This window comes from Girardinichthys multiradiatus, chromosome 4 (assembly GCF_021462225.1).
Source record: "Girardinichthys multiradiatus isolate DD_20200921_A chromosome 4, DD_fGirMul_XY1, whole genome shotgun sequence".
Taxonomy (NCBI): Eukaryota; Metazoa; Chordata; class Actinopteri; order Cyprinodontiformes; family Goodeidae; genus Girardinichthys; species Girardinichthys multiradiatus.
The window spans coordinates 33,070,857-33,131,243 of NC_061797.1; the positions used below are offsets into that span (position 1 = coordinate 33,070,857).

The 60,387-nt window shown below is 40.5% G+C and overlaps 3 protein-coding genes across 3 annotated transcripts; all 3 read left to right on the forward strand.

Annotated features, from left to right (window-relative positions):
* The first annotated feature begins 3,096 nt into the window (after positions 1–3,096).
* Positions 3,097–21,348, forward strand: vps26a (VPS26, retromer complex component A). Its single transcript, XM_047362628.1, has 9 exons — positions 3,097–3,252; positions 4,176–4,325; positions 5,333–5,408; positions 5,914–6,070; positions 7,052–7,216; positions 7,302–7,408; positions 7,597–7,698; positions 16,169–16,278; positions 18,939–21,348. Exons 1-9 carry the CDS (start codon positions 3,250–3,252, stop codon positions 19,053–19,055), a joined length of 987 nt encoding a protein of 328 aa, XP_047218584.1. The 5' UTR covers positions 3,097–3,249; the 3' UTR covers positions 19,056–21,348.
* Positions 21,349–22,590: 1,242 nt separating this feature from the next.
* Positions 22,591–33,805, forward strand: supv3l1 (SUV3-like helicase). The gene is made up of 16 exons (XM_047362626.1): positions 22,591–23,038; positions 23,189–23,266; positions 25,286–25,393; positions 26,146–26,260; positions 26,595–26,763; positions 27,383–27,494; positions 28,701–28,778; positions 28,881–28,972; positions 29,093–29,273; positions 29,988–30,081; positions 30,224–30,343; positions 30,467–30,566; positions 30,651–30,731; positions 31,866–32,042; positions 32,359–32,507; positions 32,609–33,805. The coding sequence occupies exons 1-16, from the start codon at positions 22,759–22,761 to the stop codon at positions 33,018–33,020; spliced, it is 2,346 nt and encodes a 781-aa protein (XP_047218582.1). The 5' UTR covers positions 22,591–22,758; the 3' UTR covers positions 33,021–33,805.
* Positions 33,806–33,941: 136 nt separating this feature from the next.
* LOC124866714 (hexokinase HKDC1-like) lies at positions 33,942–55,148 on the forward strand. Its single transcript, XM_047362624.1, has 21 exons — positions 33,942–34,419; positions 36,493–36,655; positions 36,759–36,916; positions 37,037–37,159; positions 37,279–37,374; positions 39,475–39,574; positions 40,587–40,770; positions 40,879–41,034; positions 41,105–41,338; positions 42,480–42,621; positions 42,733–42,886; positions 43,050–43,189; positions 43,348–43,467; positions 43,557–43,652; positions 44,340–44,439; positions 44,630–44,742; positions 46,438–46,601; positions 46,706–46,861; positions 46,953–47,040; positions 53,818–53,963; positions 54,060–55,148. The coding sequence occupies exons 1-21, from the start codon at positions 34,357–34,359 to the stop codon at positions 54,193–54,195; spliced, it is 2,832 nt and encodes a 943-aa protein (XP_047218580.1). The 5' UTR covers positions 33,942–34,356; the 3' UTR covers positions 54,196–55,148.
* The last annotated feature ends 5,239 nt before the right edge of the window (positions 55,149–60,387 follow it).

Sequence of the window (60,387 nt, forward strand, 5' to 3'; positions counted from 1 at the left end):
AGATAGCAAAAGTAATAATGCATTACCACCTGCTGGAGAGAAATTGAACTTGCTGAGGCCAAATATCTACTTTGGATAACATGAGCAAAAGATACTTTTTACTATAGGAATATTATAGGAATCATAAGAATTTATTTTTTTTGTGCAAAACAATGGCTGCTATTTAAAAAAAAGGCTAAAATAGTTTACCAGTCATTGTAAATTTGATAAAGTCTGAGCTGTGCTTCATCAGTAACTTTGCATTTTTGTGAAAAATGAAATAATTTACTGTGCTTTGTAATGTAAATAAAAACATGCATTTAAATCATGATAATGCCAGTGCAATAATATGATAATTTCACTGCATTGCTCATTTTCAGGCCACTCCTGCCATCTTTGGAATCATTAACGGGCCACAGAGAAAACTTATTTCTATCATTTTGTTCACCCTTATCAGGAGTGCATTCCAAATTGTTCTGTGTGAGCAAACCTTATGGACACAAACCCCACCAAAAAAATTAAATGGGTTTACGATGCCGTAACTAATGTGAGTTTGAAATTTGTACAATGAATATACCTGCATTTCAGCCATAATATGTTTATTGTTACAACATGTTTCACACTGCTTATTTCACATTGCTTAATGTGCATTTGAAATATGTCCATCAAGAAGGGATTTAATAAAATTATTTTATAAGGGTTTAACGTCTTTTATTATAACAAGGGTGTTTAAATTATGATGGTTCTGCAGTTTCTTCTGTGCTTTTAAATTTGGTTTGACACACCTGGTCAGAGCATATTGATTGATGGACTGAAAAAGTGGGAGGAGACTTCTGGTAATCTGCCAGATTGGTTCAGATCTTAGTTGACAGGATGTGACTGGTTTGTATCATTTGGTGGAAAACACCAGTGTCACTGTCAGCACCAAAGTGAATTTAGTATTACCATGGACTGAAATCTGAAAGATCTAGCAGTAGATCTGAGAGGAAGTTGAAGAAAGAAGCACGGATCCAAATTTAACACCTTCTTGCCCAATTGAAAAGCGAGGCTTCCCACATAACCAAGCCAGATGTCTTCTGGGGAAGGTTCTATTGTCAGATGAGCCAAAGATTGAGCATTTTAGCCTCAATGATAATGAGTAGGTTTGGAGGAGTCAAGGTGAGAATTTCAACACAGCATGGTGGTGTTAGTGTAATACCTAGTTTTTCCTGTGGTACTGGTGCATGGCACAACGTGGCTGGAACAATACAGAAAGAGGATTACTTACAAAATCTTTAACTTTACCTCAAATTAACAAATAGATGACTGAAGTTTAGACATACAGGGGTTGGACAATGAAACTGAAACACCTGTCATTTTAATGTGGGAGGTTTCATGGCTAAATGGGACCAGCCTGGTAGCCAGTCTTCATTGATTGCACATTGCACCAGTAAGAGCAGAGTGTGAAGGTTCAATTAGCAGGGTAAGAGCACAGTTTTGCTCAAAATATTGAAATGCACACAACATTATGGGTGACATACCAGACTTCAAAAGAGGACAAATTGTTGGTGCACGTCTTGCTGGTACATCTGTGACCAAGACAGCAAGTCTTTGTGATATATCAAGAGCCACGGTATCCAGGGTAATGTCAGCATACCACCAAGAAGGACGAATCACATCCAACAGGATTAACTGTGGATGCAAGAGGAAGCTGTCTGAAAGGGATGTTCGGGTGCTAACCTGGATTGTATACACAAAACATAAAACCACGGCTGCCCAAATCACAGCAGAATTAAATGTGCACCTCAACTCTCCTGTTTCCACCAGAACTGTCCGTTGGGAGCTCCACAGGGTCAATATACACGGCCGGGCTGCTATAGCCAAACCTTTGGTCACTCATGCCAATGCCAAACGTCGGTTTCAAGGTTGGCAAGGTTGGTGCAAGGAGCGCAAATCTTGGGCTGTAGACAATGTGAAACATATATTGTTCTCTGATGAGTCCACCTTTACTGTTTTCCCCACATCCGGGAAAGTTACGGTGTGGAGAAGCCCCAAAGAAGCGTACCACCCAGACTGTTGCATGCCCAGAGTGAAGCATGGGGGTGGATCGGTGATGGTGTGGGCTGCCATATCATGGCATTCCCTTGGCCCAATACTTGTGCTAGATGGGCGTGTCACTGCCAAGGACTACCGAACCATTCTTGAGGACCATGTGCATCCAATGGTTCAAACAATGTATCCTGAAGGCGGTGCCGTGTATCAGGATGACAATGCAACAATACACACAGCAAGACTGGTGAAAGATTGGTTTGATGAACATGAAAGTGAAGTTGAACATCTCCCATGGCCTGCACAGTCACCAGATCTAAATATTATTGAGCCACTTTGGGGTGTTTTGGAGGAGCGAGTCAGGAAATGTTTTCCTCCACCAGTATCACGTAGTGACCTGGCTACTATCCTGCAAGAAGAATGGCTTAAAATCCCTCTGACCACTGTGCAGGACTTGTATATGTCATTCCCAAGACGAATTGAAGCTGTATTGACCGCAAAATGAGGCCTTACACCATACTAATAAATTATTGTGGTCTAAAACCAGGTGTTTCAGTTTCATTGTCCAACCCTTGTAGTTGTGTGTTCCAATAGGACAATGATCCCAAACACACAACAAACTATTTTTCGGAATAAATAAAAGTAAGCGACTGGAATGGTCCTGACCTAAACCTCGGAAATGTACGGATCTGGTCGGTACCCAGTAAACCAACAACTGCAAATGACCTCCAAAAAATCTGAAAAAAAAAAAAAGAGTGGTCAGATGTGCACAACGGAGCTTTCTGAAGGCGTCAAACAGAGTGTTACTAATAGTTCAATGCATACATTAGAGCCTGTGTGTATAATTTTCATCCTGTTTGGGTGAGAAAAAAATCATAATCCATTTGTAACAATTTTTTTTTTCTCCCCAAAATAAAATATTCCATTAAAAAAAAATTTATTGTTACATCTCTGAAAGTTTTGATCACAACTTAATATTTTTTGATTGAGATTATTTTTTGTTTGATTGAATAATATTGAGACAAATTTACCTCCATATAATTCAGTTTAAATTCATTTCATTTTCTGTTAACATTTTCTTTTTGCCAGAATGTTAGTTTTGTCTTTCTCTGACCCCGCCCATACTCACATGACCCGCGTCACGTGACGGAACGCCTGCTTCTACGCCCCGCCCCCTCATCGCAGACCGTCAGGCTAAACGGAGGAAGGCTAGCTGTTAGCTTCAACTGGCGAGACGGCGAGATGGTGAGTATAAGACCAGACGTGAGTTATGGGACAACACATAGGAGATTGTTGTTTTTAATTAAAAATATAAAACACATTGAGACCACAGGTGACACAGAAGTGCACTTGACATCAGAAATTTAAATCTGACAGGGATAGGTTTTCAGGATTGGGCTAATTAGCATCAGCATTAAGCCGTTTTCCTCACAGATTTGAGCTTTCGTAGGTACTCAGCTGCTCTTTAAACAGTGCTGCCAACCATTTATGTCCAGTAGCTTTATTAATATGTGTATAATTTCTGTGCAGATTCAGTAACTGAGTTTTGGTTAATGGTGCTCTGGTTAGCTCTCTGGAATGTGAAGTCGAACTGTCACATGCACTCTGAATACCTGCAGTAGCTCTTTAAATTCCCATCAATAAATCAATAATTGTCCTCCATTTCGATCTTTAGAAAATTTGCTTGTGTTGTAAATTGTTTGTCAGTGACTGCATAGCAAAGTTACTGTGTTCACATTATTGATTCCTCCTGTTCAGCTGGCAGAGTTGATATTTCTCCTTACATCCTGATGACTGAACTCACTCTTCCAGAAATTTAGCTTCTGCATGGTGCAGCTTGTGTTAATGCAGCTGGTGGGGATTGTGGTTATTATGACAATATCAGAGATTGCCACTGTGCTTAAGTCTAGCTTTCAAGTATTAAGGATTTGATAGGTTCAGGCTCACCCTGACTTTAAAGCAAACACACCAGTGAGAAAGGCAAGAGACAGTAACTTATTATTCCCACATTCCACAGCAATATAGTGTGTAAACAAGCTCTCCTGCATCTTGCATAATTGATCCCCCTTCATTTTGATGTTAACATAATATCTGCTGCACATGTCATATGGTCTATGCTGTGGACCTTTCTTTGTGTGACTAACATAAGGTATGTTTTCTGTTTCAAGAGTTTCCTGGGAGGATTATTTGGGCCAGTATGTGAGATAGATGTGGTGCTGAATGATGCAGAGAACAGAAAAACAGCTGAGCTGAAGACGGAAGATGGAAAAGTGGAGAAACACTACCTTTTCTATGATGGAGAGTCAGTGTCTGGAAAGGTAACCATGGTTCCCGTGAGCAAAATTCACCACGTTATGAATCAGTATCCCAATTTGTATTTATATATAATAATTTCATACCTATAAAAAAAACCATTACCTTAACCTTGGTGAATGAGTTTGTTGTTGTCCGAGTTAAGTGTTTTCAGCAATTACAAAGATTAATTGATCATAAAGATGCTCAAATCAGTGGGTCTGATCCCTGTTTGAAGCCATTGACTCCTAAAACATGTCTGATTATGAATCCTGATGAAACCAAAATAACTTTACCTGTTATTAGAAATTATTTAAAGCAGTCATACAACCAGGTTTCCTTGGACTACATTGTGAGAACAACATGGAAAGGTACGTTGAATACTTGGTTGCCAAATATTAAAAGCCACCCTGGTAAATACGGATTGATGCATAGTGAGCAAAAAATATTTTGCAAGGTGAAAGGCACCTACATAACGACATGTATTGATGTTTAAATGTGGGTCAAAGGTATTTGGGCTTGCTCATTTTAATTCAGTTTATATAGTGCAGATTCACAACAAATGTCTTCTGAGGGCACCTTGCAAGTGGATTAACCAAGCCTGACTTTCAGCAGTCTTATTTAGGATTTTTTGATAGAACCTATTGGCTAAAAAAAGGCAAATTTTTAACCCATTTTTGTTTGCTAAATAAAGACAAGGATGGGCCAATCTTAGATAGACTGAAGTTATGTCCATGGATATGTGGCATTGGATGGTTTGCATTGCTGAAAAACGACTAGATGCATATCAAGACCCAAATCACAACGGCCGTGGTTAAATTTAATCAGCATTTAACTATTCTGCTCTATTTAAGTCTGTTTAAAGTCTTTGATTTGTAATTAAAGTTTGTTAATGCAATCAGTGCACAATAAAAAAAAAAGGATGCATACTAAAGAAACTTTAAATCATTCTCAATAACCCATTTAGGTGTGTCCACTTCTGGACTGGGAATATAGGGCCTAACAATGAATGTGTTGAATTTTCCCTCTGCAGGTGAATCTAAACGTGAAGCAGGGAGGGAAACGACTGGAGCATCAGGGGATCCGCATCGAGTTTGTTGGACAGATAGGTGAGCCTGTTGGAACTGATTCATAAATAACACCGTGTTGTCTCTGATTTACAGCTCTGGATGAGTTATAAGGTTTATGGAGACTTAATTCTTGACGTGCGTTCCTCACTAGAAATGTATTTCTGTGTTGTAGCAGCATGCTGTGGTTTTGTCCACATGTCATGTGGACAAAAGGTTTATGAAGGCATGTGGTCATCATGTGCAGTCCTGTTGAACCTTCCTCCTGCTGTAGAAGAGTAGTAGTGGAAGATTGGACTGAAAGGATGAAAAAGTGTTATAAATCTACTTTAAAAGTTGTTATATATACTAAATAGTTCTTAAACTAATACACCACTTACTTACTTGATTTAAGTTTTAAATATGCATATCAAACTTTCAGATGACCTCTAAAAAAAGCCATGTTTTGTGCATGTGGCTGCAAAGAAGTGTTTCTCTAATAATATAGTGAAAGCACACTGTCCCATATCATGTGAATGCACCATTAATTTTTTCTCCTTTGTTTTAGAGCTGTTCTCTGATAAGAGCAATACCCATGAGTTTGTGGACTTGGTGAAAGAGCTGGCATTGCCTGGAGAGCTAACCCAGAACAGAAGCTACGACTTTGAATTCATGCAGGTGGAAAAGCCTTATGAGTCGTACACTGGAGCAAACGTCAGACTAAGGTACACCAGTAACAGCTGGACTGAATTTGATATTTTTATTGCAGTGCATGTTTTATATTGCACAAATGTAAAAACTACCCAGGCTCAGCCTGCTGGTAGCAGAGAGGTTCTAGGGGTTTATTTCTTAAGTTCATCTTGCAGCATTGCTCTGTAGTGGTGTGTGGTGGTGGGGGGGGGTGTTTTAATTACTCAAAGGTAATTAACTGGGATCTGTTCTGCTGAACGTATAGCAATATGTGTTTTTTCCATGTGGCAGACGGAGCATATTCAAACACAACACTTTTAGGAGCGATGGGGGAAATAGTTACTGGGACTGAGTAACATTGTTGAGAATAAAGCAGAGATAATTTGCATAATTATCCATGCAACCAGCAGATATTGTATTGTTTTTATTATTGAGGGAAAAATGGTTGTGGTAAGAATTGTGATTTATCTTAAAAGTAAATATTATTGGTGGTGTTTACAAACCCCCAAAAACTTCCTGTATAATTTTTTTATTCGATAAAAGCAAAACTATTTGCGAAAATATGATTTGTTGCAGTTATTGTGTTTTTAAATGTAGCTGGCGTGCTAAAGTAGCCTATTTGATACTGTAAGATTTACTTGTAGAGCAGTGTTCCTGGTGTTCTGCTTATAGGTGTTACCCAAAAGAGTGTGAAGAATAAATATTTTTTATAATTTCCTTATTATTGCAACAAATACTACAAAATGTGATAACATTTTAATGCTATAATCCTAATTATAAAGCCCTAATACAAAAATGTAGGTATCTATTGTAAACAAACATCATGAAATTGTTTACATGGACAAAAAATGTAATAACTAGTGACCAGAGGATCAAATTATTAAAGAAGACCTTAATCCCTGGATATAATTTTGTTAAAAAGGATGTCACCTGAATATCTGTTTCTGGCTACAGAGTCATCTTGTTTTTTAGAGATTTAGGACCATGTTTAACCCTATGTTGTGTTTTTCTCACAGATATTTCCTCCGGGTGACAATAGTTCGCCGCCTGTCTGATTTAGTGAAGGAATATGAGTTAATTGTTCATCAGCTGGCCACTTATCCAGATGTAAACAACTCCATTAAGATGGAGGTTGGCATTGAGGACTGTCTTCACATCGAGTTTGAATACAATAAATCCAAGTAAGATGACTATTGGTTCAACTTTCTAATAAAATGTCTTTATTTTTCAATTAGTTTGAGGACGTTTCTTGGTTGTGTCTGCCAGATACCACCTGAAGGATGTGATAGTTGGGAAGATTTACTTCCTCCTGGTCAGGATCAAGATCCAACACATGGAGCTGCAGCTCATCAAGAAGGAGATGACGGGTATAGGTATGAATCTAGAGCAGCTGCATGTAAAACACAAAATAAACTAGATTAAATCACAAGAAATTAGTTAACAAAGACTTGTGGTTTGTCATGTTTGAGTTTTTTATGTCTGTGGTTGACTTGCTTCTTTTGAGAAATAAAAATCTCAAATATATTATTCTGCTTAGTTAATTAGTGTTTGCCCCTTTCAGGTCCTAGCACTACCACAGAGACGGAAACGGTTGCAAAGTACGAGATCATGGATGGTGCTCCTGTTAAAGGAGAATCAATTCCAATCAGACTTTTCCTGGCAGGTAAATCCTTGTTTCTTCCAAAGAATTCGGGGATCTGCATTGGTGCATCTATAAGTCACCACCCCTATGTTGTTTCTTTGAAATCAGAATCAGCTTTATTGCCAAGTTTGTGCAAACAAACAAGGAATTTGACTCTGGTACACTTTGCTCTTTTGTTCTGTTTTTGCATTACAGAATATACAAATTTACAATTTACAATGTACAATATACACATATCTAATAGAAAAGGTGCATTTGCAACATCTGTATGCTGTTGTTTTGTACTCTATTGAATGTTCATCAGAGAAACAGCCTGGGGAAAAAACTGTCTCTGTGGCGGCTGGTTTTAGTGAACAGTGCTCTGTAGCGGCGGCCTGAAGGTAAAACTCTAAACAGTTTATGTGCAGGGTGTGTGGGGTCTGCAGAGATTTTGGCAGCTCTTTTCCTGACCCTAGACCTGTATAAGTCCTGGATGGAGGGAAGGTCAGCTCTGATTATTCTCTCTGCAGTCCTGATTATGCGTTGCAGTCTGGACCTGTCCTGTTTTGTGGATGAGCCAAACCACACTGAGATGGATGAAGACAGGACAGACTGAATGATGGCAGTGTAGAAGATGACCAACAGCTCCTGTGGAAGGTTGAACTTCTTGAGTTGCCTCAGGAAGTAAAGTCTCTGCTGGGCCTTCTTTCGAACAGTGTCTATGTGTGAAGACCATCTCAGGTCCTCAGAGATGGTGGTTCCTAAGAACCTGAAGTGGTCCACGGCCGATACAGTGTTGTTGAGGATGGTGAGGGGGGTGTATGGGGGTGGTGGTCTCCGAAAGTCCACCACCATTTCCACAGTCTTGAGTGGGTTCAGTTCAAGGTAGTTCTGACCGCACCAGTGTACCAGCCGATCCACCTACTGTCTGTATGCAGACTCATCACCGTCCTGGATCAGTCCAATGACAGTGGTGTCGTCTGCAAACTTAAGGAGTTTCACAGACGAGTCTGATGAGGTGCAGTCATTTGTGTACAGAGAGAAGAGGAGTGGGGATAGAACACACCCCTGGGGGGCACCAGTACTTATTGATCTGGATCTGGAGAAGATGTTCCCCAGTCTCACCTGCTGCTGTCGGTCCGTCAGGAAGCTGTTGATCCACTGATAGGTGGAGGCTGGGACGTTGAGCTGTGTGAGCTTCTGGTGGAGGATGTCTGGTATGATAGTGTTAAACATTAATGCCCCCCTGCCCCCCATATTATTTGCTATTTTTATTTAACCACTAGCAGCAGCAATCAGGCACATTAAAGATATTAAAGCCATAAATTGCATGAACATTGAATATAAAATCATTCTTTATGTGGATGATGTATTACTTTTTCTCCAGCATTCACAAACCTCTCTCTCTCAGGTAATTGGATTGATAAAATCTTTCTCAAGAGTTTCAGATTATTCTATAAATTGGTTTAAATCTACAGTTCTTCCAATTAATTATTCTTTCTACAAATTACTTGATATACAACTGCAGTCAGGGAATATTACATATTTGGGTATTAATGTTTCTCCTAGATTGGCAAATTTAACGATACTAAACCACAACCCGCTTTTAAAAAAGTGGAAGATGATGTTGCTAGATGGAAATCTCTACTCGTATCACTCATAGGCAGGGTTGCTTCAATACAAATGATGGTCTTGCCAAAAATCAATTTCATCATCTGACTGGTTTAGATCTCTGGACTCCTCCATCACTAAATGTCTTTGGAAATGAGGTTAGATCTACGTTACCTTCACCATTACCTTTTAGCCAATAGGCTACAATACATCTCAAAATGGTTTAAACACAGTCCCTATATGAACCCTGGGATGTCAGTAGGATGGACAAGATTACATTTTTAGAATATCAACAAATTAAATTTATTATAAAATAATAAATAAATTTAGACTCAATAACATAGGATTATAAACGCCTTCAAGCGTATTAGAGTTCCTGAATCAATATCCCTGCCCATTATGAAATGGGAGGTGGATTTATCAGTCAACTTTGACCAAACATTCTGGTCTCAGATATGTTTAAGAACTTTAAAATCACTTGTAACCCAGCTTGCAATACAATATAAAATTCCTCCTAGAGTACACTATACAGGTCAATAGATGGTCAGGCTGGGACTTGCACCGTCTAGTACTTGCTTACCGTGTATAGGCAATATACCTGACATTTACATCCACGCACTATGGTTATGTAGACCTGTTCAGAGGTTCTGGTGCCAGATATGTAAAGACTTATCAAAGTGTCTGAGATGTAATATTTCACTTTCCCCCTCAGTTTGCTTGTTGGGCAACTTATGGTGCATTTAGACTGACAGCGAATGACGCAACAGGAGCAAGTGATTTACATGTTTACTTTATGTAAAGGAACGTTCAGGAGAGAAGCGATGCCAAGGACGGACGTGATGCGAACGCCGTGATAAGGGCGAATAGAGCGAAGCAAATCCATGATGGACGCGAAGCGAATTTCAGTGGAGTTGAAAAATCTGAACTTTTCTGTCAATTCGCGTTGCGAATCAGTCAATGCAGTCCCTGCAAAGAAATAAGGGAAAACAATACATACCATCCACAAAAAATACATACACACATATATAAAAAAGACAGAAACATTCATGTACAGAGGATGAATGAAGGTTTGCTCTGAAGAGGTTTGTGGGTGGCTTTGAAAAAAGCAGTTGAAATTTAGTCCTGAAAAGGACTGTTCAATAAGGCACGCATGAAGTTGGGAAGCACACATGTGGCCTTCACACACAACTTTCTATTGAGCTGAGATTGTTTTACTCACAGAAGACAGATGGACAGGCGTTCTGCAGCGGGGATACAGTGCCTGTATTTGGTGTCCCAGAGGCTGATTCGTCACCCATCGCGGGACAGCAGGTTCTCAAACTGGGTCCCGGATAGGCGGAAGTACAGCTGAAAGCGAGACGCTGCTCCTGGAGTAGGTAGTGGTACTCTCCAGACTGGTTCCATATTTGGAAAATCTGGTGAACCCAGAGATGTCAACGCCGGTGGCGTTGATCGGGTTTCCATGCATAAAGTGCTGTGACTCGCTCTGTAAAATCCTGATCTGCCATGTTGAGTTGAAACCGGCAAGCAGCAGATAGAAGCTTCTCCTATTTGATGACGCGGTGAAGCAAGTGGAGCCTTGTCGCCCATTTGCCACCCGAATTGCTGGTGAAATGTCAGGCCAGCGACAGCACACGAATGAGCCTAAAAATTCGCTGGAATTGTGGTCGGTCTGAACGCACCATTAGATGGTGTCACCATGGAGACAAATTTAGTTCACATGGTTTTCACTGACTTATGTATTGCTAAGAAACTATCCATATGAATTGGAAAAATAAAAATGTTCTTAGTATTAACCAGTATAGAGGTCTTCTGCTGGATTACATCAGTCTGGAGACATCCTCTGCCTCCACATCAGATCAATCTCTCTGGGATCCTTTGGTCGGCTCCATCACCTAGTGGGGGTGGAGGACCTTTTGCTTCGTCTTGTGGGGTGTTGTTGCTGATATGGTGGTGTCCCTGGGTTAGGGTTGCTGGGGGCTCTGGCGCATGTATCATTGTAATGTATTTCCTTATGTACAGCGCCTTGAGTGCATTGTTGCTGAAAAGCAATAAACTTGACTTACCGGGGTGGGGCTTTGGTGGCTCTTGGGGGGTAACATCTGGTGGCTGCATGCAATGCTTTTGGGTGTCCTGTGTTGGCGGACATAAGGGGGTTGGACAATGAAACTGAAACACCTGTCATTTTAGTGTGGGAGGTTTCATGTCTAAATTGGACCAGCCTGGTAGCCAGTCTTCATTAATTGCACATTGCACCAGTAAGAGCAGAGTGTGAAGGTTCAATTAGCAGGGTAAGAGCACAGTTTTTCTCAAAATATTGAAATGCACACAATATTATGGGTGACATACCAGACTTCAAAAGAGGACAAATTGTTGGTGCACATCTTGCTGGTACATCTGTGACCAAGACAGCAAGTCTTTGTGATGTATCAAGAGCCACGGTATCCAGGGTAATGTCAGCATACCACCAAGGAGGATGAACCACATCCAACAGGATTAACTGTGGACGCAAGAGGAAGCTGTCTGAAAGGGATGTTCGGGTGCTAACCTGGATTGTATCCAAAAAACATAAAATCATGGCTGCCCAAATCACAGCAGAATTAAATGTGCACCAGAACTCTCCTTTTCCACCAGAACTGTCCGTCGGGAGCTCCACAGGGTCAATATACACGGCCGGGCTGCTCTAGCCAAACCTTTGGTCACTCATGCCAATGCCAAACATCGGTTTGAATGGTGCAAGGAGCGCAAATCTTGGGCTGTGGACAATGTGAAACATGTATTGTTCTCTGATGAGTCCACCTTTACTGTTTTCCCCACATCTGAGAGAGTTACGGTGTGGAGAAGCCCCAAAGAAGTGTACCACCCAGACTGTTGCATGCCCAGAGTGAAGCATGGGGGTGGATCAGTGATGGTTTGGGCTACCATATCATGGCATTCCCTTGGCCCAATACTTGTGCTAGATGGGCGTGTCACTGCCAAGGACTACCGAACCATTCTTGAGGACCATGTGCATCCAATGGTTCAAACATTGTATCCTGAAGGCGGTGCCATGGATCAGGATGACAATGCACCAATACACACAGCAAGACTGGTGAAAGATTGGTTTGATGAACATGAAAGTGAAGTTGAACATCTCCCATGGCCTGCACAGTCACCAGATCTAAATATTATTGAGCCACTTTGGGGTGTTTTGGAGGAGCGAGTCAGGAAACGTTTTCCTCCACCAGTATCATGTAGTGACCTGGCTACTATCCTGCAAGAAGAATGGCTTAAAATCCCTCTGACCACTGTGCAGGACTTGTATATGTCATTCCCAAGACAAATTGACGCTGTATTGGCCGCAAAAGGAGGCCCTACACCATACTAATAAATTATTGTGGTCTAAAACCAGGTGTTTCAGTTTTATTGTTCAACCCTTGTATGTGGGTCTAGGCTGGGCCCGGGGTTCCTGGGGCGTATCGCCTGGGTTTTGGGCCGGTGCATGCGCCAGTGCTCAGCCCTGGGCTGGGGGCCTTGGTGCATTGGTGTGCTTAGGGGCCTCCTAAACTTTCTTCTGGCAGGGCGTACAGTCTCTGGGAGGGGGAGAAGTCAACCTGGGTGTCTAATGTCTTATGTGTTCTGCCTGGAGGAGGGATCAGAGGGGTCTGCATGGTTAGGTTAGGGCGGGTGGGCTGGCCGGAGTTGTTCTCGGGGTGGACTGGTCTTGGCTTCTCGGCGGGTTTTGGTTTTGGCTCTGTGGGATCTCTGCCTTTTGTGGGCTTCGGTGTGGGATTTCCCGTGGTGCTACTTCAAGGTGGTTCCTGGTAGGTGGTACATGTTAGGGGTTTGTGGTTTTCACCATGTCCTTACGGACATATGGACAGATGTCTGGTGTCTCTGTTGCTGTTGCTGTGGTGGGGGGGAGCTTTTGATTGGCTTGGCTCTATCGTTTTTGCTTGGCTGGCCTGGATGTTGGTGGTTCTGCTTCTCGAAGGGGTGCTGTATATTTGCGGTGCTGGCTGTGGCCTTTCTGTGTCACCCTTCGGTTTGCTGGGCTGGTGTAATTTCCCTTGGGCACCTGTCCCTACCCTTGGTGCCGGTGCCTCCCTCTTTTGTTGGAACTCAGCGAGCAGTGATGCCTGTTGAGGGCAGCCGGGGTGCTGGCTCCCGGGGAAGGCATTTGCTTCCCAGTCCTTCCCTCCCTATCCCCGGACAGCTCCGGAGCGGTCTCCCTGTCTCCACCCCAGAAGGAAGAAGACCACCTCCTGAGTCCTGGTTCCCCCTCTGGGGTATCGGTACCTGGACCTGGGAGTATAAAGTATGTATAAGGAGTGTAAGTGAGTGTACAACGTCCATCGTTGTGGGTGTGAGGGTTTTTGTGTATGCATGTGGGTGGGAATGTGTGATTGTGACTGTGTCCGCCTGTTTTTGTCAGGTTGGGTCTTGGGCTGCTCCCTCTCCCGTGTTAGCTAAGGCCCTCCATCAAATGTGGGGCTGGTGCCTCTGCCTGCTGGTGTATTGGATGTTCTTGGGTCTCTGGGTACATGGCTGGATTTGCTTCGATGCAGATGGCTGCCAGCGGCGCCTGTGGGCTCGTTGCTGCAGCTCCTTGGGGCTTCTGGACTGTGGCTGCTGGGTGGCTCCCCTGGGTCTCTGCTCTGCTCTTCTCTGGGAGGTTGCGGTAGTCCCGTCGATGGTCCTTCTGGAGTTCCCATGCTTTGGGGGGCCTTTGGATGTCTGTGCCTCAGATCTCCTCGGTGTCTGTCTGGGGTTCAGGGTGGCACGTCTATGGCTCTTCACACTCACTCTTGCATATTTTTTTATCAAGAAAACTTATATACTCAATCTCATTCACACCCACAGGTGTTTGGATTCAGAAGTTTACAGATACACAGATGTTCTATATTGAGCTGCAGTTGGCACTAAATGCATCTTGCATTCATTAGTGCCGTGCACTTTTCACATTGCTGCTGTTATATATGCGTTTCTGCATGTGCAGAAGCAGTCATCTAGGGTGTTATCTTGTATTCTCTTCTCTCCTTCTTCTCTCTCCATTTTTCCTTTCTGCCCCACCTCTCTCTCTTTCTAGCAAGTTTTTTTTTTTCATTTTGTTTCCGTGTCCATTGCAATTGAAATAATCCCAAAGCAGTTTCTAAAAACGTTTCTTTTATATACACTGCTCAAAAAAATGAAGGGAACACTTAAGCAACATATCTCCAAGTAAATCAAACTTCTCTGAAATCAAACTGTCCACTTAGGAAGCAACACTGATTGACAATCAATTTCACATGTTGTTGTGCAAATAGAATAGACAACAGGGGGAAATGTTTGGCGATTAGCAAGACACACTCAATAAAGGAGTGGTTCTGCAGGTGGGGACCACAGACCACTTCTCAGTACCTATGCTTTCTGGCTGATGTTTTGGTCACTTTTGAATGTTGGTGGTGCTTTCACACTCATGGTAGCATGAGACGGACTCTACAACCCACACAAGTGGCTCAGGTAGTGCAGCTCATCCAGGATGGCACATCAATGCGAGCTGTGGAAAGAAGGCTTGCTGTGTCTGTCAGCGTTGTGTCGAGAGCCTGGAGGCGCTACCAGGAGACAGGCCAGTACACCAGGAGACATGGAGGAGGCCGTAGGAGGGCAACAACCCAGCAGCAGGACCACTACCTCCACCTTTGAGCAAGGAGGAACAGGAGGAGCACTACCAGAGCCCTGCAAAATGACCTCCAGCAGGCCACAAATGTGCATGTGTCTGCACAAATGGTTAGAAACCGACTCCATGAGGATGGTATGAGGGCCCGACATCCACAAATGGGGGTTGTGCTCACAGCCCAACACAGTGCAGGACGCTTGGCATTTGCCAGAGAACACCAGGATTGGCAAATTCGCCACTGGCGCCTTGTGCTCTTCACAGATGAAAGCAGGTTCATACTGAGCACATGTGACAGACGTGACAGAGTCTGGAGACACCATGGAGAGCGATCTGCTGCCTGCAACATCCTTCAACATAACCGGTTTGGCAGTGGGTCAGTAATGGTGTGGGGTGGCATTTCTTTAGAGGGCCACATGGCCCTCCATGTGCTCGCCAGAGGTAGCCTGACTGCCATTAGGTACCGAGATTAGATCCTCAGACCCCTTGTGAGACCATATGCTGGTGCAGTTGGCCCTGGGTTCCTCCTAATGCAGGACAATGCTGGACCTCATGTGGCTGGAGTGTGTCAGCAGTTCCTGAAAGATGAAGACATTGAAGATATGGACCGGCCCGCCTGTTCCCCAGACCTGAATTCAATTGAGCACATCTGGGACATCATGTCTCGCTCCATCCACCAACATCACGTTGCAGCACAGACTGTCCAGGAGTTGGCGGATGCTTTAATCCAGGTCTGGGAGGAGATCCCTCAGGAGACCATCTGCCGTCTCATCAGGAGCATGCCCAGGCATTGTAGGGAGGTCATACAGACACATGGAGGCCACACACAATACTGAGCCTCATTTTGACTTGTTTTAAAGACATTACATCAAAGTTGGATCAGCCTGTAGTGTGTTTTTCCACTTTAATTTTGTGTGTGACTCCAAATCCAGGCCTCCATTGGTTTATAAATTTGATTTCCATTGATGATTTCTGTGTGATTTTGTTGTCAGCACATTAAACTTTGTACAGAACAAAGTATTCAATGAGAATATTTCATTCATTCAGATCTAGGATGTGTTATTTGAGTGTTCCCTTTATTGTTTTGAGCAGTGTATATCAAGCGGAGCATTATAGTTAGCTGTATTATTCCACTTGTGAAAGTAAATTTGTTGGGCTGCTTCTTCTCGCTCAGACAACAATTCTGAAAGGTACTCCGCCTGACAGGATATGTAAAAAAAAAAAAAAAAGAAACAAAGACACTAAACATTAAATGCTTTCCTGCAGGATACGATTTGACGGCCACCATGAGGGACGTTAATAAAAAGTTCTCTGTTCGCTACTTTCTCAATCTAGTGCTGGTGGATGAGGAGGACAGGAGATATTTTAAACAACAGGTAATTCACACACATACACAGCACTCCTCAGACATTATCTACAATTGTACATCAGTCTTTGAGAAACTTCCTAATTTATTAATATAGATCACATCAGGATGTAACATTACTTCTCTGCACGGGACCATTTGTTGACCCTGGTGTCAACGCATTTTTAGTTTGCCATTTCTAGTTTTTAGCATGGGACTGTAATGTGGTACAATAGATGATATAAAGGGCATGTTTCAGAATTTTCCTTTGAACTGTGTTAAGGCATGTTGGCACAGTCTGCCACACCACTTAACCTCTTTAGGCCTTTATACTGATAGTTTTTTCACATGTCATTTGTCCCTAATAAGTCATTTCAAGCTAACGCTACACATTTGGTGAATGGAAAGGAAGTTAAAATACTCAAACCACAACTGGAGTCAAATCTTCTCTCCATTTTTCTCAGACATGGAGGAAAAAACCGATGTTTCATCTTATAATTGTTTTTTTAACCTCTTAAGCCCAAAGGGGTTTTGAGCTCAAAATAACGTGTGCAAATCTAACTTACTTTTTCTGAGAATTTACATAGTTTAGATACAGTATAATTATGTAATAATTATGTTTTTCAAATGGGAGTGATAATTCTGGTCTTCCTTTGCTGCTGGTTGAGTAATGGTGGGTTCAGACTGAAGGATTTGAGCGTCAGGGCCATCTGGTTTTCATGCAAAGTCAATGGTGGACATGAGTCTCGGGACGTCAAGAGGTCCTGCGGCGCGTTTCACGTGTCTGGCATTGCACGTTATGATGCGTTTCGCGCGTCCAAGGCGACAGACGCTAGAGTTAGGAAATCTGAACTTTTGGAGGTTGACGTGGGACGTCAACCAATCAGAGAAGCTCAACTTTGTGACGTAGCGACATATTTTATCATGGTAGGGAAAGACCATTTTACTATTTATAAATCATAAACCATGCCTGAAGGCTGAAAAAGGAAACATCAGCTTTCTGAGTTACATGCGGGCAGAGTGCTGTATTTAATAACATCCTAAAACAGCTGATCACGCATAAAATCAGCTGTTCAGACGCACAAAACAATACCACCATGACCATGTCAAAGCGTGTTTGGGTCTGACATTTATTGACGGCCTTTAACCGCAAACCTGCGTCTGCAGGAGGAGGGAGCAGGCAAAGAGCAGTTGCCTGTAATCAGACTGTCTGCCTCGGATCAAACGGGAGGAAGTCTACGGAGCACGAATATCCAACCTAAAACTAACTTTACAGCGGTCAAAAGTTTGCAGTTTTGCACTTTAATGCTTGTATCCTTATTATTGCCATGGCTGAGACAGAACTTCCTCATAAAATTGGAACTTCCTCAGGCAAACTCTGGAGTTTCACCAGTCCAAACAGCAGCGTCTCTCCTCGCTGCTTCTCCAGCCACCCCCCGCCTGAGTGGAGCGGAGTGGCAGCTCTGGAAACGAGGCAGTGGGAAAGGGGCATCATGGTCGCGGTTTGTGTCCGTCCTGTCATTATTCGGCAAATAAAACCAAGCCGCTCTCTCGATTTCATCTGCCATTGTACACAAGAGACCGGCAAAGGGAAATAACCAAGGGTAGCTCCCTCCTCTTTTGACGCGTTTCTAGTGCATCTGACTTCAAAGTACACAAGCGTCTAATTTGAAGCGTTGGACGCCTTTTTGACGCTCAAGTCGTATTTGGTCTTTACGCACCATGAAACCTGGGTGGATTGCAACAAAATGTATTTTTTGGAATCTGTGAGCTCTCTGCTGAGATAGCTTTGTGGTTACGTCAATTTGCGGAGTTTGTTTATTTTCTGAGTCAACTGCCTTTAGTTTTAAATGTTTTTGGTGTTTGTAGAAAGGGTTTATAGGTTTATATCAGATTTTAGCCAAGATTCTATTTCTTTGGATACCATATATGTTTATGTTTAATTAATGGAACTTGCAGTTAAGAAAGTAGAAGAAAACAAAAATTTTATTCTGCCCCCAGTACTGGGGGCTGGGCTCATGCTTAAAAATGACACATACAGTTGACCTCGTGGTGTGACTCTTTACTCCCTATCATCTATCCTAGCCACTCTATAAACTGGCTTGTGCCCTTGTCCTTCAGATTTTGTTGTTCCTTTCTTTAAATTAACAGCAAATCTCCTTTAAATATGAGTCTGTTATTTACAGCTATAGAGCGTGACAGGCTTCAAGACGATGCCGTTACATGTACCAGATATGGTAGTGCCATGCTGTTATAGAAGATGTGATTCAAAATGCTCTTTTTGTGTCAGAAAAGTGCTTTATAATTATCTATACACTTTGAAAACTAAAATGATTAAATTGCAAATTAAAATACTTATGTGTGAAAGTTGAGGTGTCCATTAGTAGATGCTCTGGTAGCAGAGTTTATTATTTAAATATCCAAATAAATATGATTAAACATCTACAACAGCAGATGTACAAATTCCTTACAACCAATTGGCTTTAACTATTAACATGTCTAAATGTGAGATCTGTTATTTTTCAAATAGAGTGGCAGCACACGTGTGCCCAAATGTCTCACTGCAGCAGTAGTCTGAATCCCAAATTTGTATTCATGGACTTTTAGCTGAATATGTTTTGAAATTCTTTAGAAGAAGTCTGATTCAGATTTTTTTTTCTGGCCTCTTTTCTGGTCTACTTTTGTGTTTAGGAGATTGTTTTGTGGAGAAAAGCTCCAGAGAAGCTGAGGAAAAGAAACTTCCACCAGCGCTACGAGTCGCCTGAGCCCAGGAGCCAGTCGGTTTCAGCCGAGCAGCCGGAGATGTGAGGGCCACACCTAGAAAAACTGAAAACATACGCAAACGCATCACAGCTCCTTTCTGCGTAACAGCCAGAGGTGTGAGGGCTGACCCCACTGTCTAAATGGTCTGAGAAACGTCCGTAAACACATATACACACTAGCTATCCTCAGATATCCCCTGCCCCCACAAACCCTGCTCAAAACTTCACAGCTTCGGATGTGAGCTGCTACCATTGCTCTCTCAGCCAGAGCTGTAACACACAAACAGATGTGCAAACAAATGCAACATAAGCCTGCTGAATGTTGAATGTCAAAGCTAAAGAGAAAATTTGCCCAATTAGAAAACAGTGAGACGGCCAAGTTAATTATAGCTCCTTCGGACTACAAACACACCCAAGCACACTTACATGAAGCCATACAGTCTCAGTCTGCTGAATGCAAACTAACCAGGAAGAAAAAGGAAGAGATGTTGGCTACACACCACCAAAGCACTTTTCCCTTCTGAATCAAGAGCTTCTCTTGACGGAACATCTGATTCTGGACTTTCTCTCACACGTTTCCTCACACTTTACATAAAAGTAACGTTTTCTGGAGTTTGCATGAGCTGCTTGGGAAACGAAAGGCTTCAAAGACCAGAAGAGGCGGTGCTATGAGGTTACATCTATGCTCTGTATTTATGTAAACTACCTGACTGCGAGCTGCCATTCACTCAGCTGGAGAGTCAAGGATTTCACATTTAAGCTGATTTATTACTACAAAGATGTTGCAGCGGTTTACAGACCCACAGGCATTGTTCTGCTTTAATTGGGGAGTCAAGTGCAATAAGTGTCCACAACAACATAAAACCCACACTACATTTCGGACTTCAAAGAAAACATACTTCCGCCTTTATATGTCTGCGGATGCCATACACAACTCAACAAAATCACAAAACTTGACTGATATGTTTTTAATATGATTTATCTTCTGGTGATTTGTTTAGGTCAAATAATCTGCAGGTTAGCTTTCTTTTGACTGAGGAACAAATTCGATAAGCACTGCATATGCCTGAGGAAAACATTACACTCTGCTGTTAGGAGGAACACACTAAATGTCACTAAAAGTGTCAGGTTGGAGCTTTATTTAAATGCATTTAGGGTTATGACATGTTAAAGTCTGGCCACGGCATTGTGTTTTATCCTTGTCAGTGCTGTTTATGACTGAAAAACTGTATATTTGCTACGGTGGGATTGGTTTGCTTATTGTAAAAATGAGAAGCGTTTTCAGGGTGTCTAGGTGGTGGATGATAAAGTTTTAAATTTACTGCTGGAATTCTGCGAAGTTTAATTTAATGACAGTGAAGGCATTCAAAGTCCACAATGCATTTATTTGTCTCTTGTATTTGCATTTTTTTCTGTCAGCTGACCAGTCCTGCAGTGTGAAACATTTTTCTTTTCATTTCAGCTGGTCAAAAAAAAAAAGTTGTAGTGCAGCCACTTTTAAATGAAAAACATCGTTCTGTTGTTGCTGTATAGCTGCTAGCCTGAATGGTCAGCCTCTGTATTTACTGATCTTGTTGGCCTTCAGGGGTTAAAGCTTTGTGAGCCCACTGGATCGATATATTCAGACTGATAAAGTAATAAACGGTTTCTGGCTGTTGTAACTATGGGAAAGGATGTACTTTCCTCATACTGTAAATGCAACAATGTTCCACTGTGATGCTCAGACCTGCGGTCTAGGTCTTGCTTTAATTACACTGTTACCAGTCCCATGTGATTTTGCCTCCAGCTCTGATCTGTAGACAGTTTGCACTTTGCTCTTCAGTGCTATACTTGGTGTTGAAGGGGAATGTTTCCTGAAAGTTACCATCACTTAAGGAACAACGTCAACTCAGATGTTCTGAGTCCTCTTTTTTTTTTTTTTTTTTCATTACACATTTTTATTCAGCTTTATATTCGTATTTATTTTTGCGTCTTTCACATTTGGACAGTGGCTGCATTCATGGTGTATTTTTTTTCAATAATGTTTGAACAGAAATCTACAGTTGAGGTTTTCTCTGTCCTTTTATCCTTGTTTTGATCCTGTAATATGTGTCAATCTTGTGTGAAAGCGGTGAATTTATTGAGAAAACAAAGTTTTGTTTTTCTTTTGTTTTGATCAATGTTTCGGTAGGATTTGTTGGGTTGTCTTCAAATCCAACAGTCTGTGCCTCTGTTTTCTGTATGTTTATCCACTCATGTCATTGTGTGACTGTGTGTATGAGATAATGTGTATGTATTCTATACACCCAATCCAAATATATAGCTAGAATGAATCATGAATAAAGCAGATTTATACTGAACTTAGTTTGAAAAACATTGCTTTTGTCTCTTTTTGAAGTTTAATCAAAGAGTACTTGGTAATTAACCATTATTTGATCCAGGTATGTTAAACCAGGAACAAGAGCATTTTTTTATGGTAAAATTCGGTTAAGTGTTTTTTCTGCATATATAAATACTGTACTCTGAAAAATCTTTTACCTTGGTCCAGTTTTTTTTTTTATTTCAAGTAGTCAGTCATATCTTAAAGTAGCTTCATCATTCTCCAGACTTATTGAAGGTCTTTTTTTCTTCTTTAAACCTAAAAATTCATGATCCAGGGTTTGAGAGATGCATCATCCTTTAGCTGATCATAAATTCTGTTCCCAATTTTCAAATTCAACTAAAGAAACTAAAACAAATAGTTTTTTAGAGCCAAAAGTGCCGCAATTTAATAAATACATTAAATATTATTATGCCATTATTAGAATATAATTGGAGATTGATTAAATAAATTATATTTTTTTAATTTTATAAAGTGCTTATAAATACAATTACATATTTAGTATAACTGTTATATTAATATGTGGGTATTGTTACATTTAAACCTGATAGTTAAAGTAGTATTTATTTTAAAAGCACATATTTACTCATTTAAATGAGTAAATATGAGTTTAAACTTCCAACTTGAAATTGCGGGAAAATGCTAAAACACATTTAACTAATTGTCTATTTAACAAATTATTAATACATTTATTTAAATATTTATTTTACAGTTTCGTATTGATGAGTTTTGTTTTTGAACGATCACATATTTAAATATTGATTTGTTTGCTATATTGTTTATTTGTTGGGGGATTCTTTCAACAAGAACGTGTCAAAATGTGTTTTTTGTTTAGTTATCTGCTATGTAGCCGAAGTCATGAGACGGCTTTAAAATATTTTGCATAAACCCTGGTGAAAAATGTATCATGATTTTTGCACTTTGAAAGATTACATAAAAGTTTGGCTTTTTGGAAGCCAAACAATAAGGTTTTGCAAATATCTATCGAGGCTATCTTCTTAGTTTCATAAACGATCTTCGAGTTCAACTTCAGGTGTGTCCTTCTTTATGCCTTATTTACGCGTTTGCAATTTGCTCACCAAGCGGCGCAGTTTTTAGTAAAATACAACACTTTAACTTCAGAAAATTAATCTAAATTTGACGTTTAAATGGTTGCTTTCTAAAACATGAAATAAATAAATGTGTCTTGTAATTTTTATACAGGCATATTTGTCGGCACACCGGTCGTGTCCCACGTTTGTTACACCAGAATTGTGTTGAACGTCCTCTGCCGGAGTGTGTTGCGTGTAAGCCAAATATAAAGAGCCGTTTAATAGTATGGGGCGATAATAACTTCTAGAAACAGTCCAGGAAACCTGAAGGTGGTCGGTTACATATCCCGCCCGCAGGGATGTCAGTGAACCGCACCCTGTATCTGTTTTCTCGGCTTCAACGCCACTTTAACACCCGTACTGCTCACATCACCGCAGGCAGCTGCAGAGTGCTTTCTGGTTCCAGGTTGTTGCTCCAGCACCCTCTGCCTGGCTCTGTGGTTTGCTGCAGAGTTGTTTCTTCTAACAGCTCCCCTCCCAAGACTCCGGACACATCACTGTTTGTCCCCGTCTCCCTGAAGACCGACGTCCCGGCTGATGGGACTGTGGGAGCAGAACTGACGCAACCGCTGGACAAAAGTGAGCCAGAGTTTCTACTATGTGCGGATATTGAGAGGAGATTGTGATTGATAATGGATGGAGCTAGTCTAGTGGGGTTATGTTACATTTCTAGAGATGATTTGATTTAAATGGTGTATGTCTCTGCTTTTTTGTTGCTGTTATTTTCAGATGAGCTGCTTAAAGTCTTGAACAAGTTTTACAAAGGAAAAGAGATGCAGAAGCTGGCAGCAGACCAAGGCCTGGATGGTGAGAATTTAAACTCTAATGTGATCCAATAAGGATTTATGTACAGATATTTGCAAAAGTGTTCAAACCTGAAGCCTGGGATATTTCATAATCTAACCCTTTATTAAAACGTCTCTACAACTTTCTCCCTCACCTGTCTGCTGTGTTCCTTGATCTTCTTGATGCTGTATGTTTACTAATGTTCCACAATAAACCTCTTAGGCCTTCACAGATCTACTGGATTTATAATTAGATTAGAATACATACAGGTCCTTCTCAAAATATTAGCATATTGTGATAAAGTTCATTATTTTCCATAATGTAATGATGAAAATTTAACATTCATATATTTTAGATTCATTGCACACTAACTGAAATATTTCAGGTCTTTTATTGTCTTAATACGGATGATTTTGGCATACAGCTCATGAAAACCCAAAATTCCTATCTCACAAAATTAGCATATCATTAAAAGGGTCTCTAAACGAGCTATGAACCTAATCATCTGAATCAACGAGTTAACTCTAAACACCTGCAAAAGATTCCTGAGGCCTTTAAAACTCCCAGCCTGGTTCATCACTCAAAACCTCAATCATGGGTAAGACTGCTGACCTGACTGCTGTCCAGAAGGCCACTATTGACACCCTCAAGCAAGAGGGTAAGACACAGAAATAAATTTCTGAACGAATAGGCTGTTCCCAGAGTGCTGTATCAAGGCACCTCAGTGGGAAGTCTGTGGGAAGGAAAAAGTGTGGCAGAAAACGCTGCACAACGAGAAGAGGTGACCGGACCCTGAGGAAGATTTTGGAGAAGGGCCGATTCCAGACCTTGGGGGACCTGCGGAAGCAGTGGACTGAGTCTGGAGTAGAAACATCCAGAGCCACCGTGCACAGGCGTGTGCAGGAAATGAGGTACAGGTGCCGCATTCTCCAGGTCAAGCCACTTTTGAACCAGAAACAGCGGCAGAAGCGCCTGACCTGGGCTACAGAGAAGCAGCACTGGACTGTTGCTCAGTGGTCCAAAGTACTTTTTTCGGATGAAAGCAAATTCTGCATGTCATTCGGAAATCAAGGTGCCAGAGTCTGGAGGAAGACTGGGGAGAAGGAAATGCCAAAATGCCAGAAGTCCAGTGTCAAGTACCCACAGTCAGTGATGGTCTGGGGTACCGTGTCAGCTGCTGGTGTTGGTCCACTGTGTTTTATCAAGGGCAGGGTCAATGCAGCTAGCTATCAGGAGATTTTGGAGCACTTCATGCTTCCATCTGCTGAAAAGCTTTATGGAGATGAAGATTTCATTTTTCAGCACAACCTGGCACCTGCTCACAGTGCCAAAACCACTGGTAAATATTTTACTGACCATGGTATCACTGTGCTCAATTGGCCTGCCAACTCTCCTGACCTGAACCCCATAGAGAATCTGTGGGATATTGTGAAGAGAACGTTGAGAGACTCAAGACCCAACACTCTGGATGAGCTAAAGGCCGCTATCGAAGCATCCTGGGCCTCCATAAACCTCAGTGCCACAGGCTGATTGCCTCCATGCCACGCTGCATGGAAGCAGTCATTTCTGCAAAAGGATTCCCGACCAAGTATTGAGTGCATAACTGTACATGATTATTTGAAGGTTGACGTTTTTTGTATTAAAAACACTTTTCTTTTATTGGTCGGATGAAATATGCTAATTTTGTGAGATAGGAATTTTGGGTTTTCATGAGCTGTATGCCAAAATCATCCGTATTAAGACAATAAAAGACCTGAAATATTTCAGTTAGTGTGCAATGAATCTAAAATATATGAATGTTAAATTTTCATCATGACATTATGGAAAATAATGAACTTTATCACAATATGCTAATTTTTTTAGAAGGACCTGTACAATAGTAATAAAACAGAAATAAATAATACATGTACAAATGTTGCTGTATGAATATTGTTGCACAGCACTTCAAATTATTATCCATGTTAAATTGCTGCTGTGATCTCTGCTGACTGATTTTTGCACAAACCTCTTTGATTGTGTTGTTTTTCTGTGAACAAACAGCTCGTCTGTTCCACCAAGCCTTCATCAGCTTCAGGAAGTATGTTCTGGAAATGACGTCCCTCCCTGCTGATCTGCACATCATCCTCAGTGACATCTGCCACAACGCAGGTAGGCCTCTTTCTAGTTTGTTTGTTCATTTCAGATGATACACTTGGGCCTGTCTTTTAGTGTTTAACCCTGTCTCTTCTAGACATGGTTACTGGCTGAGCGTTTACTGTGTCTAACTGCAGGTGCTCTCTTTTATACTTTAGACTTGAAAACTGGCTCAGAGTTCATCTGCTTAGCTGTCTTTCTCTCCTAGATGAAGCCACCGAAGGAGCTATAACCATTAATGTTTTACTTTTCCTTCCCATAGAAAGTACTCCTGGATCAGTACTTCTTTGTTCTTTTTGTGTCTCTGCTCTGTTCTCTCAAACCCCCAGTCCGTCGTGGCAGATGGCCGCTCACACTGAGCCTGGTTCTGCTGGAGGTTTCCTGGGAGTTTTCCTCTCCACTGTCACTATATGCATGATCAGTATGAGGGATTGCTATAAAGTCAATGCAGGCGACTGTCCACTGTCTCTACATGCTCATCCAGGAGGAGTAAATGCTGCAAGTCACCGACTCGATGCAATCTGCTGGGTTTCCTTAGATAGAAAAATGTTTTTACCAATTTGAATAATAAACCGAATCTGACTGCACTGTTTGGTAGTAAGGATTAATTGGAATGTATGTACCTGACTTAAAATCTGTGTGATTCGATTGAATTGACCTCATAAATTGACTTGAGACGACGTGTTATGAATTGCCGCTATATAAATAAACTGAATTTAACTGAATTAAAATAATGTTTACATTTATTGCATGTCTTTTTTCCCCAGGTCATATTGATGACATATACCCATACTTCATGCGTCATGCTAAACAAATCTTTCCAATGCTGGACTGTATGGATGACCTGAGGAAGATATCTGACCTCAGAGTCCCGGCAAACTGGTACAAATTCAACACATATCAGACTCCAGTTAGCTGTATAGATGGTTGCCCAGTATGTCAAGATTAAGTCAACTGTAGAGATGCATTGTAAAGTGCCCTGTTAAAGTACTCATATGCCTTTGTATTTTTTCATATTTTGTCACATTATAACTTTAACGAATTATAGACCAACTTAAAGTAGATCCTAAATGTCAAAAATTCCATTTTCTAGATGAGCTAAGCTTGTGGAGAGATATCCCAACAGACTTGCAGCTGTAATTGCAAAGGTAGTGCTAGGAAAGGGGGCCTTAATGAAAATGCAGGCAAGGACTTGAATGTTTTGTGTATGTATCAGGTACCCTGAGGCCCGAGCCATCCAGAGGAAGGTGGTCTTTCATGCTGGACCCACTAACAGCGGGAAGACCTACCATGCCATCCAGCGCTACCTGACTGCTAAGTCTGGAGTCTACTGTGGTCCCCTGAAACTTCTCGCCCACGAGATCTTTGAGAAGAGCAACAGTGCTGTGCGTTTATTATTATTTTTTTTTCCATCTGAGGGTGTGGGAGTTAGTCGAGAAGGAGCAGGACCTTCTGACCTTCTGAGGGAGCAATCATTTCTGAGAATAAACTTAGAAAAAGGTTCAACCAGAAGAGGAAAATGTTGATCCGCCTCAGTGACTCACATTTTAAGCGTTGGCTGGATATCCCAAACTCTGTCTTACTGACAACATTTAGATTTGAACAGAGATATTTGCATGTACTTATAAGTACATATGTGCATATGATCCAGCATTGGTTTCAGCATCACTCTTGGTTCCTGGACACAAACAGGATCTCTGAGATTTCATTAAAGCCAGAGAACACTGAAGCATTTTCTTGATAGCTTATTTTTCTTTGACGCAGTGGACTAAACATACAGTTAGATCTATGAGTTATTGTTTCATATAAAGGAAATTACTAAGAGCAAGAAGAATGAGGTAAAACTTCTTCACTGTCCAGATCACACAGTGAACCTTTAATGCTTGCAACTAATGTGTGTGCATTTACAAAGAATATTTCATCTGTGATGCTTGCTCTAAACCACGTGTCCTCATAGTGACATTTACTGATCACTCATGTTTGGTTGTATATCTGTGCTTGCAGGGTGTCCCATGTGACCTGGTTACCGGGGAGGAGAGGACTTTCGTAGACCCAGAAGGCCGAGCAGCTGGACATGTGGCATGCACCATTGAAATGTGCAGCGTTAACACACCATGTAAGTAGGTGCTGTGTCTGGCTTTCCTTTGACTGATATAATTGTGTCTGTAAACAATGTTTCTAAATATGGATTAACCTTTGAGACTGATTACATAGTTTAGTTTGATTTGATCCAGATTTCTTGGTACATCCCCACAACTGCAAGGTTAGTTGTTGTTGTTGTTTTTTTTTTATCACAGCAACACCTCTGTAAGGTCACATCCGATCAAGAGCAGTTGTAGTGAAAGTCATCTAATTAAAGTGTAAAACTGGCGTCTTTTCGCATATTTATTTTTTCCTGTTGCCGTTTTTTGTTTTGTTTTTGTTCCTCAGGAAACGTTCTTTAACTTTGACTACAAAACAGGTCGGATTAGATGAATTTTCAGGGATTTAAGGAATCTGAAAACATACTTGAGATATAACTGTTCTATCTAAAATATGATGGTGAATATTTTTGTGTGCAGTCAGTTTTCCAGCTGAGGTTGTATGCACTCTTTCTGTTTTAAGTTAATGACTGAGAATAATAATTTCTCTATGGGCTATTTATTCAGTGTCCTAAACTAAGTCCACTTTGCTGACATTAGAGGAATTTAGTAACATTTTTGTCAGGTCCAATGTAAAAAAGAGCATATCAATTATAAAGTTATTAAGTTATTTTTGTATTAGATAAGAAGTTATATATTTTGTGATGGTGAACAAGAAGTCCACACATTTATACCTCCATAACTTGAAGCATCTAAACTGCTTATTATTTTTTACTTAATTTTTAACTTGCTACCATGTAGTAAAGAGATGCAAAAGTAAAAATATCATTAAAATTAATAGAACAAGATTTTTACTGTGTCTTAATGATCCAGTTTTTCGCTTTTTGTTTGCAAATTAACTGCTTTCACTATATATCCCCTATAGACAGAATAACTGCTCAGAATCTGTTTTGCTCTTTCAGTCGTAGCTGAACAGTTTCATAGCATCTTGTTTATTTGTCTTTAACAGAACCGTGCAGCCAAAGCAGTCTAATATTCTTCTTGCTTCTTAGCGGCTTCCACAAATCCAACTTTTTGGCGTTCCTGCCTCGTCCCTTTTTTTCTGCACAAGATTCTGCCAGAATGTTGACCTTTAAATAATGTCTGTTATTTTTGATAATTCTCATTTTTTGTCATTAGTTTTTTAATTTTTTTAATTTCATTTTACCACATATTATCTTATGCTCTGCATGTATCTCTAGATGAGGTGGCTGTAATCGATGAAATTCAAATGATCAGAGATCCTTCCAGAGGCTGGGCATGGACAAGAGCTCTTCTGGGTTGGTAACATTTAATCAAAAGCAAAAGGTTTCCAACTCTGTGCCATGTGCTGTGATTAACCCTGGTCTGTGCTTCCTGTGCCACCCTCTCTGTTTGCGTAGGTCTGTGTGCTGAGGAGATCCATGTGTGTGGAGAAGCAGCAGCTGTGGACTTTATCAGGGAGTTGATGTACACCACCGGAGAGGAGGTGGAGGTGAGACTGTAACACTGCACAGCCTGCTGTGGGAAGGGAAGCTTCCTGTGGCTGTTTTTAGTCTCTCAGTGTGGGGTTCACCGCCTGACTCTTCTTCCCCATCATCTACTCTCTCCGCAGGTCCACACCTACCAACGCTTAACTCCATTCTCAGTTCTGGACCATGCCGTGGAGTCTTTAGACAACCTGAGACCAGGAGACTGTATTGTGTGCTTTAGTAAAATCGACATTTACTCTTTAAGCCGACAGATTGAGGCTAGAGGACTAGAATGTGCTGTAATTTATGGCAGTTTACCTCCGGGTGAGTGAGACAAATATAAAACTGTGCTCTCTGATGTGCCTGAAAAGGTATTGTTTCAGATACAGAAATAAAATAAATGATTAAATGAAATTTTTTTTTTATAAATTGTTTTGCAAGTTGCTATATTTGCTGACCATTGTTAATTTTTGTATTTGCATGTAGAAAACAAAAACATGAAAGATCCTCTGTGTTGTTTTTGATCCTGAGCCTCTTGAAATATGACAGGAAGCCATGTGTGATTAATCTAGAGGGTGTAAAAAAAAACATACATAAACTTACATTGCATCACTTCCTAAGGTACAGCCTTTATATTAGAAGTTGACATGTTAATAAACATCTGCAAAGAAGAATCTGAAAAAGGTTGATTCTTTCAGTTCGTGTGAAGATAAATAACTACTCAGTCTGCAGAATGGTATTAAATTTAATATTTTAGAAGTCCTGAAATGGTAATTTTTTTGTGTATCAGAATCTATAAATGTAGTCATTTATTAACAGATGTAAATGGTTGGAATAGCTTAAAAATGTTTGAGCTATGCTTAAATATGTTTAAAACAGCGGTTTACCCTTAAGTTTCTGCATTCAGTAGAAATCAACTTCTAAGATTAAATTTTGTTGTTCTGTCTTTTTTGCAAACATGATATTTCTGTTTCCTTTAGTTTTAATATTGTTATAAATCACATGCTACATTTTTAATAACCTGTCTGTGAACTGCAGGCACTAAACTGTCGCAGGCCAAGAAGTTCAATGATCCCGGTGACTCCTGTAACATCCTGGTTGCCACAGATGCTATTGGCATGGGCCTCAACCTGTATGTAACACAGTTTTAAATCAGTAAAACCAGAAAATCTAATTAAATTTGCCACGCAGTCTCAGAGGACATGCTGCTTCTTTTATACCATCTGAAATGTTTCTCACCTTTTGTCCATCTGCCCTTCTTTTTTTCTGTCCAGGAGTATAAAACGCATCATCTTTAACTCTCTGGTGAAGCCCAATGTTAATGAGAAAGGAGAGAAACAGATGGAGACGATCAGCACATCACAGGCCTTACAGATTGCAGGTCGTGCAGGGAGGTCAGTTCGTTTCTTTCTCAGTTTCTCCTAATCTGGGAGGTCTGAAAGTTTGTCAAAACACACAATGCACAGCAGTTGTCCTCTAGGTCATAAAGGTTTTCCAATCCGTTTTCTCTCTTGCAGGTTTTCCTCCATATTTAAAGAGGGAGAGGTCACGACCATGCACCGAGATGACCTGCCTGTCCTGAAGGAAATTCTCAGCAATTCTGTAGATCCCATAGAGGTGGTTATTTTACAAAAAATCATAGATCACACAAATCGTGTCAGTCTGCATCACACCCATGTTCTAAAACCTCGTTTTTCTCAGACTGCAGGTCTGCATCCAACTGCAGAGCAGATAGAAATGTTTGCCTATCAACTCCCTGATGCTACACTCTCCAATCTTGTAGTGAGTATAGCAACATTATATAATTCAGATTTATTTAGATTTTCTTTAAATGTGTCAACCTGAGAGCTCTTAGTTTTATGCACGTTCTGCAAACACATAAACCAACCGCCTGTTCTCGTTTTAAAACAAGTATGGAAAGGATTGAGACATATGGTTCGATGCTAAAGGAGACAAAATCTTGAACTTCCACTTTTTTGTTGGATTCAAAACTCCGACCCACATTGAAGAGCCTGCAGCACATTTATTACTTTTGCAATTCTTATAGCTGTTGGAAAAAAAGTCACTAAAAATCTGAATCGGACTTAAAAGGTCGGGATCTGATACACTTTCACCGAGGCTGAAGGTCTTAACCTTCAAATTTTAACAAAAAGAGCTCACTGTTTGGTGCCAAACTGAAAACTGGAGGTGGAACAAATTCATTGTCGTGTCAAGTCACAATAATTCTTGTAGCAAAGCAATATTTGACCCAAGTGCTGCACAGAGCATAAAATCACCAGTATCCTAAATATAAAATATACGGAATAACAGTTTAAATATTTGTCTTAACTGGAACTAAAAGTCATTAGAAATTAGGTTTTAAAACTGTTTAAAATGTGTTAATAGTCTGATGTGTAAAGGCAGTTTATCCACACATTAAACATTGTGAACCTTAAGGCTCTGGTTGGAGTATAAGGGATCAGATGTTCTCATAGATTAGACCCTGCGGTCATTTATTGTTCGTTCAGTTTTCATGTAGCTGGAGTTCAGATGGTTGCAATTTCCACTTTGTCCCACTAGATGTCATGATATTGCCAACTGAAGTAGCTTTTGTTTTAGTTAGTTTTGTTTGTTAAAAACAAAATAAAATGTTTTTACTAAGTTTTATAATGCTGGAAATAAACAGTTTTTATTTAACTAATATTTATTTTGTTTTAAAAGGAAAATGATTGTGATTTGACAAAACATTTGTTCAGGTCTAACCATGTAAAATGATTCAGAAAGACACTTAAACATAACACTTTAATAAACTGGTTTTTAAAAGTTCCGATGATTGCAAAGAAAATACTTCCTCGTTATGGTATCTAGGTTTAAATACAAGTTCATCTATGTGCTCTGTGCAGTTCTGTAGTTTTTTTGTGTCTTCTTGTTTTTCAGGATATATTTGTCAGCCTCTCTCAGGTGGACGGCCTGTATTTCGTCTGCAACATTGACGACTTCAAGTTTCTGGCTGACATGATTCAGCATATCCCACTTAACCTGAGGTCACGCTACGTCTTTTGTACTGCCCCCATTAACAAAAAGCAGCCTTTTGTCTGCACCTCTTTCCTAAAGGTAAGAGTAAAAGCTACACAGGGGAGAAATGTATTCAATTTCTGGGGGAATAATAAGTATAAAAGTTTTTATATTTGTGACGCTGTAAGCTTTCCAAGTTTAAGGTCATATCATCCTGGACAAGGCTTCAAAGAAAAAGTTTTGGAGCAACTTTAGAGATTAAGATTTGAGTTGTGTAAATCACTGTTGCTGATCTGAAAAGCAATCAAAACCGAAAATGTAATGATTTCTGTTGAAAATAACATTGTTGAAACTGTTGTCATGGGCATCTATGATAGACTCCACAGTGGTTCTCATTTAAATGTTATTGTTTCAGTTTGCGCGTCAGTTCAGTCGAGACGAGCCCCTGACGTTTGACTGGGTCTGCCGTCAAATCGGCTGGCCTCTGACTGCACCCAGAAACATCAAAGACCTGGTTCACTTAGAAGCTGTGCATGATGTTTTAGATCTGTACCTCTGGTTAAGGTAACCCACCTTCTCTACCTGGATTTCTGCGCCTGGGTTTTGTTTAAAGAACGCTCACCGATCTAATCCTTTTTCTTGCTGATGTCTGCATGTCCCTGTAGCTACCGTTTCATGGATATGTTTCCAGACACGGCCATGATCCGAGAAATCCAGCGGGAACTTGACGACATCATCCAGCAGGGTGTTCAAAACATCACCCGTCTGATCCGGGCCACCAACCCAAACATCACCGACCCGCTGCAGCCACAGAGCAACCTTTCGGAGCGAACCGGTGCTGAAGCTGACAGCAGCGCACTCCTGAGCAGAACCAGAGGTCAGGGAAGCTTGGCAGGGATGATGGAGAAATCTCTGGCGAGCCGCCTTGTGAGAGATGGACTATTGACTCCTGATCTGCTCAAACAACTGCAGAGGGAGTGGTCAAAGAGCCAGAGGCAGGAAGGTGGCAGTCAAAGCGCACTCACTGCAGACCTCAATAACAAGAGCATCAAAGGAAAGAGAAAAAAGAAGAAATAAATACTCAGAACTGTTCTGAATCAGCCATGCTCATCATGAATGACTGTTAATGGAGATCGATATATTGCAAATTCAGGAATACCACCTTGGTCATGTAGGGGGTAGTTAAAAGAGACCGATTCTACACAGTCCAGAAAGTGGAACATTTCAGATTTATGTTTTCCTCTTATATTTTAAAATGAATTTAAAGAACGGAGCATAATGGATAGATGAGCCTGGAAAACTCTGGAATTTATACATTAGAAAAGTGTAGAAGCGCTGCTTGTATCAGGACTGAATGTGGATGAACACAACAGGACAGTTTCATTCTGGACATTTGGTCGGGAATTGGTCAGACACATTAATAGGCTGTTTAATATTTTCACTCCATTTATTTGCTTAACCTCTGCTACAAATGTTCAAACTCAAAAAGAAGAAAATACGTTTGTGCAGGATCTTGTTCACTTCCAGCTCCTAAATTAATTGTGCTAATGGAATAAGTTAAAAAACAGCACATCAGCCCCCTCACACCTTTCTGTGTAACTAAGCTGGGATTTGGGTGCAAAGTGGAAGTCCTTCGGATTTGAAAAGAGTGGCATAAAAGTTGTTATTTAGCAGAAAACATTTCAAATGGTTTTGATGTGAAAAATTCTCTCAGTTCAGACAGTTCATTCATCATTGCAGAATAACTGAGATAACAGGAATGAGCAGCCTGTGTTTCTTGTCTGTGTAAATGTGAAATTCAGTTTTTTCATGTCTCTACATATAAGCTGATGAAGACTACCAATAAAAAACGCTTTTAACTATCTGGATTTTTTTTTTACTAATAGTAGGGTATCTCAATATGAAACTATTTTCCTTGCAGGTTTGTTCCTCCCGTTCTTTTGGTTTCATTTTGACTTAAGTATTGTTGCATGGTATTACACAATTTAGTTTTTCACGAATACTGCCTAAAATAAAAAATAACAAAAAACAAATTGTGCTGAGAAAATTCAGACGAAGAAAAATACTGAATACTTAATTATTCATTAAACTGAATTTAACCTGCATCTAACAGGAGAAAATCATGCAAAAGTAATCCGTACTCCATAATGACTCCTGAAAGGAGGGCAGGAATGGGCCACAGGTGATGGTGAGTGTGCAGGTAGGCGATAATGGGAGGGTGTCTTGTTAATCATTGAGCTGGTGCAGAGATTGATCACAACTCCGAGAATGTACAGGGACCGCATTGATTGAATAGATTTTTTTATTTGAATCATTTCAGTTTGGTGATTTCTCTCTCTCTGCTTTGCACACTGACGGGCGCACGCTCATAGATAAACTCACAGTTTCTGTGCTTCCTGTTTTGACTGTAAAGATGTTGGCTGTTCATCTTGTTTCATTGTTCTTCTCCAAACTTCAGGAGGATCCTACTAAGAAGGTAGGAGTCAACCCAATGCGATTTACATGGGTTGACACATTTTGTTTGTTTACATCTTAATGATGTAGCACAGCAATGTAATTATTGCATCACTTTATCTGTTCGATTCAAATTATGCCAAGTTGATCAAAGATTTAAGTCTTCCTTTTCTTGCTGTGTACAATTAAACAGGCAATTCTTTGTTTTGGGTTTCTCAATGGACCTCAAACACCACCAACATGAATATTCCTCAAATTACAGAGACTTTTCCTTACATTTGCCTTAAAGTTGTTTTACATGCATGCCATTTTACTGAAATTCAACTCAACAGATAAAGATGAACTGTAACAAGGTAATATAGTTACTGTGTCACCATTGGTCCTTACCAATGATTAACATGCCTTTCTCTCACAGTGCTGCTGCAGACATTCATTTAACTGCTGGTCTGACAGGGACAAAGTACTGACACTCCCAGTAATGATGAACCAGTTTAAAGCCAAGAAGAGATAGCACATTAGCAATTGCACTGGATAGTGAGATATTGTTTCATAAAATCACAACAGCAGTCAAAGTTCGGTTGAGAACAAGTTATGCCTCCAAATCAACCTGTGTAGATGTTAAGCTCCTACTAATGTCTTTATTAGCTGTTAAAGGCACCATTAGATGTGATAGTTAAAACAATTGAATTTAAGTGAAAAAATACTTTTTTTTTAAATTTATGTACACATTTTTATTCTGCATTGTCTGAGATTTCCAACCAAGTATTTTCTTTTCACTTGGCAATATTCAGCGCCTATACGGACTCGACATTTAATAAAGTAGTCATTTGTTTCTTGTTTATGACAATAAATGAATGGCTCAGTATTTTCTGAGTCATGACTACCTTTCCTACTGTGTATTATTTAAATAATTGTGTCTTCTCTGATTAAATTTAGTTAGAGCGAAAATAAGTGTGGCTGTGCAGAAATCTGCTTTTCTAGTACAAGAAGTCTAAAAGGAGTAGAAAGAACAATGCTTAAACTCACAAATTCTTGAAAAAAGGAGGAAAGCTAGTCATAGTTTGATTATTCATTTGATATGCAGTAATATAAATAAATATCAAAATACAGTATTCATACCTCTTCAATATTTTTAACATTCTGCCATGTTAAAACCACAAACTTCAGTGTATTTTATTGGGATTTTATGTGAAAGACTACGCCAAAGTAGTGGATAACTGTTAAGTTGAAGAAAAATAATTGTTTTGTTTTATTTTTACCAAAAAAAGGTAAAAGTGTGGCGTGGCTATGGATTCGTCGCCCTCTAGTGGTTACACTTTAAAACAATCATTTGTTGCAATTGTAGCTGCAAGTCATGTTTGCCCATTCTTCTTTGCAAAATAGTTCAAGCCCAGTCAGATTGAATAGTGGTGTGTGTGAACATCAATTTTCAATTCTTTTCAAGCCACATCTCCACTGAATTTAAGTCTGGACTTTGACTGGGCCATTCTAACCCATGCTTTCATCTAAACCATTTCATTAAAGCTGTGACTGTATGTTTAGGCTTTTTTGCCCTGCTGGAAGGTGACCAATTGCCCTGCATTTAGCATCATCTGGCTTTCCATTACCTTTGATCAGCATCCTTGTCCCTGCTGACAGGGAAGCGACATTATGCAGACACCAATGTATTTCATCTTAAGGATGGTGTGTTCAGTGTTTTTTTTTTTTTTTTTTCATTATTTGTGTTTGACTCATCTGACCAGAGCGGCAAACTGCGAACATGACTTTTTATGGCTTTCTTCAGAAAGGCCAGTTTTGTAGACTGCTCCACAAACAGCTGTCCTGCACACAGAGTTTCCACCTGAGACATGGATCTCTGCAGCTTCTAGTTACCCTAAGTTATAGTTAATTTAAGTGTCCTGGCTGCTTCTCTAAATAACCGTCTCTTTGCCTGGCCGGTCAGTTTATACACATGGCCGTGCTTTATAAGTTTTGCAGTTGTGCCATACTCTTTTTGTTTTCAGAAGATTGATTGCACGTGGTGTTCATCTTAAAACAAAATAATAAAATAAAGTTTTATTCAGCTGGGTCTCTCCCCTGTTTTTTCCCCCTAAAGGTGGACAGGTTCCTGCATGCGATGCGTCTCCACGATGACCAGTTAATTGACATCTCAAAGCGTTTCCTGGCTGAAATGAAGAAGGGGCTTTCAGCAGAAAGTACTGCAGCTGCAGCTGTGAAAATGCTGCCCACACAAGTCCGCTCCACTCCCGATGGATCAGGTTATACATCTTCATATAAATATACATATGCTGTATATATAAGACACAAACAACAGCAGGCGCTGGACCTTTTCTCTGTCTTACATTTTGTTCACACATGCAGAGAAAGGACAGTTTCTGGCTCTAGATCTTGGAGGCTCCAAGTTTAAGGTTCTCCGAGTTAAAGTCAGAGAGGATGTAGGAATTAGGAAAGGAGGAGTGGAACTGGAGGAGAAGACTTATCTGATACCAAAGGAGCTGCAGGTTGGGAGAGCTGATGAGGTAAAAAAACAAAAAAACAAATAGAAAATGTAATGTTGATTAGGTTGCAAACAGAACAGGAGTTAAAGGTTTTTCTTCTTTTTCCACTTCCCCCTCCTTTGTCTGATTTCTCATCTGCAGTTATTTGACCATGTCTCAGAGTCTTTGAAGGATTTCCTGCATGAAAAGAACATCAGTCCAAAGAAAAAGCATCCGTTAGCCTTTACGTTCTCCTTCCCCTGTGAGCACCCCAGTTTGGATCAGGTAGGACATCCTCCAGCCAAACATCTGCTTTTCACAAATGATTTCTACAGTGTTATTTACTCTTTTAGCAGTAAGGATCAGATGTTCATCCCTGTAACACATGATTTTCTGATCTGCAGGGATTATTATTAAACTGGTGCAAGAACTACAGAGTTCGCGGCCTTCAGGGGAAAGATGTGGTCAAGGCCCTCAAACAAGCCGTTGACAGAGCTGGGGTACGACGCAAGTATCCATTGCTACCTTTTTAAGCATCAATGCCATTGTTCATAAAAGCCCCCAGAGAAAGCTACTGGCCTTTTTATATGATGTTTCTCTTGAGGGTAACTTTCAATATGTTTCTTGATTTATTGAACAAGACATCTCAACAAATTAGAATATAATCAAGGGAATGAATTTATTTCAGTAATTCAATAAAAAAAAAAACTCATATCGTGTAGATTTATTTTATGCAAAGCAATATTTATTTCTTAAAATTTGGATGATATGGCTTAATGCTGATGAAAACATAAATTCAGTCAGTCAGTCATTTTCAATACTGCTTCTCCCATAGTGGGTCATGGGGAAGCTAGCTGGTGCCTATCTCCAGCAGTCTATGGGTGGGAGGCTGGGTACACCCTGGACAGGTTGCCAATCCATCGCAGGGCAACACACAAACAACAACACACACACCTAAGGGCAATTTAGAGAGACCAATTAACCTAACAGGCATGTCTTTGGACTGTGGGAGGAAGCCAGAGTACCTGGTGAGAACCCACGCATGCACAGGGAAAACATGCAAACTCCATGCGCCACCTTTAAAATTCATCAAAACAAAACTAAAACAAACGTGCAGAAATGTTATGTTATGGCCTACACAATCATGGGGATGACTTCTGCCTTGACAGTTATCCAGCACACAGTCATTGACGGCATAAGCCACAAAAGATCGTGGCTAAAGAATCAGGTTGATTTGACTGCCTGTATCCAAGCATCTTAAAGGAATGTCAAGTGGAAGTAAAAAGCGAAGCACAAATTTGCACAAGCAATCTATACAAAGCCTATCCACAGCAAAGCCCATTCAGGAGCTAGGCTACACCTGCTAAGCCATTCCTTAATCTGGAACACCTCAAAGGCATCTTACTTAGGGTAAGAGGAGAAGGACAGGCCTGTGGCTCAGTGAAGAGTGAAAAGGCACAGACATCAAACTTCATATGGTCCAGTGTAAAGTTTCCACAGCCAGTGAGGATTTGGGGAGCCATGTCATTTATTGCTACTGTGCTTGATTGTCCAACAAACTCTGCTGACCTAAACCGTATACATAATCTATGGAGTATTGTCAAGAGGAAGACAAGAGAGACCAGAACCAACATCGCAGACAAGCTGATGGGTGGTATGAAAGCAACCTGGGCTTTCTTTTGTAAATAAAATAAACGAAATGTGTCTCTTTGCTTGTTTTACAAATAGTGGTTTGCTCAGTCACTGGGCTCAACAATGAACAAATCCCATCTGGATTTCTGATATCTAACTAGATCATGTTAATATTTGTCTTAATCTCATTCCCACACATAACACTTCCTAATTTCATCTACAGGTGAAATTTGATCACAGCTTTTGCCACCAACACTTGTTCCTGTTTCACTCGTTTGCTTAGTTTATCCTGGGAGTTCCAGTGCGGCTCTCCTTGAGGTTCTGTTTAAGGCAAAGACCCATTTGCCAGAACTTTGGGGCTATTTATGCTTATTTGCGCCATAACTCATTCAATTAGCTTTGTATTTACCTTGTTAATCATTGATAGCAAAATTTCCTCCAAATACCAATAAAGCCAACCCACGTCCTAACATTATTTTTTTGTACCTCAGTCTGAGAACCATGACTCTAAAGAATGGATTGGAACCTGGACTATTTTTTTGTGTCCAAAAAATTGAACTTTTCAGAAAATTTTCCATTTTCTGAAAAGTTCAATTTTTTGGAAATGCTTGTAAATGTAAATGTATGCTGTTTAGTGAAAGTTCATGCTTTTTTTGTTTTGTTACTTTTGACTGGCAATGTATCAATGAGTCCCCAGATAGATGTGAAGGGTGATCGAAAGAGTTGATTTTCACAAGAAAACAAAAAATGAAGATACATGGTTTTCTTCATTGTTACTTTACAAATAAAGAATGCATATTTCATGACAGTCAGGTCAGTTAATTTGCTCTGGATACAGTTGTTTTCTATGCCAAAATATTACAACTTTCTAAAACATTTTTCCTGTATGGTAAAGCATTATAGCCAAGTAAAAGCATCCTCCATTACATGGCTGGTAGTCTAATGTCTTTCACTCCTGAACCCTGTAGGATATGGACATAGAGGTCTTGGCGATGGTTGATGACACTGTGGCGACCATGATGACCTGTGGATTTGATGACCAGTGCTGTGAAGTAGGACTCATCATTGGTAAAAATATTCACATTGTTTTTACTCATCACAGACTGTGGATTGCAGCTGCGTTGAAGTATGAACCACTTACCCAGTGTTTCATTTGCAACTTGTTCTTACCATTTAAGAACAAGATATACTATAAAGTTTTGATGCAGTTGTATCAATAGACATAAAAAGGCTGATAAAATAAATTAACTATTATCAAAGTCATATCAAGGTTTTAACCTTAGGGCCAGAATGAGGAAAAAAAAGTGAATAAATTAGTTTTTCCTGATTTTAATTTTATCTAGTTATGTTCATTGGATTTTCCAGGCTAGATCCCGTCTCTGTTACTTGTGATGGGGTATCTTTACATTGCTTCCTGCACGGTCTGTAGAAAATTGTAGACTGCAATTCATACAAAAAAATATATATGCCAAAAATAAAAGTAAGAAACTAGTAATGGTGTAAAAATAATTCACAGATTATTATCCTGTTACAACATATCAGCTATAATGCACCTTTGGTACTCCACCAACTCCCTCTAGTGGGCTTTGCCGAAGGGGAACAGTATGGCATTGTTTTTTATGCTGTTAGTAAAATATAGTTAGTACAATTTCTTGCAAAAGTATCTGTATCATTCACATTCGGTCCTGTTATAAGCACAGACCTCAGTGTATTTTACACGGATTTGGCATGATGCTGCCTCCACCATGTGTCACAGAAAAACTGCATTTATAGTGAGATTAAATTACACGCAGGCAAATTCTATTTACTAATTAGGTGACTTCTGGTAGCAACTGATTGCATCAGATTTACCTTGTGGGGAACAGATTGCACACGATTTGTATTGTGAAAGGCTTCGAAAACATGTATTATTTTACTACCCTTACCCAAATATGCACTTTTTATGTTGGTCTATCCCATTAAAGCCCAATAATTTACAATGTAATTTGAGGCTGTAATGTAACAAACCTTGAAAAACTTCAAGGGGTATAAAGGCATGCAAGGCTTTGTATAAAGGTGTAATGTGTGTGTTTGTGCATAGGAACTGGCACCAACGCCTGCTACATGGAGGAGCTGCGTCACATCGACCTAGTGGAGGGAGACGAGGGCCGGATGTGCGTGAACACTGAGTGGGGGGCGTTTGGAGATGATGGCGCGTTGGATCATTTCATCACAGAGTTTGACAGAGATGTCGATGCCGCCTCCCTCAACCCTGGAAAACAAATGTTAGAGAAACTGTTTTGTCTTCTGTCATGACAAGGCTCAACAGGATGGGAGTCACATGAACCCTTTTCACCTATATTCCCAAATGCTTTTTCTGATGATGTTTGTAGATTCGAGAAGATGGTTAGTGGGATGTATCTGGGTGAGTTGGTGAGGCTGGTTTTGTTAAAGATGGCTAAACTGGGACTGCTGTTTGATGGGCATGTGTCAGACGCTCTGAGGACCAAAGGGAAGATAACCACTGCAGATGTGGCAGCAATGGAGGAGTAAGCTGACTATATATTTGCGCCTTACAACATCTGACAACTGTGAGAACTCTCTTTGTTTTTTCTTTAGATACAGAAGTGGTCTTAAAAACACCAAGGACATCCTGACTCACCTTCATTTGAGCCCTTCACCTGACGACTGCATAGCTGTTCAGCAAGTCAGTACCATCGTCTCCTTCAGGTCCTCGAATCTGGTGGCTGCAGGGTTAACAGCTATCTTAACCCGGATCCGGCAGAACCGAAATTTGAGAGGATTAAGAATCACAATAGGAGTTGATGGCACCGTGTACAAAACACACCCACAGTAAGTCTTCACGGAGACTTCAAATTTACATTCTTTCAAGCAGATAAATTAATGGCAGCAAAGAAATTAGACATGGAAGATCAATATACAAAATCACAGAAAATACCAATTTTCATACAATAATTAGAACTACATTTTCAGAAACTTAGGATCTGATTTGACCTGAAAATACCAAGGAAATATTTATCAGCTACAACCCATACAGAAAATTATGTTAGATTTGACATAGCTAAATATAAAATATTTTAGGATCTGTCATCAGGACAGGTACCATTGTTAATATTTATAAAGGTGTACAGGAATCTGAGTTTACATGACATACAATGCCTTGCAATGGTATTTATTTAACATTTTCACATTTTGTTACATTATTAGATTTTATTTGAATTTTATAACTTTTCAAACTTTTTTTTTTACAAATACAAATCTGAAAAATGTGGCATAAATTTGTTTTTACTTTGTAGAACCACCTTTTGCTGCACTTATAGCTGGCAGAATTTTCCAGTTTGACTCTACTAGCTTTACATCAGTTTTTATAATTATACTTTGAACTATTCCATTGTATCTCTGACTGTACGATTTGGGTCCTTGTCCTGCTGGAAGTAGAACCTCCACCCCAGTCCAAAGTCTTTTGCAGTCTCTAGGACTGGTCTGTTTATAGCTCCCTGCTGAAGAAAAGCAACCCCCAACAACATGTTTCACATGTTCACTATATTTCATGGATGAGATGGTGTGTTCGAATGATGGCCTGTGATAGTTTTTTTTGCCACTCATTGGCATTCACAGATCAGCTGTATTTACACTGGGAGTGAATTGCACACAGTTTGTATTTGTTAAATTGCTGACTTCTTGAGGCAATTACTGCTCTGGATTTTATTTAGGGGTATCCAAATGTGGGGGATTGAATAAAAGTGACAACCACACTTTTTTGAATGGAATGCTTGAACTATTTTCCTTCCTTTTCATAATTATGCATCACTATGAGTTGGTCTGTCATAACCAGATTGTGGTAACCTGACAAAATGTGGCAAAGTTCCAGGGGTGAGAATACTTCTGCAAGGCAGTGTGTATCTTCAGAATCATATCATATTTTCCTAAATATTGGAGCTTTTTTTCCCCACAAACTTCCGCTCATCTACAGGTATTCTAAACGCCTTCATAAAGTGGTGAGGCGGTTGCTTCCTGACTGTCAGGTCAGGTTTGTCCTCTCGGAGAGCGGCAGCAGCAAAGGTGCTGCCCTTGTGGCAGCAGTCGCTCAGCGTCTGACATCACAGAGGCGAAGGGTGAGACTGCATAACTTCATGTGTTTAATTGTGTTTGAACAATTTTATTCACAGCTGAACCAAGTATAATCCTCCTTGGTATTGTTGAGATCTGACACTCCGTTACTGCAGGTGGATGAGGCTCTGTCACTCTTCCCACTGAAGCAACAGCAGCTCCAGCTGGTGAAGTCCAGGATGAGGGAAGGGCTGGAGGATGGGCTGAAGAGTAGAGGCTGCACAATAAAGATGCTTCCATCCTTTGTTTACCACACACCAGACGGCACAGGTATGAAAACAAACCCGGCTTTACTCAGACACCTCACATGCTCTAAAGGACAAACAGACAGTGAACAACTGAACAGTGACAGTTCAATCCTACATAGTTAAATCTTTACTCCATTTCAACTAGAAACAGAATCCAGTCCTTATGAAATTCCTTTGTTTTTCAGAGCGTGGAAAATACCTTGCTTTGGATCTGGGAGGAACAAACTTCAGAGCTATGCTTGTGAGATTTAAAAGACAGAAATCACAACTTTACCATAAGATTTACACCATTCCACTGGAGATAATGCAGGGAACTGGAGAGGAGGTAAGACGAGCCTTGTGCCATCATATTTAAATGATCCAAACAAAATAACTGTGCAGACAAATAGACTGTTGTATACCAGTTTGTGCAAAGAAGTCTCAGCAGAAAAAAAAATCTGTTTAAGTTCAATTTCTTAAATCTTTTTCTCTGACTGCCCTCAGTTATTTGATCACTTGGCTCAGTGTGTTTGTGACTTCCTGGACTACATGGGGCTGAAGAAAGCTCGCCTTCCTACAGGCTTCACCTTCTCTTTCCCTTGTGAGCAGTCTGGCATTGATACAGTAGGTGTACCCACATCAGTTTGAGCTCTGTTAGATTAGGTTAAATTTACAAGTAAATAGATGGTTGCATTGATTACATAATTTTGTAGGGCACGCTGGTGAGCTGGACCAAGGGCTTCAAGGCCACAGACTGTGTCGGTCAGGATGTTGTCAGCATGCTCCGAGAGGCCATCAAGAGACGCAACGTGAGTCTACATACCACAAACTCTTACAATATAGCAAAAGCATTCTTTTTTATGTTAAATAGGCAATAAAGCCTTTAAAATACTGTGCTGCTGGTTTTTTGTGTGTATCCACATATAAAGACACATTCTGCAGAAATTGTAATATGTAAAATGCAATGAGAGTACCTGGCAAAGGTATTCATATACCAGGAACTTTTTCAGATTTTGTCTTTTCTTTTTAGGAATTTAAGCTTTAAGCCTTTGTAAAACTAAATTTTGCTTTTGGGCTATATCTCTGCCTATTTTGCACATCTAGAGACTGGCGTTTTTGCTCATTCTTCTTTCCAAGATAACTCAAGTTCTGATTAGACAGAGAGCAGTAATTTCCAAGGCTGGCCAAACATTTTCAGTTGGATGTTGGTCCGAACTTCAGGTGGACCTTTCTAACACATGGTTATGCGTTGATCTAAACCATTTTTTTCACCTCTGACTGTATGTTTGGGGTCGTTGTCTTGGTGGAAGGTTAACCTTTGCCCCTGCCTCAAGTATTTTGCAACCTTTTTTCTAGGATTATCTTGTATTTAATTCTAGCCATCTTCCAAACAACTCTGACTTTCCTGTCCCTGGTGTAGAAAGGCATCACCAAAGCATGATGCTGCTATCACCATGTTTCACCATGTGTTTGCTGGTGTTTGTTTATGCCTTCAGGAGTTTGACTTGGACATTGTTGCGTTAGTCAATGACACAGTTGGGACTATGATGAGCTGCGCCTATGAGGATCCTCAGTGTGAAATTGGAATGATTGCAGGTATGTGACAGTAACTAGGAGGTGGATGGTAGCTACGGACTCTCTGGATTCAACTGGACCATATGAAGAAGCAGTATTGTAAATGGCTGATATGATGTATTTCTATTGAAAAACAGTCAAAAGTTTGGTGCAATAGTCTAAAGGTAATGAAAAAAACAAATCTAAAATCTGTTGGCACTCTGTGGTTTAGGGACAGGTTCAAACCTTTGCTACATGGAGGAACTGAAGAATATCAAGAAGATCGAACAGAGCAATGGCAGCACAAACACAAACAAAGGGAAACTAGAAGGGGAGGAGGATGAGGTAAAGAAGCAGATTTTAGAAGATGAGTAAGATAAAGGCAATACAGGTCCTTCTCAAAATATTAGCATATTGTGATAAAGTTCATTATTTTCTATAATGTCATGATGAAAATTTAACATTCATATATTTTAGATTCATTGCACACTAACTGAAATATTTCAGGTCTTTTATTGTCTTAATACGGATGATTTTGGCGTACAGCTCATGAAAACCCAAAATTCCTATCTCACAAAATTAGCATATTTCATCCGACCAATAAAAGAAAAGTGTTTTTAATACAAAAAACGTCAACCTTCAAATAATCATGTACAGTTACGCACTCAATACTTGGTCAGGAATCCTTTTGCAGAAATGACTGCTTCAATGCGGCGTGGCATGGAGGCAATCAGCCTGTGGCGCTGCTGAGGTCTTATGGAGGCCCAGGATGTTTCGATAGCGGCCTTTAGCTCATCCAGAGTGTTGGGTCTTGAGTCTCTCAACGTTCTCTTCACAATATACCACAGATTCTCTATGGGGTTCAGGTCAGGAGAGTTGGCAGGCCAATTGAGCACAGTGATACCATGGTCAGTAAACCATTTACCAGTGGTTTTGGCACTGTGAGCAGGTGCCAGGTTGTGCTGAAAAATGAAATCTTCATCTCCATAAAGCTTTTCAGCAGATGGAAGCATGAAGTGCTCCGAAATCTCCTGATAGCTAGCTGTATTGACCCTGCCCTTGATAAAACACAGTGGACCAACACCAGCAGCTGACACGGCACCCCAGACCATCACTGACTGTGGGTACTTGACACTGGACTTCTGGCATTTTGGCATTTCCTTCTCCCCAGTCTTCCTCCAGACTCTGGCACCTTGATTTCCGAATGACATGCAGAATTTGCTTTCATCCGAAAAAAGTACTTTGGACCACTGAGCAACAGTCCAGTGCTGCTTCTCTGTAGCCCAGGTCAGGCGCTTCTGCCGCTGTTTCTGGTTCAAAAGTGACTTGACCTGGGGAATGCGGCACCTGTAGCCCATTTCCTGCACACGCCTGTGCACGGTGGCTCTGGATGTTTCTACTCCAGACTCAGTCCACTGCTTCTGCAGGTCCCCCAAGGTCTGGAATCGGCCCTTCTCCACAATCTTCCTCAGGGTCCGGTCACCTCTTCTCGTTGTGCAGCGTTTTCTGCCACACTTTTTCCTTCCCACAGACTTCCCACTGAGGTGCCTTGATACAGCACTCTGGGAACAGCCTATTCGTTCAGAAATGTCTTTCTGTGTCTTACCCTCTTGCTTGAGGGTGTCAATAGTGGCCTTCTGGACAGCAGTCAGGTCGGCAGTCTTACCCATGATTGGGGTTTTGAGTGATGAACCAGGCTGGGAGTTTTAAAGGCCTCAGGAATCTTTTGCAGGTGTTTAGAGTTAACTCGTTGATTCAGATGATTAGGTTCATAGCTCGTTTAGAGACCCTTTTAATGATATGCTAATTTTGTGAGATAGGAATTTTGGGTTTTCATGAGCTGTATGCCAAAATCATCCGTATTAAGACAATAAAAGACCTGAAATATTTCAGTTAGTGTGCAATGAATCTAAAATATATGAATGTTAAATTTTCATCATGACATTATGGAAAATAATGAACTTTATCACAATATGCTAATATTTTGAGAAGGACCTGTATATTCATACTTTTGTTTTTATTTGTTTTCTCTCTTGGCAGAATGCTGCAGTGGAGGCAGTGAAGTCAGACGGGACGGCTGAAAAATCAAAGATGTGTATAAACACAGAGTGGGGCGGTCTGGGTGATGACCGCTGTCTGGATGACATCATCACACCTTATGACACTGAGGTGGATATACAGTCAGTAAACCCTGGAAAACAAAGGTTATCAAATAATCCTCATTATTTTAGTCCTTTAAGCAGGAGAGACATGTGAAGCATGTTTCTTGATGTGCATGTCATGTTATTTTCTTCTGTTTCATGTTTAGGTTTGAAAAGCTGACCAGTGGGATGTATCTGGGTGAAATCGTTAGACAGGTTTTACTGGATCTCACCAGAAGAAGTCTCCTGTTCAAAGGACATGTCAGTGAAACCTTAAAAACCCCTGGGATATTTGAAACTAAATATTTGTCACAAATAGAGAGGTAGCAAAATCTGTTAATGAATATTTCAGGTATTTCCCGAGCTCTTTTGTTCTGTATTAAAGGTTTACTGCTTTGTGTTTCCTCTGCCTAGTGATCGCTTGGCTCTGCTGCAGGTCAGGTCTATTCTGCAGCAGCTGGGGCTACACAGCACCTGTGACGACAGTATAATTGTCAAAGAGGTAGGAAACAGAAAAGCAGTGAGCTAATTAGCCATGTTTAGAAGATAATGGCTGTTGGAGGGAACATGATTTAACCCAACCATATTTGTTTTTTCTACAAGAAAAAATGTACCTTTAGAGACTTTGAACTCATATTATATCACAAGTGTTGTATTTTTCTACCAAGACTTAAATCTAAACTACCATACTGCCATGAATATATACAGGGAACTGGAACAGGTTTCATTAAGTGGTTGGTCATGGTGCTGAGACAGCATATGATTATATGAATATTGCGCATAACATTTAAAGCCTATATTTAACTGTTAAAAGTTAAAAACTCAAGAGTTTAAACTTTTTCCACTTTTTGATATCTAGTTTTCCTTATTCACTTGAGTGCATCTTTAAACGAGCTCAGCCCTACACAAGGTGGCAGCAAAAATCTAGTTTTATAGATTTGATATTTATACACTCTTGGAAGAGATTATTCTTAATATGTTGAGATCACAGATACGTTGATATGATATACCATAGATGATAACATATTAAGGTTTTAAGGAATTATTCTCTTTTTTTTTTTTTTTTACGGAACGTCCGTTACAGGAATGGAGCAACAAACTTATCTGTGGTATTATTCTTGCAGAAAATGACTCCAACAATCTTAACTCCTCTTGGAAACTAGTATTTGATAGATAAATAGAAGGTTCAGAGCAATAGGTACCGTTATAGTAAAAATAAAATACATGTCCTAGTTATTTTGTTGTTATCCTTAGTTTTCACAATTTGTTCTAGTTTTGCTTCATCTTTAATTTGAAAACATAACATGATGGGGTCTGTGGTTGAACTGGTCAACCTCTTGCCACATTTCAGGCTTCAAACATAAAGATATAAAATTCTAATTTTTTGTGAAGAATCAACAAGTGGGACACAATCGTGAAGTGGAATGAAATTTATTGGATGTGTCAAACTTTTTTAACAAATAAAAAACTGAAAAGTGGGGCGTGCAATATTATTCGGCCCCTTTCCTTTCAGTGCAGCAAACTCACTCCAAAAGTTCAGTGAGGATCTCTGAATGATCCAATGTTGTCTCAAATGACTGATGATGATAAATAGAATCCACCTGTGTGTAATCAAGTCTCCGTATAAATGCACCTGCTCTGTGATAGTCTCAGGGTTCTGTTCAAAGCACAGAGAGCATCATGAAGACCAAGGAACACACCAGGCAGGTCCGAGATACTGTTGTGGAGAAGTTTAAAGCCGGATTTGAATACAAAAAGATTTCCCAAGCTTTAAACATCCCAAGGAGCACTGTACAAGCAATCATATTGAAATGGAAGGAGTATCAGACCACTGCAAATCTACCAAGACCCGGCCGTCCCTCTAAACTTTCATCTCAAACAAGGAGAAGACTGATCAGAGATGCAGCCAAGAGGCCCATGATCACTCTCGATGAACTGCAGAGATCTACAGCTGAGGTGGGAGAGTCTGTCCATAGGACAACAATCAGTCGTACACTGGACAAATCTGGCCTTTATGGAAGAGTGGTAAGAAGAAATCCATTTCTCAAAGATATCCATAAAAAGTCTCCTTTAAAGTTTGCCACAAGCCACCTGGGAGACACACCAAACATGTGGAAGAAGGTGCTCTGGTCAGATGAAACCAAAATCAAACTGTTTGGCCACAATGCAAAACGATATGTTTGGCGTAAAAGCAACACAGCTCATCACCCTGAACACACCATCCCCACTGTCAAACATGGTGGTGGCAGCATCATGGTTTGGGCCTGCTTTTCGTCAGCAGGGACAGGGAAGATGGTCAAAATTGATGGGAAGATGGATGGGGCCAAATACAAGACCATTCTGGAAGAAAACCTGTTGGAGTCTGCAAGAGACCTAAGACTGGGACGGAGATTTATCTTCCAGCAAGACAATGATCCAAAACATAAAACCAAATCTACAATGGAATGGTTCACAAATAAATGTATCCAGGTGTTGTAATGGCCAAGTCAAAGTCCAGACCTGAATCCAATCAAGAATCTGTGGAAAGAGCTGAAGACTGCTGTTCATGAACGCTCTCCATCCAACCTCACTGAGCTCCAGCTGTTTTGCAAGGAAGAATGGACAAGAATTTCAGTCTCTCAATGTGCAAAACTGAAAGAGACATACCCCAAGCGACTTGCAGCTGTAACTGCAGCAAAGGGTGGCGCTACAAAGTATTAACGCAAGGGGGCCGAATAATATTGCACGCCCCACTTTTCAGTTTTTTATTTGTTAAAAACGTTTGACACATCCAATAAATTTCATTCCACTTCATGACTGTGTCCCACTTGTTGTTGATTTTTCACAAAAAATTTGAATTTTATAGCTTTATGTTTGAAGCCTGAGTTGTGGCAAGAGGTTGAAAAGTTCAAGGGGGCCGAATACGTTCGCAAGGCATTGTAGGTTTCCCAGAAGCCTAATGGAAAGATTTTTCAGCCTTCTGATGCGTATATCTCATTTTAAACTCAAAGCAAAAATTTGGGTAAGAGGTTGTTTTCTTCGGGTGGCACAGTTGTTAGCACTGATGCCTTGAAAAAAGAGGTTGCTGGGTTCAAATTCCAGCTGGTGGCCTCTCTGCATGGAGTTTCTCTGTTTTTTTACATGCATGCATGGGTTCTATCCTGATACTCCAGCATCCTACTGGGTTCAATATCGGTCTGTTTCACAACCCCTTGAACCATCTGGATCTCTGTGTGCAGTTCTGACTCTTTGTCTCTCGGCTTGGTTGATAGGGAAATGTTGGCACAAACAGCTAATTGAATAGTCCATTAGATAGCTGAGTGGTTCTGGTCTATGAATCAGTCTTGGACATAAATATTAGCAACTGGCACAGCTGGAGGACAATACCGATGGAAGAAGTTGGAGGGAGCGTGTTTTCATAGGTCGTACTGGCCTGCTGGCATATGATGAGGCACAGCTTATCAGCCGGTTTAGATTGCCCAGGGCAATTATTATGGAGCGCTGCACAGAGCTGGCCCCAGTGTTACAGTGGGAAACTAGGAGGAACCGTGCATCACCGGTGCCACTTCAAGTTCTCACTACACTGCGGTCCTTTCAACCAGAGCTGACTGATAGGTCGAGTATTTAGCAATCATCCCTGAGCCGTGCCATACCAGCCATATGGGTCGGCCTCATCCGTATGTTCCTCAGATATATAAAGTTCCCCTAAACTGTGGCTCTCATTGCACCAAGAAGCTGATTTCTGAATGTACTCAGAGCTAAGGCTGCACTCATTGCTACAAGGGCCCCATCTGTAAGAGACTATGCTTTTGTGAATAGAAAGCTTTTTCATTCAATATATGTGCAACCTACAGGGGTTGGACCATAAAACTGAAACACCTGGTTTTAGACCACAATAATTTATTAGTATGGTGTAGGGCATCCTTTTGCGGCCAATACAGCATCAATTCGTCTTGGGAATGACATATACAAGTCCTGCACAGTGGTCATAGGGATTTTAAGCCATTCTTCTTGCAGGATAGTGGCCAGGTCACTACGTGATACTGGTGGAGGAAAACGTTTCCTGACTCGCTCCTCCAAAACACCCCAAAGTGGCTCAATAATATTTAGATCTGGTGACTGTGCAGGCCATGGGAGATGTTCAACTTCACTTTCATGTTCATCACACCAATCTTTCACCAGTCTTGCTGTGTGTATTGGTGCATTGTCATCCTGATACACGGCACCACCTTCAGGATACAATGTTTGAACCATTGGATGCACATGGTCCTCAAGAATGGTTCAGTAGTCCTTGGCAGTGACGCGTCCATCTAGCACAAGTATTGGGCCAAGGGAATGCCATGAAATGGCAGCCCAAACCATCACTGATCCACTCCCATGCTTCACTCTGGGCATGCAACAGTCTGGGTGGTACGCTTTTTTGGGGCTTCTCCACACCGTAACTCTCCCGGATGTGGGGAAAACAGTAAAGGTGGACTCATCAGAGAACAATACATATTTCACATTGTCCACAGCCCAAGATTTGCACTCCTTGCACCATTGAAACCAACGTTTGGCATTGGCATGAGTGACCAAAGGTTTGGCTATAGCAGCCAGGCCGTGTATATTGACCCTGTGGAGCTCCCGACGGACAGTTCTGGTGGAAACAGGAGAGTTGAGGTGCACATTTAATTCTGCCGTGATTTGGGCAGCTGTGGTTTTATGTTTTTTGGATACAATCCGGGTTAGCACCCGAACATCCCTTTCAGACAGCTTCCTCTTGCGTCCACAGTTAATCCTGTTGGATGTGGTTCGTCCTTCTTGGTGGTATGCTGACATTACCCTGGATACCGTGGCTCTTGATACATCACAAAGACTTGCTGTCTTGCGCCAGCAAGACGTGCACCAACAATTTGTCCTCTTTTGAACTCTGGTATGTCACCCATAATGTTGTGTGCATTTCAATATTTTGAGCAAAACTGTGCTCTTACCCTGCTAATTGAACCTTCACACTCTGCTCTTACTGGTTTCAATGTGCAATCAATAAAGACTGGCTACCAGGCTGGCCCAATTTAGCCAATAAACCTCGCACACTAAAATGACAGGTGTTTCAGTTTCATTGTCCAACCCCTGTATTTTCAATGCTTAAATGTGTCTAACAAATGCAGTACCACGTTGACATCCTCATCTTATGATTCCTTTATACTATAAAAATAATTATAATTATTCTAATTATAATAGTTGTGTTGGGAACAAGCCTCAATCAGTCTCCATGCACGATGGGGGATTCTAGGTGATTTTCTATTTTTTTATGTGACGTCCTGAATGGTTGTAAAGATTTAAAGTTCTTCACATAGTGTGTGTGGTGACAGTCTTCCTAATAGAAGTATAGGAGGCATATTCAGGTCATTATAATGATGTGGTATACTTTACGATGATCAGCATTGAGCTATGATTGAGCCCAGTGCAGCAGCTAGACAGCGCTTTTTATTTTCAGCCAGGTTCGAGTAGCTGATGTCATCCAAGAAGTTGTTGGTTTGCTGTAATTCACTACAGACATCCCTCATGTTGTGTAGACAGTCTCTCTTAATGTTTTTCCAACGAAAGCAACCGATTTGGTTCTTTGACTGCTGCCATGGCTATTTTGATACGTGGTGGGTGTTTTCCGGCTATTAATACTACTAAGTATTAATGGGCAGGGACTGTGCAGTTCAAGCGCCATGTGCTGCTGCACCCAATTCACTGCAAACTGAGATGTATGCAGGCATTGTGTGCCCTGACATGTTTATACATGGTTTCGTACGTCTAAATTTTTGTGTGTGCAAACTTTTAGTATGAAAGCTGCACACTCTTATATACATGAGGCCCTTGGTGTCAAAACAATTCAGTTTCAGGCTCATCAGTGCAAAGATTTTTCCAGGCAAACTTTATATTGACCTTCATGTTTTTTATGAGAGCAACAGTTTCCTCCTTTCATTGCACTTTAATAACAGCAGTAGCAGTAGCCTGCTGTAGGCCCCTTGATGGCATTTTAGTGTTTTTGGAGACCTCTTTAAGCATCTTGTGGCCTGCTCTCAAGATGAACTTGTTTGGATGGAGAGACCTGGGCATGTAGGAAGTTGCCTTGAATATTCTCAGCTTTAGGACTATTTCACAGGGGAATGGTGGATTTTAAACTGTTTTAGACCACACTCATAATACGCTAGTATTCTTTCTTTTGATCCCACCATGGGGTTTATTCTCACTTCAACAATCAGGAGCACACCACACTAAATGTCTATGGTTATAACAAAGCAGACATCCTTCAAAATGCTGAGTACTGTTGTTTTAATCTTGTGCACCTCATGTGAGACACCTATCTATGAGTTTAGCCTTTTTAAATGTGAGTAATTCAGTCCTAACATTACATAATGTTTTTATTACATTTTACAGATTTGTTTAAATCATTTTTGTTGTTTATTCAAATAACTTCAATTTCTTAATTTGGTTAAAATTGCTTGTGATTAGCACTGTTGCCTTGAAGCATGCAGGTCCTGGGTTCAACTTGTGGCCAGGGGTCTTTCTGCATGGAGTGTGCATGTTTTCACCGTGCATGTGTGGGTTCTCTCTGGGTACTCTGGCTTCCTCCCACAGTCCAAAAACATGACTGTTGGGTTAATTGGTCTCTCTAAATTGCCCTTAGGTATGAATGGGTGTGTGCGTGGTTGTTTGTCTTGTGTGTCTCTGTGTTGCTCTGGGATGGACTGGCGACCTGTCCAGGTTGTACCCCGCCTCTCACCTGTAGAGCGCTAGAAATAGGCACCAGTTCCCCGCGACCCTGTGTGGAAGAAGCGGATATAGAAAATGGAGGGTTAAAATTTATTTAAAAAATCCATATGTCCAAATATGCTACAGAAACACAGACTTTCATTGGGTTTCCTAATTACTCCACAGGTGTGTTAGAGTTCACACCCAAAGATGACAGGCCTCTCTTCACAGTTTATAGGTGTATGACTTAATAAGTTCACTCTGTATGTTGTTTTATGTTATATTCAGCCTTACCTCATTGGTAAAGCCAGACTGTATTTTAATATATTCAAATTTTATGCTCCAGCCAAACTAAGCAACACAAAGAAAAGACTTGAAACTGGAGTATTGGCCTTTTTCTGGGTTTAAAACTAACTCGAATAGCAGAGAGTTAAAAGTTGATTTTCTTTTAGCTTTGGAAAATAACTGTACAACCTCATCTTTATGTTGAGTAATAATTTTTGTGTAGCTGTGGTATTGTTTGGCTCAGCTGGTAACTGTTGCAATAACGATAAGGGTCCTCATTGTTGTGCAGGTGTGTGGAGCAGTGTCATGTCGCGCAGCTCAACTGTGTGGGGCAGGAATGGCGGCAGTGGTGGATAAGATCAGAGAAGACCGTAGATTGGACCGTCTGAGCATCACTGTGGGGGTAGATGGGGCTCTGTACAAACTGCATCCACAGTGAGTTACTCTGTTACTGTTGTTGTGTGAATTGTGCATTGTTGAATTCTTCAAGCTGCCTCCTCAGTGCTCTATTTTCTCTGTCACTCCTTGTAGTTTCTCTCAGGTCCTAAAAGAGACTGTGAGAGTTATGGCTCCTCAGTGCGATGTGACCTTCCTGCCGTCAGAGGAAGGCAGCGGGAAAGGTGCTGCCCTCATTGCGGCCGTGGTCCGACACCGGCAGGAGATTTGACCTTACATGGCTGAAAACAATAACACTTCCTGCTTTTGGTCTCATGTTGGTCTTAGAAAACCTAAGGCTGTTGTCACCCCAGAAGCAAGAACTGCAAATGGAAAATAACCTTCTGAGTTAAATAAGTTTTAAAGGCACTAGACTTGAATTAGGGGATGTTTGCATATACAGTAAGTGTAACTGTTTGTGTTAAGTTCTAGGATATTGACCTTATTTACATTAAGTATTTTCTGCCCTGGTCAGTTTGCCCTACCCAAGGTTAGATTAATAGTGACTTTTTCTGAAACTCTTAGAAGGTCAAGTATTTTTGATTAGATACGAACTGTTTTTGTTTCAAACCAAGCCAGCCCTTTTATGGTTCCAGATAGTGTCTTTCTTTGTAAAGAACACATGCAATGCTTCTAAAGGTTTTCTTACCTCTTGAGACTTTTACTATTTATCACATTATAACCACAATCAATAAAGACAAGATCCTAAAGCATTGGGATTTTATGTGATAGAAGAACACAAAATAGTGCAGAATTGTAAACTGGAAAGAAATGCAAATCTGAATTGTGTGGTGTGCATTTGCTTTCAGCTCCCTTTAGTCAGTGCCTTGTATGTCTCTACTAGCTTTGCATATCTTGACACTTTAATTTCTGTCCATTCCTCTTTATAAAGGTGTATGGAGAACTTATATAAACATCAGTTTTCAAATCTTGCAAAGACCTAAATATATTTTGATATGGACTTTGTCTTGTAATGATTTGACCTTAACCATTCCATTGTAGCTCTGGCTCTATATTTAGGCTTGTTTTGCTGCTGGATGGGGAACCCTACACTCCAGTCCTACGTCCTTTGAAGCCTCTAACAGGTTTTCTCCCAGGAATTCTCTGTATTTAGCTCTATCCATGTTTATATTAACTGTGACCACCTTCCCTGCCTCTGCTTAATAAATGATCCCCACAGCATGATACCTTCACCACTATGTTTAACCATAGGGGTGAGGTCTTCAGAGTGATTTGCAGCATTAGTTTTTTCACCATACATAGCGATTTCCATCAGTCCAGAGCACAAATTTGGGAAAATTGTTTAAATTCACCACAGCTTTATCCATTTGTGTCCAGACCCGGCCCCAATGGGCGGGCCGGGGGGAGGCCGAGGGGGGACGGGCTCCTCCATTCAGGCATCCAGGCCCCCCCAAGACAGATTACAATACCCATAAAAAATTAAATTCCAACAACGCATTGTATTGACCTAAGACAACCAACAGACGGTGCTGGACGCTATTAAACTGAACTTTTGAAGGCGGTAAAGAAGACACTGAAAAAGTAGGTTGCTAAAAGGATCCTAAAATGGACATTAGAACTTGCAAGGCAAGTGCAACCAGGCACTGCGGCCCCAAGCACTTCCGTCCCTCCTCTCTGCAGGCACAACTGTCGCCGCAGCCCCGGTGTCAGACACTCCGCCACCGGATGGCAGCAGCAAGCATCACTCATATCCAGATGACCTCGGTGTGGATAAACCTAAAAAGTGTGCCTTAAAAATTATCCTGTTTGACATTTCTCTGGAAAAAAAACGCAGTTTTTCCTTATGCGTGGTACCAAAACAGACCCTGGCCAGAATATTCAGTGAACATGGTTGCAGCATACTGTTTCCCTTGCAGACAGTTTAGTTCTCACACATTATCAGCTGACACAGCATTTAAAGAAATAGGCTTTATAGCAGGGGCGTTTTTAGGGTCTCAAAATGTTGGGGGCTTTAGCCCAAATCCAAAATATTTAGATTTCAATAAGACAATTTCTAGGTAATTTAAAGTTAAAATAATATAGGACATATTATCCCAGTTCACTGTCTTGGCTGGTTCTAGACTGAATGTAAATTATTGTGAATCAAACAAAATGTATTGCAATAATTTTACTTTTTATTTTTGTTAGAAGCTGAATGAAGGACAAGGAGAAGCACAGTTTAGGCCTGATGAAAAACCATTTTGCTGAAGCAAATAATGACACATTTTGAGGTATTTAGAAAAGAACTTAATCAGAATTTTTGCTGACAAACATTTTTCTTAAACTCAGAGATGTTTACTATGGGCCAGATAAATGTGCTTCTTTTGTCATCTATATAAATTACCTTTTTTAAACGTTACATTCTCATCAAAGTGTTTCACTCCTGAGGCTCCATTGTCTTTATTCTTATATTTCAAAAAAGGAAAGTGGTATAAAGTTGATTTTCCTAAATCTTAGTCAAATGGTAAAATCCTAAAACACATTTATTTTATTATGCCAAGAGCTTTCGAAACATTTTATTAAAATTGTTCCTTCTTTTATGAACCTGTTCTCTTTTATCGTCATCTTTTGAGCCCTTCATTCCACTTCTGAAGAAATTTGTCCTGCCAAAAATAATAAATGAAACATTTTACAACCCAGTCTTTTGTTTTGCATGTGAGACATTAGTGCAGTTCTTCCTATTAAACACTGAGAGGAAAGGGTGTTAAATTTCTTCTCCTTTTAACTCATTGTCAGGTTAGGTGGCGCGGGACGTGATTATATGGAACACAATTGAAAACATCTGATTGTTTTTAAATAAAAATGTGAAGTCCAATACCATTTTGTGGCTGCATCTGTTTAATACTTCTATGTTTCTTCTATCAAGAAGTCCGGGGCTGTTCAGAAAACAGTCAGGTCTAACTACGTGCCTGCTTTAGAGGTTAGAAACATGCCTTAGAAAAAGACTGATCAAGCATGGCTCCTTAAAATACTTATATGTGTGAGAACCTTTGGAAAGAGAAAATGACGCGCATTGACACTGGTTCCGAAATCACAACCCTGGTGCACAAAGAGCAGTTGGCCCACAACAGATATTATGTGAGCTCATTGTTAGGGTTTGAAAACTTTTGTATTGTTTGTCACTCATGTCTGTACAAAGTGTTTTTCCCTCCCACATGCCACAGAAAGGGAGGTGGGGGAGAGGTGTGAGTTATGCTACTATCAGCAACATCTGGGTGCTGCTTGTACCAGTCCCCACTCCCTCTCTGTTTAAAAGCAAAACACATGCACCCTAACCCTTCTGACCCACACACACACACACACACACACACACACACACACACACACCCTAAATGCCTGAACTGTCTGTTGAACTGTGTGTGTGAACCAGCATGTATTATAAATACAGAGAAAGGGTGCCAATACGTTGCAGTTCTCACTGCAGAGAGCAGGCTACCTCTTGCGCAAGAAAATCAGAGACCCTGTGTCATTACTTCTTTCCTCTAAGTTTGACTAATTAATACCTAACACTCATTCATCAACATTCTGACATTTTTAGCTATCAATCATCTACCTTTCAGAGGTGACACTGAAGCATGGGAATCAATGGGACAGACTAGCTGTGGTTTATTCTTATCTCTGTTTGAGTATACCATAGAAAAAGACACAGAGCTGGCTAAAATAATTCCTGCTATTCCCAGGAATGCAACATACACATGTCATGAAATTCAAAATGAACTCATAGGACTCATGAGTCAGCAGGTGACTGAGCATACTGTTAAGGAAATAGGCAATTCTTTTTTCACAGTTAAATTGGACGGAACCAGAGATCCAACAGGATGTGAAAATCTCTCTATTGTACTGCTCTTTGTTGATGACGGTTATGCTATAAAAGAGAGACTACTGATAATTGCAACAGCAGAAGCAGGTGATGCTAAAACTCTCACACGGACACTTATCTCAGAAATAAGAAAAACTGGCCTGATGAGAAATAAAATAATCAGCCCTGTGTATGATGGAGCCTCTCTTATGTCAGGGAAACTGGGTGGGTTCAAGCACTCCTGCAAGAGGAACTTGGCAGAGAAATCTCATATGTACACTGCTTTAATCGCCAGCTTCATTTGGTTATAGCTCATGTCAGGTCTGCTGAGAGGGCTATTGAAGATCTATTCAATGTATGCAAAGTCCTGCACAAGTTCACACAAAAGCCCACAGTTGCAGCTTTATATAAGGGAAACACACTGAAGCGCTTACTTGAACAGCGCTGGACAGGACACCTGGCAGCAGTGGAGGTTATTCTAAAATCCTTTCAGGAGATTGCTGAAGTGCTGGATCAAGTTGAAAAAACAGCCTCATTTCCAGCACACAAGGATGGAGGCAGTAGGACTGCGAAGTGCTCTGTCCAAACCGAGCTTTAGATTTCATGCTGTAATTGTGCAGAAGATTCTGGCAATTCTTGAGCCACCTAACAGGATGCTACAATAAGAAGAAACAGATCTACAAATCATTTTGGCCCTGCACGCTGAAGGCGTTTTCATGGAGTTGTGGAGTGAGTGTGGTTGAACAGAGGCTACTCGCAGTGTCAGCCGCCAGAGTAAGAGAAAGTGCCGTGCTAGCAGAAACCTAAATGATTACATTAAGGAGCAGACATCAGGAGCAAGAGCACAGGAAAACCAGGAGATCAAAGAACAACAAAGACTGTTTTACAGCTGCATTGATGCTGTTGCAGGGGAAATTGCACACCCTTCTGGGGAGCCAAACAACACATTGATGGAAACTATTGCTTCTGTTATTCCAGAACGTACCTCCTTTCTGGACCCTGAAAAAATTAAAACCCTGCTCATTCTAACAGGAGAACACACAGAGAACTTTACACTGCCAGATGAAGGGAAATGGACAATGAAAACTTCTTTTGAAAACTGCTTCATCATTTCCACAGCACCCTGGAGGCAATGCCTACTGTCCTCAGAGCTTTTAAGGCTGTCTTAACCTTTGGAGCCTCCACAACCCTGTGTGAGAATTATTTTTCCACTTTGAAAAATGTGTTCGGTGAGCACAGAAGAAGCATGTTACATACCCGGAAAACCTATTTAATTCAACTTGCCTTTGAGAAGGATCTGACCAGGAAATGCAAGACAGAATGGAAGGACAGACTATTAAGGAGGTTTCATTCATCTGGGAAATGCAGACTGCATCTGTATTAGATCAAAACAGGCCAGTACAACCAGAGGGATTCCTTTCTCATGAGCCTGAAAAGATGCTGCAAATGAACTTGTTCTATGCATTTTTACCACTGAGAGGCAGAAAATCCAATACTTGTGTTCGATGATGTTTTATAAAGGATTTTCCACAGAATTCTTATTTGCATTTAAGGTTTGTGCAAAAATTTTTTAAATAAAAAGTAAAAAATGTTCAATATTAAAAAAAAAACCCAACATTTTCACGTTTCTTCAGTTGAAGTTGATGTACAGTTGTCTGTTGGTGTCCATGATGCTTTTTGTTCTCTAATGTTCTTCAACAAACCTCTGAGGTTTCATAGAACAGCTGTATACTAAAAGGGGCTAAACAAAATGCATGTATGAGCACCGGGTTATTAATGACATGGTTGCCCAAGTGCTGAAGTCATACTTTTGCAGGGTACTATACATAAATCGCTGTAAATGAAAACTATTTGTCTGTGAATAAAAGTTAGGTTTGTAGTCGTATTTCCTCTGGCTCCTCTGTTCCTCAAAGCAAAGCTCTCCACTCGTTAATCATTAGAGTAGTGTGGGGAATGTGTCAAGGCCACAGCTGCACTGCCACATGCCTCTGTTAGCTGTGCACTGATTTGACAGGGCAGACATCCTTCAGTTTTTCTGATATGAGGGTTTGAGTGGCTGGTGTACACAAAAAGATTAACGTGCTTCCTAAGGTCAACGTTCCCTGTGAGAATAAGCAGCAAACATATGAACAGTTTTCATGACAGACATTCTACTAACTCCAGTGTATGCCTTAGGAAATCCCTTATGTGTGCAAAATAATTTCTCACAGTGAGCTGTGATTCCCTAACTGTTGATGTATTTATTTCCTTTTTCAGAATTTTCTGAGTCTGTTTTACTTGGAGTCTGGATATTAAAAAAAGAATTACCTACACATTTGCAGAAGTTCAAGATTTGATTTGTAAAACACTATTACACTAATGTTTGGAATAGGAGGTGAATTGCAATTAAGAGGTAATAAGGTATGAAGCTAAATAAAGCACAATGTTAGTGGAGAACCTACACAAAGATAGTAAATTGTGGATATTGTACTTAAAAAGACCTTAATATGGTTAACAAAAAGCCAGATTATGGCAACTCATCCTACTTTTGGAGTTAAAAAAGGATCCATAAAATTCAATATTACAAATTTAGTTTAAGTTTGGTTTGTCTTGGATTTGCATAAATGTGATTATATTCAGAATAAA

Bases quoted from the DNA above. Each gene is read 5' to 3' on its own strand.
- vps26a (XM_047362628.1), top strand. The intron at 4,326-5,332 runs GTAACCATGGTT...TTCCCTCTGCAG, and splicing joins GAGAGTCAGTGTCTGGAAAG to GTGAATCTAAACGTGAAGCA. The intron at 7,217-7,301 runs GTAAGATGACTA...TGTGTCTGCCAG, and splicing joins TTTGAATACAATAAATCCAA to ATACCACCTGAAGGATGTGA.
- supv3l1 (XM_047362626.1), top strand. From the start codon at position 22,759: ATGTCAGTGAACCGCACCCTGTATCTGTTTTCTCGGCTTCAACGCCAC. The intron at 23,267-25,285 runs GTGAGAATTTAA...GTGAACAAACAG, and splicing joins AGCAGACCAAGGCCTGGATG to CTCGTCTGTTCCACCAAGCC. The intron at 28,779-28,880 runs GTTGGTAACATT...CTGTTTGCGTAG, and splicing joins ATGGACAAGAGCTCTTCTGG to GTCTGTGTGCTGAGGAGATC.
- LOC124866714 (XM_047362624.1), top strand. From the start codon at position 34,357: ATGTTGGCTGTTCATCTTGTTTCATTGTTCTTCTCCAAACTTCAGGAG. The intron at 41,035-41,104 runs GTAAGCTGACTA...TTTTTTCTTTAG, and splicing joins GATGTGGCAGCAATGGAGGA to ATACAGAAGTGGTCTTAAAA. The intron at 43,190-43,347 runs GTAAGACGAGCC...GACTGCCCTCAG, and splicing joins TGCAGGGAACTGGAGAGGAG to TTATTTGATCACTTGGCTCA.